Source organism: Triticum urartu, chromosome 4, assembly GCF_003073215.2.
Source record: "Triticum urartu cultivar G1812 chromosome 4, Tu2.1, whole genome shotgun sequence".
In the NCBI taxonomy this organism is placed as follows: Eukaryota; Viridiplantae; Streptophyta; class Magnoliopsida; order Poales; family Poaceae; genus Triticum; species Triticum urartu.
In genome coordinates, this window is record NC_053025.1 from 568,277,304 (window position 1) to 568,349,392 (window position 72,089).

Here is a 72,089-nt window from a genome sequence, read left to right on the forward strand (position 1 = left end):
GATTTGATGTGCAAATTTGTTATAATGATAGCATGCCTCCTATTTCTGAGGATTATATTGATGAAACTGGATTTGGAGAGGTCATGACTTTATTTAGTGATGAATCCACTATTTTGGAAGAGGTTTCAATTGATTGTGACAAAAGTTGCTATCTATGATGATGACATATATGTTATAGAGAATAATTATAAGCATGAAACTTGTCATCATGATTCTTATTTTCAATCCCATGATAGTTATTTTGTTGAGTTTTCTCCCACTACTATTCATGAGAATAATTTTGCTTATGTGGAGAGTAATAAATTTTCTATGCTTGTAGATCATGAAAAGAATGCTTTATGTGATAGTTATATTGTTAAATTCATTCATGATGCTACTGAAAATTACTATGAGGGAGGAACTTATGCTTCTACACATCTCAATAATATCAAGTTTCCTCTCTTTATGTTGAAAGTTTTGAAGTTGGACTTGTTTTGCCTTCCTATGCTAGTTGATTCTTGCTCCCATAAATTGTTCGCTCACAAAATCCCTATGCATAGGAATTGGGTTAGACTTAAATGTGCTTTCCATGTGATTCATGATGCTTGCTTTATGTTTCAATTCTTATCTTTTATGTGAACATCATTGAAATCATCATGCCTAGCTAAAAGACATTAGAGAAAAGTGCTTGTTGGGAGAAAACCCAACACTTACCCTACTGTTTTTGAGTGTTCACATGATTAGGCTACTGTAGTAATCATGTTTTATAGCTTTTGTTTCAATAAAGTGCCAAGTAAGACCTTTGGGATGATCTATGGTGATAGTTGATTTGATCTTGCTGGAAAACAGAAACTTTTGCGACCAGTAAAATAATTTTCATTTTTTACAGAAGCATGATAAAATTCTGATTCTTTTTGCGCAAGATTTATATAAAAATTTCCCAGGGTGTCCTAATAGTTCAGAATTTTTGAAGTAGCATAAGTATGGTTGTTGTCCAGATCATTACAGATTGTTCTGTTTTTGACAGATTCTGTTTTCAATGCATAGTTTGCTTGTTTTCTAGTTTCTATGGCTTATATTACTCAATATAAATTGTAGAAATGATATTCTACAGTAGGCATTGTTTGACAAAAATTATGAATCTTGTATTTTACAGTACCAAAGTGGATGATTTGTCTTTATCACACTAATCTATCTCACGAAATTCCGTTAAGTTTCGTGTGATTGAAGTTTTCAAGTTTTGGGTGAGATATCGATATGAGGAGAATAAGAAGTGCCAAGACCCTCAGATTGAGGATGCCCAAGGCACCCCAAGTTAATATTGAAGGAAGATCCAAGCAACTAAGCTTGGGGATGCCCCGGAAGGCATCCCCTCTTTCGTCTCCAACTTTATCGGTAATCTTACTTGGGGCTATATTTTCATTCGTCACATGATATGAGTTTTGCTTGGAGCATCATTTTATTTTGTTAGTATTTTCTTGCTGTGATTTAGAAAAATGTTTTTCATCTTTTATTTCAATAAAAAAATTCAAGTATAGCCTTTGCCATGCTTATTCTGCAAGTCTATATGTGGCTGTTTGAAAACAGAAAGTTTATCGCTGTTGCAAAAATTCCCGAGAAAAGTCAGAATGTGATAAAACGTTGAAACATTTTGCACAATAAGCTCTGATAAATTTTCTATAATGTGGTAAATTTTTAGAATTTTTGGAGTTACAGAAGTATGAATGTTCTTGCATTCTTTACAGACTGTACTGTTTTGGCAGATTGCTCTTATGGTTGCATTGTTTGCATATGTTTGCTTGTTTAATGATTCTATTTGAGGATAGGACTATTAAATATGCAGAGGCATTTAGTATTAAATAATAATTTTAGTGATTTGCTACAGTAGAGAATGATAAGGTTTTGCATTGATTTATACTAATGTATCTCACGAGTTCTTGTTGAGTTGTGTGTGGATGAAGTTTTTAAGATTTAGGCAAACCGTGATATAAAAGGAATTAAGGAGACACAAAAACTAAAGCTTGGGGATGCCCAAGGCATCCCAAGATAATATTTCAAGAAGTCTCAAGCATCTAAGCTTGGGGATGCCCCGGTAGGCATCCCACCTTTCTTCATCAATAATTATCGGTTAGTATCGGTTGATCCTAAGTTTTTGCTTCTTCACATGAGTTGTGCTATTCTTAGAATTTCATTTTATTTTGTTTTGCTTGATGTTTTAATAAAATACTTAGATCTGAAAGTTTTTAAATAAAAGAGAGTCGTCACATAGCTACCCCTTCTCTTAACTACTCGCTTGATCTTCACTTGTATCTTTTTGAGCACGGTTTGCTTTGTTATCTTTGAAGAAATTCTCTCATGCTTCACTTAGATTAATTTGAGAGAAAGAAATATGATGCTCATGTTTTTCACTTATATTTGTTTGAGCTTATTAAAAGCAACATATGAAACTAGTTCCAAAGTGAAAGATATCCAAGGAGGATATAATAAAAACTTTCATGAAGATCATTTGACAAAGTAAACTTGATTCCTTCTAATAGTTTTTAGATATGTTGATATAATATGTGAGTCATGTTGATGAGTAATTATGCTTTAGTAAGAATATTGGTGTTAAGGTTTGTGATTCCCTATGCAAGCACGAAAGTCAATAGTTATGCAATGAAATTACGTCCGACTTGTGGTGCATTATTCGGTGTTAGTTATGCTCAATGCTCGCTTATGAGATTTTTCGTTTCTTGGTTGGATGCTTCTCAATTTTTTGCTAGCCTTCATTTGCACTAAGTATGATCACTACTTGTGCATCCAAATCCTTTAAACCAGTTTTGCCACATGAGTCCACTATACCTACCTATATGCGGTATTCTTTTGCCGTTCTAAGCAAAGTTGTATGTGCCATCTCTAATTTAAAAAATAAACTTCTCTTTTGTGTGCTCATACCACTCATGAAACGGTAGGGGGTGGCTGATATATTTCCATCCTAGATGTGTTATTCTCAAGATGAGTGTGTATTCACTTGTCATTGCACGAGAGTACGGCAAAGGTATTAGGGATGCCCAGTCCCGAAATAAAAAATGAATTTACTTTATGTTGTTAAATAATAAATTCCTTGGAAAGTGTTGGTATGGAAGGCACCCGTGGATATGGTTAGCCATGGAAAGTGAAAGTATGGTGAAAAAAGGAATACACTTTATTTTCTGTTTGGGAACCACCTATGATATATCTAGCATGGAAAGTATTGGGAACTACTCGATCGTTTTCGTTGACAGGAAAAGCAAGCCACCCAAAATCTTTTATCTCTATCTTTTTCACTGTGAGCTCTGGCACCTCTACAAATCCCTACTTCCCTCCGCGAAGGGCCTTTCTATTTACTTTATGCAATTTTTTTACTTGAGTCTCCATTTTCTCTTATAAAGCACCAACTAAGGGGCACTATGATCATACTTGAGCATTGGATGTAGCTAATATGCGAGTGTGTTTCATGAATGGATCGATGATTGAGCATAATGGGCTATGGATAACTTGCTTTAGTGTTGATATTTTGAAAGACATGGTTGCTTGTTGTTATGCTTGAGTATTGAAGTCCTCATGTCAAAACTAGACTATTGCTTTGAACCGGATAAAAGTCCAAATGTCCATGCTACAAAAAGAAAGAATATGGGATGAACATGTTAGGTAGCATTCCACACCAAAAATTCTATTTTTATCATTTACCTGCTCGAGGACGAGCAGGAATTAAGCTTGGGGATGCTGATACGTCTCCAACGTATCTATAATTTTTTATTGTTCCATGCTGTTATAGTATCATTCTTGGATGTTTTACAATCATTTTATAGCAACTTTATATCATTTTTTGGGAGTAACCTATTGACATAGTGCCCAGTGCCAATTGCTGTTTTTGCTTGTTTTTTACATCGCAGAAAATCAATATCAAACGGAGTCCAAATGCAGCAAAACTTTTTGGAGATTTTTTTGGACCAGAAGACATCCAGTGGCCAGAGAAGCACCTGGGGGTGCCTCGAGGGGGGGGGGGCACAACCCACAAGGGTGCGCCTGGCCCCCAGGCATGCCCAGGTGGGGTGTGCCAACCTCGGTGGCCTCCTGCACCACCTCTTCACTCTATAAATGCCCAAATATTCCAAAAACCCTAGGGGAGTCGACAAAATTTTGTTCCAGCCGCCGCCAGTTCCAGAACCGCGAGATATAATCTAGAGCCCTTCTCTGGCACTCCGACGGAGGGGGGGGAATTATCATCGGTGGCCATCTTCATCATCCCAGCGGCCACTATGATGAGGAGGGAGTAGTCCTCCCTCGGGGATGAGGGTATGTACGAGTATGTGACGCCCGGATAATCAAGCTACAGTAACCCTCTGTTAATGATGCCACGTCACCACGGTCACTGTTACTAATCTCGCGTTAGTTCAAAACTGATTCAAAATCCAAATTCAAGAACAAGTCAAACAATTAAAGTTTTCAAAAGTCAAAACTAAAGTGTCCTTATTGTGAAAAATAATTCATAAGATATATTGGTGGAGAAACCAAGTCTTTATAAAATGTTTAATTGCACTAAACTAATTAAATCAGTAGCTAAAACCATTAATTAAATGCCTTTTATATTTTGTAAAATACTAAACTATATTATTCTGGGAGGAAACTTTTGTGGTTGTGACATAATTGGTAACATAAATTTAGGTGCCATTTTGGTATTTTATTAAAACTAAAATAATTAGGAACTAAAAGAAAGCAGAAAAGAATGATTAAAAAGATAAACAAAACAATAGCAAACTAAAAAAATAGAAGAAAGGCCCCCTGGGCCTTGGCCCAGCAGGCCACCAGGCCACTCGGCCGCCCCACCTGGCCCAACCGGCCACCCCCCCACTACCCCTTATCCTCTCCCTCCCATAACCTAACCCAATCACTCCCCCACTCTCCTCCCCACAGCGCAGACCCGCCGCCGCCGTTGCCATGGGCTGCCTCCCCGCTACGCTCCCCGTCGACCCCGCGCCCTTGTAACACGTCAAGAAGCTCTGCGGTGCTCCCCTGCTTTGACTAAGCCGCTGGATCGGAGCCAGGAGGTCACCACGACGACGCGCGCGTCCACTTCCTCGCCTTCGGCCGCCGTCGTCCTCCCCGTCGATTAGCTCCACCCCGACCCCCTCCGGCTTCAACGAGCGGCTCCCCGTCACCGATGTGAGCGCCGCTACATTTCCCCCCTCCCCTGAACTCGCCTCCTCCGCCTCGGCTCTGCCCCGCGCTCACGAGCCGTCCCGCTCCCTCGCGCCTGCATCGCCCCCTTGCACCGTGCCTGCGGCCCCGCCACTCGTCGCCCCGGCTAACCTCCCCCCCACGCTACCCCGCCTCAGCCGGCAGCGTCCACCTCCGCCCGGGCCTGCTCGCGCTCCCCCTGTGCCGAGCCTTCCCCCGGCCAGCACCATGGCCGCCGGCGTCGTACTCTACGAGTACGTACGTACGGGCACAGCCTCACCAGCCCGACCCCCTTGTTAATTAATGAGGCCTAATTAGTTTAGCCCAAAACCCCCTAATTAAGCTAAGTAAATTTAGTCAAGAACCTGTTAATTAAAATGAGTCCATGACAATTGGGACCCACATACACTGTTCACTTTGGACTAGTCAAAATATTGACTGGGTCAACCCAGCCCCTGGCCCCACATGTCATACACATGCACACATTGCTGGGTACACTCCTGTGAACCCGTAGATATTTGTCTGTTTATTATTTCGAATTAAATAAAATGCAGAAATTCCAGGAGTTGTTAAATCTTTGAAAAATCATATAAAATAATCCGTAACTCGGATGGAAAAACTTTGTACATGAAAATTGCTCAGAACGACGAGACGAATCCGGAAACGCAGCCCGTTCGCCCGCCACGCATCCCTAGCATAGCGAACACGCAACTTTCCCCCTCCGTTTCATCTGTCCGAAAACGCGAAACACCGGGGATACTTTCCCGAATGTTTCCCCCTTCACCGGTATCACCTAATACCGCGTTAGGGCACCCCTAGCACCGTTACTTGCCTTGTCATGCATCGTTATGCATCTGTTTGCATTATATTTATTGTTTCTTCCCCCTCTTCTTCCGCTAGACACCGAGACCGACGCCGCTACTACCCAGTACGACTACGGTGTTGACGACCCCTCTCTCTTGCCAGAGCAACCAGGCAAGCCCCCCTTTGATCACCAGATATCGCCTACTCTTTTCTCTATACTGCTTGCATTAGAGTAGTGTAGCATGTTACTGCTTTCCGTTATTCCTATCCTGATGCATAGCCTGTCCTTGCTACTACTGTTGTTACCATTACCTGCTATCCTACTGCTTAGTATAGGATGCTAGTGTTCCATCAGTGGCCCTACACTCTTGTCCGTCTGCCATGCTATACCACTGGGCCGTGATCACTTCGGGAGGTGATCACGGGCATATACGATATACTTTACACAGTTACATTACCTGTGATACTGTTCGGAGATGGGGGCTGAAGGGGCAGGTGGCTCCATCCCGGTAGAGGTGGGCCTGGGTTCCCGACGGCCCCCGACGGTTACTTTGAGGCAGAGCGACAGGGCAGGTTGAGACCACCTAGGAGAGAGGTGGGCCTGGCCCTGGTCGATGTTCGCGGATACTTAACACGTTTAACGAGATCTTGGTATTTGATCTGAGTCTGGCTACTGGCCTATACGCACTAACCATCTACGCGGGGACAGTTATGGGCACTCGACGTCGTGGTATCAGCCGAAGCACTTCGTGACGCCAGCGACTGAGCGGCGCGCGCCGGGTTGGACCGCGTAACGTGACTTCCTTTGTAATGGAGGTTGCTAGGTCTGCTCTCCGGCCGCGTACGCAACGTACAGGTGTGCTATGGGCGATGGGCCCAGACCCCTGTGCGCTTAGGTTTAGACCGGCGTGCTGGCCTCTCTGTTGTGCCTAGGTAGGGCTGCAACATGTTGATCTTCCGAGGCCGGGCATGACCCAGGAAAGTGTGTCCGGCCAAATGGGATCGAGCGTGTTGGGTTATGTGGTGCACCCCTGTAGGGAAGTTAATCTATCCGAATAGCCGTGATCTTCGGTAACAGGACGACTTGGAGTTGTACCTTGACCTTATGACAACTAGAACCGGATACTTAATAAAACACACCCTTCCAAGTGCCAGATACAACCGGTGATCGCTCTCTCACAGGGCGACGAGGGGAGGATCATCGGTTAGGATTATGCTATGCGATGCTACTTGGAGGACTTCCGTCTACTCTCTTCTACATGCTGTAAGACGGAGGTTACCAGAAGCGTAGTCTTCGAAAGGACTAGCTATCCCCCTCTTATTCCGGCTTTCTGCAGTTCAGTCCACATATAATAGCCTTATTCCAGTTGATACCAATGCATACATATGTAGTATAGCTCCTTTCTTGCGAGTACTTTGGATGAGTACTCACGGTTGCTTTCTCCTTTTTTTCCCTATCCCTTCTACCTGGTTGTCACAACCAGATGTTGGAGCCCAGGAGCCAGACGCCACCTTCGACGATGACTCCTACTACACCGGAGGTGCCTACTACTACGTGATGCCCGCTGACGACGACCAGGAGTAGTTAGGAGGATCCCAGGCAGGAGGCCTGCGCCTCTTTCGATCTGTATCCCAGTTTGTGCTAGCCTTCTTAAGGCAAACTTGTTTAACTTATGTCTGTACTCAGATATTGTTGCTTCCGCTGACTCGTCTATGATCGAGCTCTTGTATTCGAGCCCTCGAGGCCCCTGGCTTGTAATATGATGCTTGTATGACTTATTTTATTTGTAGAGTTGTGTTGTGATATCTTCCCGTGAGTCCCTGATCTTGATCGTACACGTTTGCGTGTATGATTAGTGTACGATTGAATCGGGGGCGTCACAAGTTGGTATCAGAGCCGACTGCCTGTAGGAATCCCCCTTCCACACTCCTTGGCCGAAGTTGAGTCTAGTCGATGAAAATTGTTTTACTAACTTGGCTGTGTGGCCCTTGGGCCCACGTCGCCATCGGGTGTTATTAGGATCTTTTATTCCTCGATCTATACTCTGGGACTCTGATCTCTCTTCTATTTGGGTTAAATGATTTTGCTAAAATCTAACTCTAGGTTCTCGTTACCACTTCCTGTCGGAGAACCCTTTCATTACGGATGGTCGACTACTTCAACAGAAGATTCTCACAATACTCTCCGATATTTTCTCGATACCTTGTGCCCGTTGCTTTTGCAATTCCCTACCACCGAAAAATCCCTATGGATAAATACTTACACATGTCGTTCTTACTTTTATTCCCAGTTGGTCTTGTTATTACAAGATACCCCGAAATACTCGTCGTTGTTTCGGTAATCCTTTGAGCTTACTGCCTTGCTGTTCTTTGTCACCTGAATACCCCTACGGATAATTCTCGCACTTATCGAGTATCCGCTCATCCCCTAGTTGTTCATGTGTTTCACAATGGTCATCGAAATACTATTCGATCCTCCAAAAATCCTTAGTAGCTTATTGCTCTGCAATACTAGTCTGCTTGCATGATGGATGCTTTCCATATGTCTGGCAATATTCGTTAGTATCCTTAGGCACCGTCATTTTGATCCCTTTGATTCAACATGAGTGCGAATGCACGCAATCATCAGTTGATCCTTTTAAATTATCTTTCCGGCTCAGACGTCATTTTAAACATGAGCTGGTTCTCAACAAATCCAATTGCCGTCGATTGTACCCCTAAGGCTATTCAACTTATCCATTCCTAATCAGAACATTGCTTCTGATCCCTTGATTTGAAAATCATAATTCCTTTGCATTTGGGCTCTGGATTAGTCAGTTGTTTCCATAATCCAATGCCTTTGCATTGTTACTTCCTCTGGTTGTGTGCCGATGCTCACGTCAGCTCTGTTATGGACCGGCAGATCCTTTAATGGATTTTATCTGACAGCGTCCTTCATATTCAATAACCTTGTGAGCCTACCCTCAGATACATAATGCCTTTGGTAAAATGTATCATCTACTTTCTCAACCTTGCTCTACTTTTTAGCTTGTGATATTTACTCTTGAAACTTGTGGTATATGTTTCTAAGAAGCCCCTATGGGTTGAACATATGCCTTCTCTAAACTGTGTGAACTCAAAAGTTTTCACGAGTCATATGCCCCGTGTCTTGGTTTTAATGGCTATAGGAGGGGCCGTGCGGACAGCTGCTTGACCTTGACTGAACGGGAGGCATGCGAGCGCAGTCTGGTGCGCAGGCTGACCGAGAGGCATGCAAGCTGTTCTCCAATGCACAGGCTCACTAGGAAGCATGCAAGTTGTATGCTGCGCAGGCTCACTGGGTAGAGAGCCCTTTGACTTCCATGGCCGCCTGCCTTCCTCTCCATTAATGGCGCCCGAGCTGCTGTTTAATACGGGCGGACTTACTGTTCGCCTCCCATTCCCCTCCCCCCGTAGACCTCAACCACCATGGCGCAGAATGATCATCTGCCACTAGTCTTCAAGTTTGGTGAAGTCGACTTCGAGCCAGAGGAGATAGAAAATAAGGAGGAATGGGGCCTCATGGACATGGCCCAGAATGAGCTGGCCGTGGCGGTTGCTTCCGTCGCTCCCGTCCCAGCTCCCATCCCCGCGCCCGCGCCAGCGACCATCCCCGTAGCATTGATGTGCTGGTCGCCCAACACTATTGTAGAGCTGGAAGCCGCGGGCGTTAGCGAGGTCTTCATGGACCCGCGTGAGCTCGTGTACATGCCAGCGCCAGCGCCTGTGCCCGTGCGCGCCCCTCCACCCACTGTGGCGCCGGCCCCCCTGCGTTTGGCTGCACCCGCCGCGCCTGTGCGCGCCCCTCCACCCACCGTGGCATCGGTCCCCATGTGTTTGGCTGCACCCGCCATGCCCGTGCCCCTGCCCGTGCATGCACCCCCTCAGCGGCATGGGACGCTGCCGTTGACCGCTACCTCTCAGCGGCGCCAGTTGCCGTCCTCCCGCGCCCCGCCCGTCAATCGCGCGACGACATGATGTTTGATTTACAAGTGAAGAACATTTTGTGCTGCCTTGAAGACTTTAACAACGGCATCCCGGAGGACGACAACAACAACGACGGCACGGCACGCTGCCTCCGCCGCCACCGGAAATAGTTTTTTGGGGGTTTAATACTGTATATCGAATTCTCGATCATATGAATATAAATTCGCAGTGTGACTGAAAGAAAGTTATGGTTTGAACGAACTTGCGTTTTTCTCTCTTAATGTACAGACTTATCAAACAATTTTCGTTTGAAAAAATGTCAACGGTTTTTAAATATAAAACACTCATCGCAAACGTTTGAGTTAGAACACCCGTATGCAAACCAACAGCTTCCCCAAGAAGCCAAGGGAAAATGTGCCGACCAGGATTTCTGCATCCCTTCAACGCAAACAATTGTTTTGCATGACCTGTGTGCAACCATGTACAAACAATTGGGTAAGATTTGCATATCTATCATTTTGGGTATGTTTCCATTTCTCAAACTGGAAAGATTGACATTTGTTTATCTAGTAACATTGCCATTTGTCAACCCTGCAGCTACAAATCACTAGCACTATCTAATTTTTGCAACTAAAATCACTAGCACTCTTCATATGGGAACCACTAGCAGGCGTGAGTTCATGGACGCATATGCAAATGTACCATTGATTACATACACGAAGAGGCGCCTTGGGAGCGAACGGCTGCCACAGAGGTCACACACTGACGATAAGGGCCGAGTGAACCGCATGCAATCCCATCCAACAACACACACATCTTGTTAAGTTGAACCATTGCTGTGGCTGAGAGGTTGCTGCCCCCGCTCCCGTCCCAGCTCCCATCCCCGCGCCCGCGCCAGCGACCATCCCCGTAGCATTGACGTGGTGGTCGCCCAGCACTATCGTAGAGCTGGAAGCCGCGGGCGTTAGCGAGGTCTTCACGGACCCGCGCGAGCTCGTGTACATGCCAGCGCTTGTGCCCGTGCGCGCCCCTCCACCCGCTGTGGCGCCAGCCCCCGTGCGTTTGGCTACACCCGCCGCGCCCGTGCACGCCCCTCCACCCACCGCGGCGTCGGTCCCCATGTGTTTGGCTGCACCCGCCATGCCCGTGCCCGTGCCCGTGCACGCCCCCCCTCAGCAGCATGGGACGCTGCCATCGACCGCTACCTCTCAGCGGCGCCAATTGCCGTCCTGCCGCGCTCCGCTCGTCGATCGCGCGACGACATGATGTTTGATTTACAAGTGAAGAACATTTTGTGTTGCCTTAAAGACTTCAACAACGGCGTCCCGGAGGACGACAACAACAACGACGACGGCACGGCACGCCGCCTCCGCCGCCACCGGAAATAGTTTTTTGGGGGTTTAATACTGTATATCGAATTCTCGATCATATGAATATAAATTCGCAGTGTGACTGAAAGAAAGATATGGTTTGAACGAACTTGCATTTTTCTCTCTTAATGTACAGACTTATCAAACAATTTTCGTTTGAAAAAATGTCAATGGTTTTTAAATATAAAACACTCATCACAAACATTTTAGTTAGAACACCCGTATGCAAACCGACAGCTTCCCCAAGAAGCCAAGGGAAAATGTGCCGATCAGGATTTCTGCATCCCTTCAACGCAAACAGTTGTTTTGCATGACCCGTGTGCAACCATGTACAAACAATTTGGTAAGATTTGCATATCTATAATTTTGGGTATGTTTCCATTTCTCAAACTGGAATGATTGACATTTGTTTATCTAGTAACATTGCCATTTGTCAACCCTGCAGCTACAAATCACTAGCACTATCTAATTTTTGCAACTAAAATCACTAGCACTCTTCATATGGGAACCACTAGCAGGCGTGAGTTCATGGACGCATATGCAAATGTACCATTGATTACATACAACAAGTCATCAACCCACAACGACAACGAGGATACACATTGGATTATAGATCATTTCCAACAAAACATTCTAGTAAAGTTTTTCTCACACAACAAATAACAAAGCGATGAAATGAACTTCAGCTCAACCACTCGTCGGCATTGGAAACGCTTGCTTTGAACCAGAAGTGATTCTCTAGGAAGGGCCAGCTACTGTCAACCTCGAGACCAATGCATGACTGATCATCGAGGCCAAAGCGGCCTATGTCAGGACCCATATTGGTACGGTAGGGAAGCATAGTAATGTCCGAGGTATAGATACAGTTGCTTCTCATAAATGGTAGTAACGTTGTGTCCACAGCATCTGGATCGCCTTCCACCATCATTGGATAGTTTTGTCCAAGGAAGAGCGAGTTTCCTCCAAGACTTTCAATACTGAACCAGGGAGAAGGTGTTGGCTCTAGTACACTAGTATCCACCCCGAATACCCTGCAACGGATGTTGGAATATGTCCGAAGAGAGCAACCATACGAGACAACACCTGCTTCCTTAGTAACATCAGAAGTGCCCCATATACAGACAAGAAGAGGTGATCCATCGGAATAAGTTGCCAGGCACCACTGAGTATATGGTTCCTAATCGTCCTCATGCTCGTGAATAAAATTTTCAAGTATAGGTGGTGGAATGTTCACACGACCTTGGAAACACAAGAAGGTTAATTAGTAAATGGAAACTAGCTAACCCGCATGCATGTGGATGAAACAATTATAATTATGGTGGAAGACAAACGTACCGAAATCATAAGGATTCCATACAAAAACAATGCCACGAGTTGTGGCAGCAAACACAAAACCCTCGTATTGAATTGCATCACAGTACTCATCCATGTATAGAAACTAATTTTTGAGCAATATCCATCGAGCCGAACCATGATGGACGGCAACAAGCTTGTCGAAGATAGCAACAACATAAGCATTCCTATAACCCCAAGAGCGGTTGGGAACTTGACAAATTGCTATCTTCCGTAGACGACAGACAGCATGATCGTATTTGAACTCACGTAGAATATCGGTGTACTCAACCTCTGGGCACTCGTCTGAGATTTTTCGAAGTGGAACCCGGTGACGAGTGTACACAGTCACAAGTTCCCACTCACAGTTGTATCCAATATAAACCACCCAATCTCCATTTGCGCCTACCCAAGCCTTGCCCTCAAGCGATGGCATCTTAACATCATACGTATCATTATCAAGCGGCATCAACTTACATAAGGCGAGGCTTCCCTCGTCCCCACGCTAGTCAGCAGGGTCACGGCGAAGAAGATAGGGGAGATCAAACCGCTCCTGGACCCTCGGGTTCCTTGTAATGATGTTATTAGTTGAGTCGAGAATGGTCTTGAATGAACCTGCCATGCTAGCCGAGGTGATGATGTCGCACCGATCAATGAGTTCCTCCACCGCGTCATCATTCAGACCGGGGCAAGAATAACGGGGTCATTTTCGGCTTGTTCCCTCCATGGAGAAGACGATCAAACAATGGAAGAAGGAAGGGTGAAGGCAAATGGAGGAGGGAGGAAGAGCTAGCATGCGACAATAGTTCCAAATCGAGAGGGAAAGGCGAAGAGTCGGTGGACGGTTGCCACGGTACACGAAGAGGCGCCTTGGGAGCGAACGGCTGCCACAGAGGTCACACACTGACGACAAGGGCCGAGTGAACCGCATGCAATCCCATCCAACAACACACACATCTTGTTAAGTTGAACCATTGCTGCGGCTGAGAGGTTGCTGCCCCCGCTCCCGTCCCAGCTCCCATCCCCGCGCCCGCGCCAGCGACCATCCCCGTAGCATTGACGTGCTGGTCGCCCAACACTATCGTAGAGCTGGAAGCCGCGGGCGTTAGCAAGGTCTTCACGTACCTGCGCGAGCTCGTGTACATGCCAGCGGTTGTGCCCGTGCGCGCCCCTCCACCCGCTGTGGCGCCAGCCCCCGTGCATTTGGCTACACCCGCCGCGCCCGTGCACGCCCCTCCACCCACCGCGGCGTCGGTCCCCATGTGTTTGGCTGCACCCGCCATGCCCGTGCCCGTGCACGCCCCCCCTCAGCGGCATGGGACGCTGCCATCGACCGCTACCTCTCAGCGGCGCCAATTCCCGTCCTCCCGTGCCCCGCCCGTCGATCGCGCGACGACATGATGTTTGATTTACAAGTGAAGAAGATTTTGTGTTGCCTTGAAGACTTCAACAACGGCGTCCCGGAGGACGACAACAACAACGACGGCACGGCACGCCGCCTCCGCCGCCACCGGAAATAGTTTTTTGGGGGTTTAATACTGTATATCGAATTCTCGATCATATGAATATAAATTCGCAGTGTGACTGAAAGAAAGATATGGTTTGAACGAACTTGCATTTTTCTCTCTTAATGTACAGACTTATCAAACAATTTTCGTTTGAAAAAATGTCAACGGTTTTTAAATATAAAACACTCATCACAAACATTTTAGTTAGAACACCCGTATGCAAACCGACAGCTTCCCCAAGAAGCCAAGGGAAAATGTGCCGATCAGGATTTCTGCATCCCTTCAACGCAAACAATTGTTTTGCATGACCCGTGTGCAACCATGTACAAACAATTGGGTAAGATTTGCATATCTATCATTTTGGGTATGTTTCCATTTCTCAAACTAGAAAGATTGACATTTTTTTATCTAGTTACATTGCCATTTGTCAACCCTGCAGCTACAAATCACTAGCACTATCTAATTTTTGCAACTAAAATCACTAGCACTGTTCATATGGGCACCACTAGCAGGCGTGAGTTCATGGACGCATATGCAAATGTACCATTGATTACATACAACAAGTCATCAACCCACAACGACAACGAGGATACACATTGGATTATAGATCATTTCCAACAAAACATTCTAGTAAAGTTTTTCTCACACAACAAATAACAAAGCGATGAAATGAACTTCAGCTCAACCACTCATCGGCATTGGAAGCGCTTGCTTTGAACCAGAAGTGATTCTCTAGGAATGGCCAGCTACTGTCAACCTCGAGACCAACGCAGGACTGATCATCGAGGCTGAAGCGGCCTATGTCAGGACCCATATTGGTACGGTAGGGAAGCATAGTAATGTCCGAGGTATAGATACAGTTGCTTCTCATAAATGGTAGTAATGTTGTGTCCACAGCATCTGGATCGCCTTCCACCATCATTGGATAGTTTTGTCCAAGGAAGAGCGAGTTTCCTCCAAGACTTTCAATACTGAACCAGGGAGAAGGTGTTGGCTCTAGTACACTAGTATCCACCCCGAATACCCTACAACGGATGTTGGAATATGTCCGGAGAGAGCGACCATACGAGACAACACCTGCTTCCTTAGTAACATCAGAAGTGCCCCATATACAGACAAGAAGAGGTGATCCATCGGAATAAGTTGCCAGGCACCACTGAGTATATGGTTCCTGCTCGTCCTCATGCTCGTGAATAAAATTTTCAAGTATAGGTGGTGGAATGTTCACTGGACCTTGGAAACACAAGAAGGTTAATTAGTAAATGGAAACTAGCTAACCCGCATGCATGTGGATGAAACAATTATAATTATGGTGGAAGACAAACGTACCGAAATCATAAGGATTCCATGCAAAAACAATGCCACGAGTTGTGGCAGCAAACACAAAACCCTCGTATTGAATTGCATCACAGTACTCATCCATGTATAGAAACTGATTTTTGAGCAATATCCATCGAGTCGAACCATGATGGACGGCAACAAGCTTGTCGAAGATAGCGACAACATAAGCATTCCTATAACCCCAAGAGCGGTTGGGAACTTGACAAATTGCTATGTTCCGTAGGCGACAGTCAGCATGATCGTATTTGAACTCACGTAGAATACCGGTGTACTCAACCTCTGGGCAGTCGTCTGAGATTTTTCGAAGTGGAACCCGGTGACGAGTGTACACAGTCACAAGTTCCCACTCGCAGTTGTACCCAATATAAACCACACAATCTCCATTATCGCCTACCCAAGCCTTGCCCTCAAGCGATGGCATCTTAACATCATACGTATCATTATCAAGCGGCATCAACTTACATAAGGCGAGGCTTCCCTCATCCCCGCGCTAGTCAGCAGGGTCACAGCGAAGAAGATAGGGGAGATCAAACCGCTCCTGGACCCTCTGGTTCCTTGTAATGATGTTATTAGTTGAGTCGAGAATGGTCTTGAACGAACCTGCCATGCTAGCTGAGGTGATGACGTCGCACCGATCAATGAGTTCCTCCACCGCGTCATCATTCAGATCGGGGCAAGAATAACGGGGTCATTTCCGGCTTGTTCCCTCCATGGAGAAGACGATCAAACAATGGCAGAAGGAAGGGTGAAGGCAAATGGAGGAGGGAGGAAGAGCTAGCATGCGACAACAGTTCTAAATCGCGAGGGAAAGGCGAAGAGTCGGTGGACGGTTGCCACGGTACATGAAGAGGCGCCTGGGGAGCGAACGGTTGGCACAGAGGTCACACACTGATGACAAGGGCCGAGTGAACAGCATGCAATCCCATCCAACAACACACACGTCTTGTTAAGTTGAACCATTGCTGTTCTCTTGTGTCAACACAAACAGTTCATCTGAGTGAACCGCATGCCGTATATCGCACACACCTTGATCTTGCTGACCGTTTCTTTTGTGTTGCCTAATCACAAACTGTTCATCCGAGTGAACTGCATGCCGTATATCACACACACCTTCATCTGGCTGCCCATTTCTTTCGTGTTGCCTAATCACAAATAGTTCATCCGAGTGAACCGTATGCTGTGTATCGCACACACCTTCATCTGGCTGCCCGTTTCTTTTGTTCCTCCTCATCACAAACAGTTAATTGAACTGAACCGTATGCCCTTCATCACAAACGCAACTAAAATATGAACCGTGTTTGATGCATCCTCCATCGCAAACGTTTTCACCCTTTTGACGGTTTTCATACATCACCATTTGCGATTATTGCATCGCACACAGTTTCTCGAAGGGTCTCTAATCGTAGTGTCGCGTTAGCAGCATACTGCAGTAGTGCCCTGATACGTCTCCAATGTATCTATAATTTCTGAAGTATTCATGCCATGTTTACAACAATTTTATATGGTTTTGGTATGATTTGCATGGAACTAACCCGGACTGACGTTGTTTTCAGCAGAACTACCGCGGTGTTGTTTTTTGTGCAGAAATGAAAGTTCTCCAAATGAGCTGAAAGTTTTTGATGATTTTTTGGAACAAAAGAGACCCCCGAAGCTTCGTGGAAGGACCAGAAGGTGAAGGAGTAGGGCAGAAGACACCCGGGCGCGCCTGGGCCCTTGTCCGTGCCCCGGTGGGTTGTGCTCACCTCGAGGCCCATCTTTGCGTGAAACCAACGCCAATCCTATAAATAGAGAAACCATCAGGGGTAACCCTAGATCAGGAGTTCCGCTGCCGCAAGCCTCTTTAGCCACGAAAAACCAATCTTGACCCCGTTCCAGCACTCCGCCGGAGGGGGAAATCATCACCGGTGGCCATCTTCATCATCCCGGCAGCCACCATGCATGATGAGGCGGGAGTAGTCCACCCTTGGGGCGGAGGCTTTGTACTAGTAGCTATGTGTTTAATTTCTCTCTCTCTCTCTCTCTCTCTCGTGTTCTTGAGATGTCACGATCTTGATGTATCGTGGGCTTTGTTAATATAGTCGGATCATATGGTGCTTTCCCCTCTCTATCTTGTTGTGATGAATTGAGTTTTCCCTTTGAGATTTCATTTTATCGTTTTTGCATTTGAGAGCACTTAATATATGTCTTGCATATGAATACCCGTGGCGACAATGGGGTATCATATTGATTCACTTGGTATATATTTTGGTACTCAACTCGCGGATTCCGGAGGTGACATTGGGGCAATCTATGCATATGGGTTGATGCATGTTCTTGTCTTTGTTTCTCCGACAGAAATCTTGGGGCACTCTTTGAGGTTCTTTGTGTTGGATTGAGTATTATGAATCTGAATTTGTTTTGGTGTTATTTTAGTACGAACTCTTGATAGATTGATTGGAAAGAATAACTTGTGTTATTTTAGTACAAACTCTTAATAGATCGATCGGAAAGAATAACTTGATGTCACTAGTATAGCGAGCTCCTAAACAAACGGTTTTTAACCCCTTTCTGTGACGGCGTTTGGAACCATCGCCAAGTGAGTGTGGGCGATAGGGGGGTCCTTCCCACACGACCCAGAAACCGTCGGGGATAAGCCCTCCTGGCACACACGTTCGACAAAATAAGGTCGTGTGCGACCGGCGAGCGCTCAAATATGGAAATACGTGCAGTAGAGCTAAAAAAATACAATTACACAGCGAAATTGTTTCCGGTCGCAAGTACATCCCACACAGTCAGTCCCCGCTAAACGTTTCCGTTCGTATGTACATCCCACACAGTCGCTCCAAGGAAAACGTTTCCGTTCACAGGTACATCACACACAATTTTTCCCGTTAAATCGCTTGCATTATTGAATATATCACATGCGGTCCGTGGAAGAAACCGTGTGGCAAAGGCTGTCCATCACACACAGTTTTCATGTGGTAAACGTTTGCGCAAGGTGGCCTAACGCAAATAGTTTTCAATAGAAAGTCGTGTGTGATTGTTCATTGATCCAACACGGTTTATTCCTAGAAACTGTGTGCGTAGCCTGAGGTCATCGCCCACGGTAATTTTTCAACAACCATTTGCAATAGCAAAACCCAATTAGTAGGCTAATTATCCGATTATTCATAATCCATTTAGTAATCTAATTGACAGTTCATATTAAGCACACAATATATTTCATTTTCATAATTGAAATACATCAGAGTACAACATCATATAGCTTCAGCACTCAGCTACCCCATTACACAACTACACCAGGACCAAGTTTCACATGCAACATCTATAACCTTTCGAAATTAGCATCATAGACGGTACATAGACAGATGTATCTCATCTGGAAAACTACTGAATAAGAAGGCGAATATTGAGCCTTCATTGATGTTGAAGGTCTTTGTAATTTTAGGCCAGTGCCTGTGGATGATTGGCCGTCCATCCTTCGTCCTCTTCAAGAACACTTCGATATTGAACCATGGGTGTTGTATGAATACCTTCCTCATCTCCTGACCATACAGGTGATTTGAGAGGTAATCGTCATTGAACTGCTTTGGAAAGGCCTAAAAACAAGGATGTGCATAAATATATTCTCTATATTGTAAATGGGGCAAAGGAATAAAAAAGGCAAGGTATAACAGTTAGTACCATCCTGTAGTGAACTGATGTCTTCTTCATTGTGCAGACAAAGATCTTGTTGTTTTTTGTCACTAATTTCTTTATCCTAACAATCTTTCTGAGTTTCTTGACTTGACTGGTATTCATGGACAACTCATTTCCCCATATGCAAAAAGGGTTGAACAGTGGGTCAAAACCTTTGACAGTAGGACCTACATGTGCAAGACCAAATTGTTAAAAACCTAAATATTAGAATGGTTCCTGCAATTGCACAATAATGTGCTATTAGACAACGGACCATGCACGTGCTAACCTCGATTGTAAACCTCAGTGCTTCCCATTGTTTCCCTGCAACACATATAAGGTAGTTAGTCATCAGGTTAAGTAAGGGTTCACATGCTATCAGTAAATCTGTTGATGAAAAATAATCACATTGCAAATTCATCTGATTAATTGAAGCCACACGGAAAAACCATTTATCCAAACCAAGCATGATTAAGAACTAGGAAATGTAGCACTTGTATATGTTTCTCATGTATTAAGTGCATCCAAATTTGATTTATTCCTCACATGCACAACAATACAAAATTCTACCCATGATAATTGGACATCGCATTGCAGAATTGAACCAAGTAGTTAACTAAACACCACAACAAATGAACCAAACATTAACTGAGCACCACATTGCACAATATAACATACTCCTAATAGAAGATCAGACAGTTAACCAAACAGTTAACTACAGCCAATTGTAGCAATTGTATTTGTTTCTCATGTATTTACTACAGCCAAATTCAATTTATTCCTCACATGGTATAGAATAACAGAATGCGCCCACAATTTTGTAAAGATAAATTCGATTTATTTCTCACATGGAAGACAATACAAAATTGTAGCCCGAAGAATTGAACATCACATTTGCAGAATTGAACCAAATAGTTAATTGAAGATGACAACTAATTAACAAAACAATTAATAAGTGAGCACCACACTGCATAGCATATAGAACATATACACTAGAGCAACAAATTGCATGATAAAATTAGATAGCACAATTCACTAGAATTTGTGAAGGAAAGGCAGGAGTAGCACATGCAACGGGTAAACCGAGCATGCTTAATCGGTGTAGCTAGCAAGTGGCAAGGTGCTCCTTCAAGATCTGGGGGTCGGCACGAATGGCAGCCATCGCGACCTCATCCATGCGTGCGGTCGCGATTTGCTTTTCCGCTACCAAATGCTCCTTGAGGTCCTGGCTATACTGCGTGCACCATGGCTTAGGCCGGCGCTTATTTGGTGGAGGGGTCGGTGATTTGGGTGGAAGGTGTCGCGCTCGCGCCGGCTGTAGGGGCATGTGGGATGTGGAAGGAGGAGGACGATGGGGGTCGGGTGTGGATTACCTGCCTGGATAGGCGAGGCCGAGGAGCGTGAAGGAGGGTCACCGGCGAGGAGGCGGCGGCGATGCAAGCAAGGAGTGAAGGTTTCAACTTGGAAAGGAAGGCGGAAAGAGGGGAAATGTGGCTTTTGGTAAGGGGGAGGGGGCGGGGAGGTAGATATTTTCGCGGAAGCCGAAAATTTGGAATCGCTTTAGCCAAAAAACTGGTGCGCAAAGTGTCATCAGACACGGTCCCTTATTCAGACACGGTACGAAGATATTTTGTGCTGCATCTCACACGGTCGGTTATAATAAACTGTGTGGGATCTACTTGATTATTCGTCTTGATTTGAATTACATAATGGGGTCACAGCGGCCATGGACGGTGTTTGAATTGCTAGACCTTTTATCTGCGGTGATCATAAAATAATTGGAATTATTCAGGGTTCGTTTGGACATTTTTATGCATTAACTGAGTTTTCAATGCATTTATGTGCATAATTCAAATTTGAACTACATGCACATGATCTAGTGCATATAAATTCTTTGAAAAATCAAATCTTTGTCCTTGGGTGCATGCTTAGGTCCCATGCAAGAAATGGGAATGAATTTCAAACACCATGGCACCGTTGATTGCCGGCAAAACATTGAGATTCCTGGTTTTTAAATTCTAGTAAATCCAAAACTCGTCCGAAATTCATGAAACTTGGCATGCTATCATGGAGCGGCATCAGCATGCCGTGGTACAAATTTTGTCCCATTTGGGGCAGGTTTGGGTATATGCTTCTCACAAACCAGAGCTTCTCACAACAAGCATGATGGTTTTCGGTAGGGAACGTCCCACCTTTGGGGACGAAACGATATCCATTGCCTCTTATTGCTTTCATTTTTTTCTCGTGTCAACATAGAACAACATGAGTGTTGTGCAAATTTTTGTGATTTTTCGGGGTTCGTTTGGACATTTTTACGCATTAATTGAGTTTTCAATGCATTTATGTGCATAATTCAAATTTGAACTACATGCACATGCTCCAGTGCATATAAATTGGTTGAAAAATCAAATATGTGTTCTTGGGTGCATGCTTAGATCCCATGTAGGAAATGGGAATGAATTTCAAACACCATGGCACCGTTGATTGCCGGCAAAACATTGAGATGCCTGGTTTTTAAATTCTAGTAAATCCAAAACTCATCTAAAATTCATGAAACTTGGCATGCTATCATGGAGTGGCATCAACATGCCGTGGTACAAATTTTTTCCCATTTGGGGCAGGTTTGGGTATATGCTTCTCACAAACTGGAGTTTCTCACAACAAGCATGATGGTTTTCGGTATGGAACGTCCCACCTTTGGGGACGAAACGATATCCATTGCCTCTTATTGCTTTCAATTTTTTTTATCATGTCAACATAGAACATCAGGAGTGTTGTGTGAATTTTTGTGATTTGTCAGGGTTCGTTTGGGCATTTTTATACATTAACTGAGTTTTCAATGCATTTATGTGCATAATTCAAATTTGAACTACATGCACATGCTCCAATGTATATAAATTGGTTGAAAAATAAAATATGCGTCCTTGGGTGCATGCTTAGGTCCCATGCAAGAAATGGGAATGAATTTCAAACACCAGGGCACCGTTGATTGCCGGCAAAACATTGAGATGCCTGGTTTTTAAATTCTAGTAAATCCAAAACTAGTCTGAAATTCATGAAACTTGGCATGCTATCATGGAGCGGCATCAACATGCCGTGGTACAAATTTTGTCCCATTTGAGGCAGGTTTGGGTATATGCTTCTCACAAACCGGAGCTTCTCACAACAAGCATGATGGTTGTCGGTAGGGAACGTCCCACCTTTGGGGACGAAACGATATACATTGCCTCTTATTGCTTTCATTTTTTTCTCGTGTCAACATAGAACAACAGGAGTGTTGTGTGAATTTTTGTGATTTTTCGGGGTTCATTTGGACATTTTTATGCATTAAATGAGTTTTCAATGCATTTATGTGCATAATTCAAATTTGAACTACATGCACATGCTCCAGTGCATATAAATTCGTTGAAAAATAAAATATGTGTCCTTGGCTGCACGCTTAGGTCTCATGCAAGAAATGGGAATGAATTTCAAACACCAGGGCACCGTTGATTGCCGGGAAAACATTGAGATGCCTGGTTTTTAAATTCTAGTAAATCCAAAATTCTGTTAACCATTCACGTGACGCCACGTGTCTTGGTTTTAATGGCTGTGGGAGGTGTCGTGCAGACAGCTGCTTGACCTTGACTGAACGGGAGGCGTGCGAGCGCCGTCCAGTGTGCAGGCTAACCGAGAGGCATGCAAGCTGTCCTCGAGTGCGCAGGCTCATCTGGAAGCGTGCGAGCTGTACGCTGCACAGGCTCACCGGGGAGCGAGCCCTTTGACTTCCATGGCTGCCCGCCTTGCTCGCATCCTTTCCATTAATGGTGCCCAAGCCGCAGTTTAATTCGCTTTTTAAATATAAAACACTCATCGCAAACATTTTAGTTAGAATACCTGTATGCAAACCGACAGCTTCCCGAGGAAGCCAAGAGAAAATGTGTCGAGCAGGACTTCTGCAGCTCTTAATCGCAAACGATTTAGATAGAACACCCGTATGCAAAGTGAGAGCAGCGCAGGATTTGTTCATCCCTTCAACGCAAACGGTTGTTTTGGATGACCCGTGTGCAACCACGTATAAACAATTTGGTAAGATTTGCATCTGTCATATTGGGTATGTTGCCATTTGTCAAACTGGAAAGATTTACATTTTTTGATCTAGTAACGTTGCCATTTGTCAATCCTTGTAACACTGCGATTTGTCAAAATATGCAGCTAGAAATCATTAGCACTATGTAATTTTTGCAACTAAAATTCAGTAATTAAGCATAGATTTCATTGATAAATTAAGCAGTCATTCTTAATTTATATAAACAGTTCAACTCGACAGCTGAACCGACCAAACTTCTCCCCAATTGTTGCCTACCACGTACTGAAATAGCTAGTTCAACTATATATACTAGCTAATTTTAAGTACGTTGTACAGTTCAACCACACATCTATAGTCAGATGAACTGAACAAAATAGCCTCTAAATACTACTACTACCACGGACGGGCTTTGTGCTACTTTTGCCAGCCTCTTCTTTGCCGAGCGCGCTCAGTAAGAGGCAGAGGAGGAGGAGCCTACCTACGAGCTGGACAAATGCAATACGGTGCCTGCCACTGCTGCATGTTCAGCGACACAGCTCGAACGCCCATTGTCGGTCCAGACGATCCCTCTCAAAGTGGTTGGATTGCTCGTAGATCTCTTGATTCGTCGCCTCTGCGTCGGTGTGTGTTGTAGCCACGGCTGCGGTAAGGCTCTTTGCATGCTCGACGAGGCGCTCCTCCTCCTCCCGCAGGAACTCGTTGTAGCACGCAAGGTCGCTGACGCACGTGCGGGCCTCCACTTCCGCCTTCCTCCTTCGGATGGCGGTGGCAGAGCGAGTGATGATCCCGACGGTCGACGGTGGCCTGGCGGCCACGTTGGACGATGATGGGTGGCGGCCACGACCATCACCTCCCGCCATCGGGCCGCGGTGGTGGAGCGGGTGATGGCCACGGTGTCCAGCAGTGGGGTGGCGGCCACGAGGCCACCTCCCGCCTTCAGGCCACGGCGACGGAGCGGGAGATAGCCCTGGCTTTCGACGGTGGTGCGGCGGCAGTGGCGGTCGGCAACAGCTGCCGATGGGCAGTGGCGGCGGAGCGTGTGGTGGGTGTTCCGCGCACAGCCAAGAGGGACGCCACGCGCACTACACTACGCCAGGGACTGCGCCACCGCCGCGGTGTAGCCTCCCAGCTGGAGCTGTCCTCTGACGACGGCAGAGTGGCTGAGCGACAACGACGGACCCGTGCCATTGGCAATTGTGGGAGAAGCAGACGAGATAAGCTACAGGGAGGGAGGGGAAAATGCGACGCATGAATCACCGGCCGTGAGGGTTTTTATAGCAGGCCGGCAAGCATTGGGATTTTGGGGGATTTCATCGATTCGGGCGGGAAGCTTGCGCGGGAACCTGCGAGGTTGCGTGGGAACGGGCTCACCGATGATTCATTGGCGCCACCATTTGGCCAAAAGAACGCCCCCGCGCGCTGCGCAAGCTTGCGCTGTAAGCCGTCTGCGGCAGCGGGGTGACAAGACGTGCGAGAGGAGGACGAGAGGACACGTACACATATAGTTAATAAAAAAGCGTTTGCGATTTAATTACCTACTATACCCCCGTCCTGGTTTATAAGTAGGATTTAACTAATAAAATACGAATGCATGTCGCCATAGATTCTATCGTTGGAGTCGTATTTTTGTAACATGCATTAACACTTTTTTGGTTAAATTTAAGGTTATACACCAGCAAGCGTTTGCCCACAACACACACGGCTTATTCCATCACAAACAGCTCTGATGGGTCAACTGTCTACCACGTATCGCACACGCAACTCTAATCTGATTCGTGCTCGATGTCTCCGACATCACTCACCATGTATCACTGTGTCGTCCTCTGCTCGCGTCCCTCGACAAGCTCTGCTCGCTGTTAGGCGCCGTGGCACGCTCTGCTAGTGTCCGTCGGCGCGCTCAGTTTGTGGACATCTTTTCCTTGAGGCGACCAGAGAGCGCTCTGCTCGCTTCCCTCCGCGCGCGCTCTGCCAGCGGTTGGGCGTGCGCATGATCACGTCGGGGGGCCCATATGCATGCGGTTGTGCCACGCGTGTTGCCACGCGATGCAGTTACGTGCGGCACGATGGAGTTACGTGCTACAAATTTGAACTGCCATCAGGGCTTGCCGATATTCCTGGCCGTCCGGCTTCCCCTTTAATTCCCGCGGCCATTATAACCTTAGTCTCTTCAACCTTTCGATCGCGCCCCACAACACAACAAGCACACCCACGACAACACATAGAGAGGGATGTCCAGCGGCGCTCCAATGGAGTTCGGCGAGCATAGAGTGGAGACCCACGCGAGGGAGATGGATCTCTTGGTGGTGTACACCATCGTCCCGGCCGTGGTGGACGACTATATCAACATCGTTGAGCAGTTGCTTGCTGGAGACACGTACAAGGTGGTCGGCATCGACCTCCAGTACACCGCCGGTCGTCCCGGCATAGATCAGAAGGTTGTCGTCGCCCAGTTGTGCATGCGCCATCATGTCCTCATCTACCACTACTGCATGGCCATAGAGCCTTGCAACCATTTCAACAGGTTTTTCAACAGCACCGACTACAAGTTCGCCACGGTGGATACCAAAGACGATGTAAAAGCACCCAGTGTTACGGGCTTGGCCTGCAAGAACCTTGTCGAAATCCATGACCACTACAGGGTCTGGGGCAGCACGAAGCAGGACTCCCTGGTCGAACTCGCCTCGGCCATCATCAACCCCTACTACGAAAAGATGAAGCAGGATGCATAGAGAACAAGTCACGTATCTTGGCACAAGGCCTAGATGCGGCAACTAGATGAACCTCACCTTAGGTTCGCGGCCAAGAGCGTGTAAACATGCTACGAGATGCACATGCGGATCGTTGACATGAGGAAGTGCCTCGTTACCCAAATCGACGAGCCGGGATCGAGCCACAAGTAGAGTAAGCGTCACAAGAAGTAGATGATGTTCAAATGATCGTTTATGCTAGTTAATCATGCATGTAATATATAGTTTACTTTTTTGGTGTGTGCGGAAATGTCATGTGTGTAGTAGCCACCTATGTAATTTTGCATGTAATAGTTTACTTTGGTGTGTGCAAATGCCATGGTTGTAGTAGCCACCTATGTAAGTGGATGTTTAATTTGGTTATGCAAGCATGTCCTTATAAAAGTGTGTGTGTGTGTCTATATATATATATGTTGTTGTTCTGTATGCAATCCCATCGCACAACACACACGTCTTATTAGCAGCAGCCGTCTGTGTTATTATCGGTCTTCACACATATTTCTGATTACATACCTATTTGCCGCATATCACACACATCTTGTTAAGTTGAATCATTTCTGTTCTCATGTCTCAACGCAAACTGTTCATCCGAGTGAACCGCATGCCGTATATCGCACACACCTTGATCTGGCTGACCGTTTCTAATTTGTGTTGCCTAATCACAAACAGTTCATTCGAGTGAACCGTATGCTGTGTATCACACACGCCTTCATCTGGCTGCCCGTTTCTTCTGTTCCTCCTCATCGCAAACAGTTAATTGAACTGAACCGTATGCCCTTCATCGCAGACGCAACTAAAACCTGAACCGTGTTTGATGCATCCGTCATTGCAAACGTTTTACACATTTCTGACGGTTTTCATACATCACCGTTTGCGATTATTGCATCGCACATAGTTTCTCGAAGGGTCTTTGATCGTAGTGTCACGTTAGCAGCATCCTGCAGTAGTGTGTTATTTTAGTGCAAACTCTTGGATAGATCGATCGGAAAGAATAGCTACAAACAGTTTCTTCTTATGTTCTCCACTAGATAGGAACTTTGGAGTGATTCTTCATCGCACTTTGAGGGATGGTTATATGATCCAATTAGATTAGCATTGATGAGATATTGCACTAGCGAAAGTACGGAGCCTAGGCCTCATTTTCAAGCATTGGAATACCATTTGTGCTCACTTTTGTTACATGCTACCTTTCTGTTTTTTGTTTTCACTATCACAAAAATCAATATCTACTATCATTACTACACTTGTATCATCATCTCTTTGCCGAACTAGTGCACCTATACAAATTACCTTTGTATTTGGTGTGTTGGGGACAGAAGAGAGTTTTTATTATTTGGTTGCAGGGTTGTTTGAGAGAGACCATCTTCATCCTATGCCTCCCACGGATTGATAAACCTTAGGTCATCCACTTGAGAGAAAATTGCTACTGTCCTACAAAACTCTGCGCTTGGAGTCCCAACACGTGTCTAGAAGAATAAAGTTGAGTAGTAGACATCAAGCTCTTTTCTGGCGCCGTTGCCAGGGAGGTGAGTGCTTGAAGGTATATCTTTAGATCTTGAAATTGAATCTTTTAGTTTCTTGTTTTATCACTAGTTTGGTTTATAGAAGAAAACTACAAAAATATGGAATTGAGGTTGCATCATATTATTCATCTTTATAATGTCTTTCATGAAAATGGTGGAAAGGAAAATTGTGCTCAATTGATAGAAGAAGAATTCTATAAAATGTTTGACAAAATATTTGAATGATGAGCATGATTGCAATGTTGTTGGTATGAACACTTTGAATATCCATGATGCTAACGATATGCAAAACCATAAGCTTGGGGATGCTATGTTTGATGAAGATGATATTTTTATTTCCCCCAAGTTTTGATGTGCAAATTTGTTATAATGGTAGCATGCCTCCTATTTATGATGATTACAATGATGAATGTGGATTTGGAGAGGTCGTGGCTTTATTTAGTGATGAATCCACCATTTAGGATGAGGCTTCAGTTAACTATGATAACAAAGTTCCTATATATGATGATTATGGTGATGACATGTATGCTACAAAGAATAATGATAACCATGAAACTTGTTATCATGATTTTAATTTTCAATCTCATGATAGTTATTTTGTTGAGTTTGCTCCCACCACTATTGATGAGAAGAAGTTTGTTTATGTGGAGATGTCGGGGGAAACGACACCTGTGGGATCACGACGAATCCCGTTTTGCTACGGTTGGCGGGCGCGGGGCTGTGGAAAGAGCGGGATTGAGAGATTAATGCGATGTGATTATCCAGGTTCGGGCCGCAAGTGATGCGTAATACCCTAGTCCCGCTGGTTTCTATTTATCTGGTGTTCTCGGACGAGCTACAAGTCGTGCAGGGTCCAAAAAATCCGAATCCCCTCTCAGTACGCCGCGGGCCTCCTTTTATTGTCAAAGTGGCTGCCACAGTGGCACACAGGAGGTGGAAAGCTAAACAGTAGTCGAGTCTATCTCCTGGCACCATAGGACAAACACATTTAATGCGCTGTCGACATGCCCTTCTTGCTTTATCGGGGATGGCATGGAAGCTAGTCCCAGCTGTCGCCGCCTCGCCTGGCTTTGACGCGCGTGTGAATTGACGAGGCCTGTAGCGCCACGCTGGCTGGCTGCTGAGTTGCTGCGGTGGCAGTCTCCACAAAGATCTGCATGCTACCACATAGGCTCTTGCCGAGTCGGCCTAGAGGCCGCACATCGCCACGCAGGTGCCTGCCAAGCTGGTGGCTGGCAGCTGCATGGGAACGACGGTGGAGTCTTGGCAGATGTGGGCCTGGCTGCGGCCCCGCGGATGTTTCCGGCAAGAGTCTTGCCGGGGCCCCGGCAAGGGTCTTGCCGTGGTATCGTGGTCGTCCCCGGCAAGGGTCTTGCCAGGGGTCTCGTGGGTATCTTTGGCACGGATCTTTGTCGGTGTCAAAACCGGTGGATCTCAGGTAGGGGGTCCCGAAATGTGCGTCTAGGCCGGATGGTAACAGGAGGCAGGGGACACGAAGTTTTACCCAGGTTCGGGCCCTCTTAATGGAGGTAAAACCCTATGTCCTGCTTGATTAATATTGATGATATGGGTAGTACAAGAGTAGATCTACCACGAGATTAGAGAGGCTAAACCCTAGAAGCTAGCCTATGGTATGATTGTATGTTGTGATTGTTGTCCTACAGACTAAAACCCTTCGGTTTATATAGACACCAGAGAGGGTTAGGGTTACAAAAGGTTGGTTACAAAGGAGGAGATATCCATATACGTATTGCCTAGCTTGCCTTCCACGCCAAGCAGAGTCCCATCCGGACACGAGACGAAGTCTTCAATCTTGCATCTTCATAGTCTAACAGTCCGGCCAATGGAGATAGTCCGGCTGTCCGGAGACCCCCTAACCCAGGACTCCCTCAGTAGCCCCTGAACCAGGCTTCAATGACGATGAGTCCGGCGTGCAGTATTGTCTTCGGCATTGCAAGGCGGGTTCCTTCTCTGAATACACCGCAGAAGAATTTGAATACGAGGATAGTGTCCAACCCTGCAAAATAAGTTCCACATTCCACCGTAGAGAGAATACTATTTTCGTAGATCTAATCTGCTGGCTTGTTTTGGCAGCACGACGTTATGTCATGGCCCGGTGATTATTTGAACCGTTTCTTTTAACCAGCCCCACACATAACGCGAGGCAGTTTTTCGACACGTCTTGTCAAAGCAGAGATCGTGTCCCCTTATTACGGGATTCTCATCAATATGGGCGTGGGTAACCCAACCGCATCATCAATTGCGGCGCTTGGGGGATAAGCAAGTTTTACCAGGCAAGTGGGTACGCTTAGTTTCGTCCGCCCATATAAAGGGATAAGGATTCACCTTTCTATCCATGCCTTCTTCCTCCTTTGCTCATCCGTTTTCGCACACTCGAGCTCCAGCGCCCAAGTCCACACTTCCACCTCAACCTTCTCCTACCATGTCCGGAGCGGGAGGCAAGTGGATGGTCTCCTCCGTCACAGAGGGAGACATCAAGAAACTGAGGAGAGCCGGATACCTGCCCGACGACATCGCACCGGCTCCCAGATGAGGGGAAGCTCATCCCCACCCCCAGGCCCCACGAGAGGGTGGTATTCCTCACCCATTTCCTTCGCGGACTGGGATTCCCTCTCCATCCCTTCGTCCGGGGCTCATGTTTTATTACGCCTGGATTTCCACGATCTGGCCCCGAACTTCATCCTCAACATCTCGGCGTTTATCGTCGTGTGCGAGGCCTTCCTCCGCATCAAGCCCCACTTCGGCTTATGGCTGAAAATCTTCAATGTCAAGCCGAAGGTGGTGGGTGGCCGCCAGGCGGAGTGCGGAGGTGCCATGGTGGGCAAGATGCCCAACATAACATGGCTCAAGGGCTCCTTTCTGGAAACCATAAAGGGGTGGCAATCGGGGTGGTTCTATATCACCGAGCCGCGCGATCCCGCATGGGTAGCGGCCCCGAGTTTCGATCTGGCTTCCCCATGCGGCTCACCTCCTAGAAAGAGAAGGGCCTGTCCTGGGGTAATTCGAAAGAGCTGACCGGACTCCAAACATGTATTCAAAACATGGTGGACAAGAAACTCAAGCTTGTCAACATAGTCCAGGTTATGCTCATCCCCCGGATACTCCCGTGCCAACAACGGGAGTTTACCCTGTGGGAGTTCAATCCGGCACAGCACCAGACTCTGAACAGGCTCTTCAACATGACTCATGAAGACGCCTGGAGGGTGCTGTTCAAAAGTGCCGAGGTCCCTCCCCATATTACCGAGGATTGCGGATTCAGCGCGAAGCGCCAAGCCAGTGCGGTAAGCTGCTTTACCTTTCACATGATACTTATTTTTTATATAGATTGACTCTATGCGGGATCTAAACTCCCGTACCTTTGACAGGACTGGCAGAAGATGGCCGGACAGATCGACTGTCCGGCTCCTTTGCCCGAAGGCCCTGCAGACGCTCTTCTGGCGAAGATGTTGACTCCGGCCCCTTATAAGGTGCCGGAGAAGACCAAGAAGGCCAAGGGAGCTCGAAAGAGTTCCCGACGCCAGGCGTCGTCGGACTCACCGTCCGATGACTCTGTGGCGCACTCTTCCCCCAAAGACGAGGAAGAGGAAGAAGAAGATGCTCCCCCACCGACTGGGGGAGACAGAAAAAGGAAGGCCGCCCCAACTGGGGGGGCCGAAGGGTCCAAGAAGGGAAGGACTCTACTTCCGGACAGCTCCACCGCCGCCGACGAAGGCGAAGACGAGTGGTTGCCCAGGGCCAAGCCCCAGGGGAGATCGTAAGTATTCGGATACCAAAGTAACCCATAAGATTCCTTGGTCGCACTGCTTTCCCTAATCACCGAACATAATTACGAAGGCTGCCACGAGCCAACATTGAGGTATCATCGGACGGCTCCCTGGGCTCGTCGGACATGGATAGCGATCCAGTCCCGACCGCCACCTCCCCTCATCCTGCTGACGACGCCGAGGTGTTGTCTCAAGACTCCGAATCGAGGGGAGATAGTCCCGGAGGCACCTCAAGGCGGCCTTCCGGACTCCGGGAGCCGAGGGGACGGGGCCCCCGAGAGCTCCAAGTTCGGCCCTTAGCCGAACACCGCGCCGGACCCTCCAGCGGTTACGGGCTCGGGCAGGCGGCCTCCTTCCAAGAGAGGCAAAACGCCTGTGCCGGTGACCTCTGTCCATCCAGAGGCGCCGGACAACCTGCTGGAAGCGCTTCGCAGCGCTTCCATCGACGAGGAGCACCGCACCATCATGAGTGTGGTGATCCAGAAGGTTCAGTTCGCCAAGAGCGGATTGACTGAAGCCTGTGCCAGCCTTCTAACAGGCTTCGAGGTAAGTGTTTTAAAATGTAGTAGAAATATTACCGCATAGACAGTAGCCCCTGATGCTTTGTTCGGTGTTCACAAAGAAAAGCCGAACAGAGGATCAAATAATATCGCAGGAGTCTAATATAAGTATGTCAATATGCATATGCAGGCTTCGCTACTGGCGTCCGCCGCACTAACTGCGGAGGTCACCGTACTGAAGCAGGACCTCGATGGGTCCAAGAAGGAGCTCGGCCTTGCCAAGAGGCAGCTCGAGGAGAACAAGGGTAAGTAATACCCCTTCTATAGATATGTATATAAAAAAAGACGCAATTGCAAAATGACAGGATCATTGTATGTTTGCCAGGGGCCACGACTGAGGTGGCGACCCTGAAGCAAGCGCTGACCAAGGCCGAAGATACAGCGGCCAAGGAGTGCACCGAGCGAGAAAAGCACGAGGCTCGGGTGGGCGAGGTGCAGCAAGAGCTCCAGGCTCTCGTGACGAAGCACGAGGCGTGGGAGCTTGACTTGAAGACGCGAGAGTCTGAGCTTGCTGCAGCCCGTGAGAGCGCAAAGAGTGCCAAGGCCGAGGCCCAGAAGGCCCTTCAGGAGATCGACGCGATGAAGAAGATAGCGGCGGGTAAGGCTTTCTATATGCAAAGCAAGCATGTAAAAGTAAATTACCGATTACTTACCCGAATCCGGAGCTCTTCAGGAGCATTCGCAGATTTGCCCCACAGTGTGTCCGATGCCGCACAATTTTACCAGGCCGAGGACGGAAGCTCGACGGAGAAGCTGTTCTGGTCTCAGTATGCTGAGGCCGAACATCTGGTGCCGATGAGCGACCAGCTGAAGAAGATGGTTGAGCTACATAAGGCAGCCGATCAGGACATGAAGGGCTTTATAGTCCGGCTGTGGCCTGGAGACGCCCTTCCGAACAGCTTCTTCGGCCTGGTGAGGCGGCTTGTGGATGCCTACCCACGGCTGGAGGTCGTCAAGTGATCCATCTGCATTGAAGGTGCACGCCGGTCTTTCGCCCATGTAAAAATGAAGTGGGTCAAGCTAGACGCCGTGAAGCTGATCAGGGAGGGGCCGCCTGAGGGCAAGGAGCACCGCCACCCCGAGATGTACTACGAGGGTGTTCTGCCGGGTGCCCGTCTTATCGCGGATGAGTGTTCGAAAGATGTAATATTTGAATGAGACTTGCTCGTTTTATCCTGTATGTATGAAAACTTGTTTCATATGCGCTATGCAACGCTTGTTGGAATTTAAAATATTACCTTCTGTTTGGCTGTTTATCCAATCTGAGAGATGGCTAGTCCTCGGCTTCTGCCCCCATGCCACGAGTGCTGGGGTGTTCGGGATAAACCTGAGCACTCTTGTTCCCATGTTTGGGTCCTTCGAGGGAGGTGCTCAGCACAACGAAAAAGGCAACCAGACTAATAATGCTTTATCACTCTCACTTAGCCATAGAATTCTATAATTTTAAATTTCGGCGAAGCCCCTAGTATTCGGAAGACCGATTCGGGGCGCGATACACACCTGTAAGCCGGACAGGGCCGGGCCCTCGCCCTAAGCGGCATAAGTCTTTAGGGACTCGAAAAACCTCGCCGAAGAGCGACCAGTCTCTCGCCTTATCATGACAGTTAGTTTTAGCTTTCTCTACTGAGGTGCTCAGCCCGGCAGAACCGGGGCACAATCGCAGTAGTTCTCCTAGCACTACCTTAGCCGATAGAGCGGAACGTAAGGTGCCAAAACATAGGAGCCGGGAAAACCCAACATTTGACCAAAGACAAGATTCTGAGCTGATGCATATAATGGTATAAGTTCAGGGTGCCGCACTTGTGAAAGTGTTCGGACTTTTCACACCGCATGGTGGGGTACGTAAGCCCCTGGTGTATTGGCCGTACCAGAGTGTACGGTTGCAAGGCGTCATTAATGAACACATAGATATATATAACAAGAATGCAATAATAGTCGTAATGTCATGCATTGTTTATTGAAAAATTGCGTTAAAGCGGAGTGATACAGATAGTGTGATAAGCAAAGAGTAGGACTATGTCCCTTCCAGGGGCGAGCTGAGGAATGATATGAAATCTGTAATCAACCTGGGAATTCCGTTGTATAACGTAGCTGTCTGCCTCCTTGGTTGCTGCATCATGTGTTCGGCAATATTGCTGCCGGACAGTGTTTCCAGAGATTAAGGTCCTGAAAGAAAAAGAAAAATAACCAAACGGGAAGCCCCTAGTGCGGTTTAGGCCGTGTTTTGGGGCGTGTCGCAGTTGTGCCCCCCTCCCCACCTGTGCCCATGCTATTTTTAATGCGTAATTATGTACGCGCTGCATGAATATCGCCATTGGGCTGGGGTTGGGGTGGCCGCCGTATTGCTATGCGAGCTCAGATCGTGCTAGGCGGTCTATTTGCCGATTGCCCCGAGCACGCTTGAAGGTGCCCGGGCTTTGAAACGCCAAACTGGTTGATTGCCTTGAGAGGCTGCTTTGCACTTCTGCTGCGAGGGCCGCGGTGTGCTCCTCTATTCGGAGGGAGCGCTCTGTGTTTCCATTGACTGTAATAACTCCACGAGGTCCTGGCATCTTGAGCTTGAGGTATGCATAGTGCGGTACCGCATTGAATCTAGCAAATGCGGTTCGCCCGAGAAGCGCGTGATAACCACTGTAGAACGGGACTTATCGAAGATTAACTCTTCGCTTCGGAAGTTATCCGGGGATCCGAAGACCACTTCCAGTGTGATTGAGCCTGTGCAATGGGCCTCTACACCTAGAATGACGCCCTTAAAGGTCGTTTTTGTGGGTTTGATCCTTGAGGGGTCTATACCCATTTTGCGCACTGTGTCCTGATAAAGCAGGTTCAGGCTGCTGCCACCGTCCATAAGGACTCGAGTGAGGTGAAATCCGTCGATGATTGGGTCTAGGACCAGTGCGGCAAATCCGCCATGACGGATATTAGTGGGGTGGTCCCTACGATCAAAGGTGATCGGACAGGAGGACCAAGGGTTGAACTTTGGGGCGACTGGCTCCAACGCATATACGTCCCTGAGCTCACGCTTCCGCTCCCTCTTGGGGATGTGGGTTGCGTATATCATGTTCACCGTCCGCACTTGCGGGGGAAACCTCTTCTATCCTCAAGTGTGCGGCTGCCGGGGCTCCTCCTCGTCATCGCTATGTGGCCCCTTGCCATTGTTTTCAGCAATTAACTTGCCGGCCTGCTTGAACACCCAACAATCCCTGTTGGTGTGATTGGCTGGCTTGTCTGGGGTGCCGTGTATTTGACACGAGCGATCGAGTATACAGTCCAAGCTGGACGGACTCGGCGTACTTTGTTTGAATGGCTTTTTCCGCTGACCAGGTTTAGAGCCTTTGAATCCGGCATTGACTGTTGTATCCTCAGTATCTTCGCTGTCAATGCCGGGCTTATGCTTGTTGCGACGTGACCTGCTATTGTCGTCCTTGGTATCTGAGGTACCATGGTTCTTTGATATGTTATTACTGCGAGCCAGCCAACTGTCTTCTCCCGCACAAAAATGGGTCATGAGCGTCGTGAGAGCTGCCATAGATTTCGGTTTTTCCTGACCAAGGTGTCGGGCTAGCCACTCGTCTCGGATGTTATGCTTGAAAGCCGCTAAGGCCTCTGCGTCCGGACAGTCAACGATTTGATTTTTCTTTGTAAGGAACCGAGTCCAGAATTGCCTGGCCGACTCTTCTGGCTGCTGAATTATGTGGCTCAAGTCATCGGCGTCTGGTGGTCGCACATAAGTGCCCTGAAAGTTGTCGAGGAACGCGGCTTCCAGATCTTCCCAACAGCTAATGGAGTCCGCTGGCAAGCTGTTAAGCCGATGCTGCGCCGGTCCTTTGAGCTTTAGTGGGAGGTATTTGATGGCGTGTAGGTCATCGCCGCGGGCCATGTGGATGTGGAGGAGGAAATCCTCAATCCATACCACGGGATCTGTTGTGCCGTCGTATGATTCAATATTTACAGGTTTAAAACCTTTTGGGAATTGATGTTCCATTACTTCGTCTGTGAAGCATAAGGGGTGTGCAGCGCCTCTGTATTGGGCTATATCACGACACAGCTCGAATGGGTCTTGCCCGCTGTGTTCGGCCTGGCCAGATTTGCTTTTACTGTATCCAGCGTGGCGTTTGTCATCTCGCAGAGTGGTGCGCCCTCTTGAGCCGTAGATCGATCTTGAATGCTTTGCCTTGTTCTCCAATATGTCTCACAGGTCTGGCATATCTCCCCATGCCTTTTTATTTGAATGGCATTGGGGTGGAGGCTGAGCTTTTGGCCGGAACGCCTCTCTATCGCGGCCACGAGGTGGCCGATCAGCCGTATCATACGCTTCTTCCTCCAGTCAAGGTAGTAACCTACGCCTTGGGTAACTCTTGGAGGGGCGCTCGAGTTTATATTCCTCGGCCGCGAGGACTTCAGTCCATTTGTCAGCTAGCAGATCTTGATCAGCTTGAAGCTGCTGCTGCTTTTTCTTCAGGCTATTTGCCGTGGCCATAAGCCAGCGCTTGAAGCGCTCTTGTTCGATGGGATCCTCTGGTACGGCGAATTCATCGTCGCCAAGGCTTGCCTCGTCTTCGGAGGGGGCATGTAATTGTCACCCTCCCCCTCTCCATCTGCCACTCTCTCAGGAGAGCTGGCTCCTTCATCCTCCTGCTCTAAATCTTGCTGGAGGGGATTGTTGTTGTCTTCGGCACTATCCAGAGTGTTATTATCTCCTGTGTCGGTATCACCACTTTTGCTTTGGCGGGACTTAGAGCGGTGCCGCTGACGTCGGCGCTTGGGTTGCTTCTTGGAGGGGTCATCCTCCGCTATCTCGTTGCCATTGCCTTCATTGGGTGTATCCACCATGTATATGTCATATGACGAGGTGGCTTTCCAGTGCCCTATAGGTGCTGATTCATGTTCGTCTCCTACATCGTCATCCATACCGTCGATGTCCTCGGAGTCGAAGTCGAGCATGTCGGTTAAATCATCGATAGTGGCTACGAAGTGGGTGGTGGGTGGGCGTCGAATTTCTTCGTCGTCCGCATCCCAATCCTGTTGGCCATAATCCGGCCAGGGCTCTCTTGACAAAGAGAGAGACCTTAGTGAATTCAGGATGTCGCCAAAGGGCGAGTGCTGAAAGATATCCGCGGCAGTGAATTCCATGACCGGCGCCCAATCGGATTCGATTGGTAGGGGCGCGGATGGTTCGGAGTCAGAAAAAGAGTCCGGCACCTTGGAGTCACGGGCTGCACAGAGGATTATGCTGGTGTTTGGCTCGACCACCGTTAAGACTGCAGCCCCTGAGGCGGTGTCTAACCACCCGTCCTCGATTGGCGCAGTTGGCTCCGAGCTAAGGGTCGGAGCTGATGCGGGCGCGGCCTCTGGGGTACTGTTCGGCGGCAGAGCTAGGTCATACCCATCGCGACGTGCCCGGCTGTGGCTCGAATCTATCGAAGATCAAGTCTCCGCGGATGTCGGACGCATAGTTCAAACTTCCAAATCTGACCTGACGGCCAGGGGTGTAGCTTTGAATCTGCTCCAGATGGCCAAGCGAATTAGCCCGTAGTGCAAAGCCGCCGAATATGAAGATCTGACCGGGGAGAAAAGTCTCACCCTGGACTGCATCGCTATCGATGATAGTAGGAGCCATCAAGCCTAATGGCGACGACACAGAGGAACTCTCAATGAAAGCACCAATGTCGGTGTCAAAACCAGCAGATCTCGGGTAGGGGGTCCCGAACTGTGCGTCTAGGCCGGATGGTAACAGGAGGCAGGGGACACGAAGTTTTACCCAGGTTCAGGCCCTCTTGATGGAGGTAAAACCCTACGTCCTGCTTGATTAATATTGATGATATGGGTAGTACAAGAGTAGATCTACCACGAGATCAGAGAGGCTAAACCCTAGAAGCTAGCCTATGGTATGATTGTATGTTGTGATTGTTGTCCTACGGACTAAAACCCTTCGGTTTATATAGACACCAGAGAGGGTTAGGGTTACACAAGGTCGGTTACAAAGGAGGAGATTTTCATATACGTATTGCCTAGCTTGCCTTCCACGCCAAGCAGAGTCCCATCCGGACACGAGACGAAGTCTTCAATCTTGCATCTTCATAGTCTAATAGTCCGGCCAATGGAGATAGTCAAGCTGTCCGGAGACCCCCTAATACAGGACTCCCTCAATCTTGCTGAGGATCATCTGAGGGAGTCCTGGACTAAGGGGTCCTTGGGCGTCCGACCTATTTGACATGGGCCGGACTGATGGGCCGTGAAGATACAAAGACTGAAGACTTTACCCGTGTCCGGATGGGACTCTCCTTGGCGTGGAAGGCAAGCTGGGCGTCTGAATATGAAGATTCCTTTCTCTGTAACTGACCTTATGTAACCCTAGATCCCTCCGGTGTCTATATAAACCGGAGGGCTAGGTCCGTAGATATATTCTGATAATCATAGTCAGACAGGTTAGCCTTTTAGGGTTTAGCCATTATGATCTCGTGGTAGATCAACTCTTGTAATACTCATATTCATCCAGATCAATCAAGCAGGAAGTAGGGTATTACCTCCATAGAGAGGGCCCGAACCTGGGTAAACATTGTGTCCCCCGTCTCCTGTTACCATCGATCCTAGACGCACAGTTCGGGACCCCCTACCCGAGATCTGCCGGTTTTGACATCGACATTGGTGCTTTCATTGAGAGTTAGACATTGCCATCGTCAAGAGCCATCATGGCTCCTTCAATCATCTACAACAACACTGTCCAAGGGGAAGTCTTCCTCCCCAGACAGATCTTTGTGTTCGGCAGATTCGCACTACGGGCCAACTCGCTTGGCCATCTGGAGCAGATCGAAAGCTATGCCCCTGGCCACCAGGTCAGATTTGGAAGCTTGAACTATGTCGCGGATATTCATGGAGACTTGATCTTCGACGGATTCGAGACCATGGCAGTCGCTCCCTGCCACCACGATGAACATGACGTAAATCTGTCATCGGTCCATATGTAGGAGATAGTACCTATAGCTGCTCTAGACATAGATCCGGAGCAGATCGCGCCATCCGAAGACGGGAAGCTCAACCCCGTCGCGGAAGCCATAGACTCAGCGGCATTGGAGCCGCACACAGACTTAACTTCAAGTGACATCTATGTCACCGGAACCACGGACTCGTCTCCGGCTACAGGTTTCGAACCTTGTGCATCCGCGTACGCCGAGCTTGATCGGTCATCGATCTTCGAATTCAGCTCCGCGGACATCTTCCGACACTCGCCCTTGGGCGACGTGTTAAACTCGTTAAGAGCACTATCCTTAGCGGGGGGCTCATAGCCGAACTGTATCCAGTTCGAGAATTTTGCTTCCCACCCACCGCCCACTTCATACACACTATCGAAGACTTAATCGACATGCTCGATTACGGCTCCGAAGACATTGACGGTATGGACGACGATGCCGATGAGGAGCCGGGCCAAGACCCGCCATTTACCAGACGCTGGACGGCCACCTCTTCTTACGGCGTGTACATGGTGGATACACCTAAAAGAACTAACGACGATGACAAAGAAGATCCAGTTGAGGACGAACCTCCTGTGATACAACCAAAACGCCGGCGTCAGCAGCGCCGCTCTAAGTCGCGTCATGGAAAAGACGGCGATACTGCCACAGGGGAAAATAATATTCTGGACGATGCCAAAGATAACGAAGACACTGTTGAGATAACCTCCGAACAGGAGTAACGGGAAAACAGGGAAGTTGGCCCTGATGAACATGTCATAAACGACGGCTCGGAGGACAGTAATTATCTTCCAATCTCCGAGGATGAGGTGAGCCTCAGCAGCGAGGATTTTATCGTGCTTAAGGAACCTCGGGAGGAGGAGCGCTTCAAGCGCCGGCTAATAGCAACTGCAAAGAGCCTGAAAAAGAAGCTGACCAAGATCTGCTCAACGACAGATGGACTGATGTCCTAGCAGCCGAAGAAGAAGGCCTCAAGCGCCCAGCCAAAGGCTACCCGAAGCGCAGATTGCTACCTCAGTTCGACGACGAGGCGCCTGAACACATCCATCATCGCGAAATGCGGCTGACCGACCACCACGTGGTCGGGATAAAGCGGCAACTCAAGCCAAAACCAGCGCACCCCGCCTCATCATAAAAGCAGAAGTAAAACAGCCCGCGGTCATACATATGACCTTCGGTAGGACCTGGACAATAGAAAAGGATATACCAGATCGATCTACAGATCGCAAGGACGTGCCCCGACACGTGATGACAGCTATCTATTCGGACGTGACAAGCCTAGTCGCACCCGGGCCGAAAACCGAAGACTGACTCCATCGGAGCTACATCGCAATGTGGCCCAACATAGAGGCGCCGCACACCCACTTTGCTTCACGGACGAAGTAATGGAGCACGAATTCCCAGAAGGGTTTAAACCCGTAAATATCAAATCATATGATGGAACAACTGATCCCGTGGTATGGATCAAGGATTTCCTTCTCCATATCCACATGGCCCATAGAGATGAACTTCATGCCATCAAATGCCTCCCGTTAAAACTCAAAGGTCCAGCTCGACACTGGTTAAACAGTCTGCCCGAAAACTCTATTGGTAGCTGGGAGGATTTGGAGGACGCCTTCCGCGACAACTTCCAAGGTACATATGTCCAGCCACCAGACGCCGATGACTTAAGCCATATAGTTCAACAGCCTGGAGAATCAGCCAGGAAGCTCTGGACTAGGTTCTTAGTTAAAAAGAACCAAATTGTCGACTATCCGGACGCGGAAGCCCTAGCGGCCTTCAAACACAGCGTACCGGACGAGTGGCTCGCCCGCCACATCGGTCAAGAAAAACCAAAATCCATGTCAGCCCTTACCGCTCTGATGACCCGCTTCTGCGCGGGAGAAGACAGCTGGCTCGCTCGTAGAAGCAACAATGCCAACGATCCGGGCACTTCCGAAGTCCGAAACAGCAATGGCAAACCTCGACGCAGCAAAAACAAACGTCGCAATGATAATGTAAGAACGCGTGCCACAATAGTCAACGCCGGATTCAGCGGCCCCTAACCCAGTCAACGGAAAAAGCCATTCAAGGCAAACAAAGACGAACCATCCAATTTAGACAAGATATTGGATCGGCCCTGCCAGATTCATGGCGATCCCGATAAACCAGTTAATCGCACCAACATAAGCTGTTGGGTCTTCAAGCAGGCCGGTAAGCTCAACACTAAACACAAGGGGAAAAGGCCGCCCAGTGATAGTGATGACGAAGAGACTCAGCAACCAAATACCGGGGGTCAGAAGCAATTTCCCCTTGAGGTAAAAATAGTGAACATGGTATACGTGACACACGCACCTACAGAGGATCATGAGACGCACTCCCTCCAGACTGAGGATCATACTACATTCCCTCCAGCCGGAGTACAAATCGGTCTTACTAAACCGCATACCTTGTTGGCCATTAAGCCGCCGGTCTCCATTCATCAGGACCGACCAATCATGGAGCTGGACTAGCAGTCCGGCTTCCGCCGTCCGCCTCATACAGCCGCGAAATCTGTATCACGCATACATAACTATGCACTTAAAATACCATGGGCATCGGCAGAGGCACAATACGGACGGGCCTATAAGTACTCCTATAACCTCCTTTTCTTTTCTAACCACTCTTTCTTTTTCATTATCCTTTACAACAGGTGACTCGCAGGCTGGTCATCTCACCGACTCTATCGGAGTTCCGGTTTGTACATTCATCCAAAAGCTACTCCCTTTAAGGAGCCCCTTCATCGAGGAAAGGCGGCGCAGACATGCGATAGGAGGTCCAAAACAACTTTTTGTAGACCGCACTCTCTATTTTGCTAGCCTGTAAAGTGCCTTCTACCTCAGCCATCGACCCTTGGCATGTCAAATAGCCGAGGTCGGGGCGTTATTATATACTCCCTCCGTAAATTAATATAAAAGTGTTTAGATCACTAATTTAGTGATCTAAATGCTCTTATACTAGTTGACAAGGGGAGTACATAACAACGATTGGCATATCATTCAAGTTCTGGTGAATATAATATGTATCCAGTATTCACTTTTCTCTAAAAAAAACTGCATTTTGCTCCTTGTGTTATTTCACACGCCCCACATAACTCACCAGGGGCTTGATATGGGAACAAAATAAATTGCCAACAAGTCCGAACAGCTTTATAGCATACTTCGGCGTTGCAAGTTTGGCCTTATATGCATCAGCTCCCAATCATGTCTTGGGTCAATAGTTGGGTTGCCCGACTCCTGTGCTTGCTACCTTACGTTCCGCTCTATCGGCTAAGGTAGTAAAGGGAGAACTACTGCGATTGTGTTTCCGGTTCATCTGGTCCAACACCTTAGTAGAGAAAGCCGAAAACTGACTGTCATGATGCGGCGAGAGCTGGTCAACCACTCGACGACTTATCAGAATCTTTCGCGATTCCCCCCGTATTACACGAAGGACCTTTCTTCAGGTCATACATGTACATGCCCACATTGGGATAACCACGTACATACCAGGGTATATATCGTAGACTCACCATAAAACTCCTATTGCTACGTGAAAGTGTTAACACCCTATAGTCCGATTTCCTCGCTCACCGCATTGACACCTCCTTCACGGACCAAGACGTTGGGTTAAGAGTGATCAAGTGCTTTTCCTAACACCCCCATATTTTCTACGAGGGGGCTGAAGTCGACGACTGGAAAACTTTCAGATTGTACAAAAACAGCCGCATAGGAGGAACCAAAAGGTTTTAAGCAAACATCATAATATTATCATAATATTATCTTTTACAAATTCAATACATTTCATTCGAATATCATATCTTTCGAGCACTGACCCTCTGCAAGCGGGCACCCTCTAAGACGTCCTCGAAATAATGTTCGGGTGCGTGATGGTCCATACCCTTTACGGGACTCCTCGCTGCAACATCGGTGGCCTTCATCTTCGCCCAGTATGTTTTGACACGGGCAAAGGCCATCCGTGCACCTTCAATACACGTTGAACACTTAACGGCATCGATACGCGGCACCTCTTCAACAAGCCGCTGCACCAAACCGAAGTAACTATTCAGAATGGGCTTAGTAGGCCACAGCCGGACTATGACGTCCTTCATGGCAAAACCGGATATCCGGTGGAACTCGGCCCACTGGGCCATCTGTTCATTTAGTAACAGTGGACGCTTTGGCGTGCCGAACTGTGACAAAAAAAGCTTCTCTATGGCACACCCTTCCTGTGCTTGGTAAAATTGCGCCGCATTGGAGGCGCTCTTCGGCAGGTCCCAGAATGTGTCCGGAGAGCTCCACATTTGATTAAGCGGGGAATACTTTGGATCACCGAACTTCGTTTGTAATAAGAAAGGCTTACCAACCGCTACCTCCCCAGCTTGCCGGATCTCTTCCTGAGCCGCTCTAGAGTCAGATCGTGCTTCTTTCACCTCTAGTAAGGCCTTGTCGAGATCGGCCGCTTTGGCTTTGTTATCCCTCTCGAGGAATTCGCACTGGACAGTGATTTCCTCTAGCTTGTGCTCCATGGTAGAAATTCTCTCCTCACACTGGTGCTGAGCAGCCTGTTCAGTTTTTAACTCATCAGCTGCCTTATTGGCAGCCGAATTACTCATCTGGGCTTGCTCCTTGGCGAGGACAAGCTCAGCCCGAAGGGCCTCCACCGCAGCAACACCATATGCAGTTATGCGTGTCTCAGTATACAATTTTAGCTTCATGCTCATGTTATCATACATACATATACTGACTGCCCCAAAAACATACCTTGCGCCTCATCAAGACGCCTGTTGATAAGCGTGATGTCATCATCCGCCTCATCAATCTTCCGCTATAGATCCGAAACCTCTGTGGATCGGGCAGTAGCAGGGGAGTTAACAGTCTGTGTTCCAAGTAGTCAGATTATTTCCTGGATATATCTTTTTGATCCTCTGATTGCCTCCCTTGGGAAGCCTATCAGAGTCTCAGGGGCTACAATCTATACACAGGAGTATTTTGTGAATAAAACAAAATCGAAAGCATTACAGTACAAACCTCGAAGCCTCTTAGCAGGCTCGTGAAGGCCTCATTCAATCCGCTTTTCGTGGACAGGACCTTTTCAACCATTGTACCCATCAAGGTACGATGGTCCTCGGAGACGGATGCCTGTCATAGCATGTTCGTCAATATATCCGGTGCTTCTGGATCTCCGTAAGCTGCTGTAGCAGCACGGCCTCCCTTTGAAGGGTTCCGTTCATTCATCCCTAGATTTTTCTCTGGCTATAAGCCGGACAGTCCGGGGCCTTTAGTGTTGGCCCCTGGACCCTGGGCTATCGAAGTATCACCTTCGGTTAGTGTTTTCATCATCCCTCGCATCACTTGTTGATCAGGAGAGACCCTCCGAGACGACACCTTAAAGTCGTCCCCCCTAGTGGGTGAGGAGACCGGCAGAGGCGTCTCGCTTTCCATCATTCCGGGAGAAGATCCCCCGAGGAAGAGGATTGTTGAAGAAAACTGTGTGCCGAGCTACAAACACATATACTCTATATGTTACCCTGGTCACAGGAGAAGAACGGGACATGTTTAAAACACCCTTGTTCACTTACGATTTAGGCTTGCCCTCGCCGGGGGACTGCGCGATGATGTCGTCCTCCTAGCCCGAGCCGTCCGACAGGGGCATCTTGCCTCGCTTAGGAGCCTTTTCCTCCCAATCTTCGGAGATAGCCCTTTTTTCTTACCATGGGGAGAAGGAATGTTGGCTTCTCCTTTACTTTCGGCTTTTGGGCGATGGGATTTTGATCTCCCCGGACATAACATCTAATATATCTTTGGAGTGGAGGTCACCTTCAGTCCTCCCGCTCCCTGTCTTGTCCTCCTTCACATGCATCTGGAACGATGCCGGGGCCAGCATCCTGGTTAATACGGGATCTGCTGAGTCTTCGGGAAGGGGGGCCGAGCACCTAATTCGCTCCGCTTTCTTTATCTAGCCCTGGAAGAGGATAGTGTCATCAGTATCGCATCACGGGATACATTGCTAAAAATTGTTCGGAGGTCAAGAGCTTACCGAGGTATCCGGATGGTTGCGGTCGAGGCCGATGTCCTCAGTGGTGTCCGGCCACTGTTTTCGTTTCCTGAAAAAAATCTTCCACATTCCTTTGTGGGTGGTACCGAAGAAATCTTGGAGGGTCCGTGGTCCTTCCGGATTAAACTCCCACATACGGAGAGGCCGTCGCTAGCACGGCAGACCCGGCGAACCAGCATTACGTGGACCACGTTGATAAGACTGACGTCCTTCTCAAGGAGGCTCCCGATGCGGCTCTATAGAGTATGCACTTCATCAATTGATCCCAGTCTAGCCCCTTGTTAATCCATGATGCAAGTTGCAATGGAGAGCCAGATCGAAACGCAGGTATAGCCGCCCACTCGGTACCACGGGGTTCAGTGTCATAAAACCACTCCCGCTGCCATAGTTTGGGAGCTTCAGTGAAAGAGCCTTTGGCCAGGGAGCATTGGTAAGCTTCCTCACTGTAGCACCTCCGCACTCCGTGTGTTCCCCGTTGACAACCTTCGGCTTCACACTAAAGGTCTTGAGCCATAGGCCAAAGTGTGGGGGAATATGGAGAAAGGCCTCGCACGTGATAATGAACGTCGAGATATGGAGGAAAGAATCCGCGGCTAGATCATGAAAATCTAGTCCATAGTAAAACATGAGCCCCCGTACAAAGGGATGAAGAGCGAATCCTAGCCCTCACTGGAAGTGGGAGATGAATACGACCCTCTCACCGGATCTGGGAGTAGGAGTAACCTGTCCTTGAGTAGGAAGCCTGTGGGGGATTTCCGCGGTCAGGTATCTAGCCGCACGAAGCTTTGCAATGTCCTCCTCTGTAACAGAGGAGGCCACCCATCGGTCCTGTAGGCTAGGTCCGGACATGATTGGGCAGCCTGAAGCAATGAAGTCGAACCTCGGGTGCTAGAACTCGAAGTTGGAAGGGTTGAGGAAAGGGTTGGTGTTGGGGATATGATTATTGGAATTAAACCGGCTAGGAAAGGCCGGGTTAGCTCCATGAAGATAGAAACCCATGAAGATGTGAAGATGGTGGCGCTTTACGAAGGCCCAAGGCCCAAAGACGGGTTAAGGCCTGTAGATGTAAACCGACTCTCTCATGTAACTTGTATTGTAAGTTAGAGGAATAGAGACCGAGCCGAACACGTTTATGATCCGGCCTCGGGGCTCTGTAAACCGGCAGGCGTCAGCCTATGTATATAAAGGGACGACCCGGCCGCAGTTTAGCGACAACAAAAACTACTCAAGAGCCAGGCAAGCGGACTCGCTCCCTGGTCATCGAAACCCTAGCAATACCAATTCACAACTAGACGTAGGCTTTTACCTTCATCGAAGGGGCCGAACTAGTATAAAATCCCTCGTGTCCCCTTGTCCGGTTTAACCCCGTTAAGCTAACCCGTAGCGATGGCTCCACGACTAAGTCCTTTCATGAGGACATCTGCCGTGACAAACCCACGACAGTTGGCGCCCACCGTGGGGCTATCGCACGATGGTTTCGAGTTCTTGAAGGGCAGTTTTGATGGACTCAAGGGATACGTTGTGGGCCGGATGACGAAGAGTCATCGCGGCAAGCTCTACATCGACGACGTAGGATGGGGTCCCGAGGCCGGTTCGATCGAATACGGGTACCGGGTCCCCTTTGGCGGGATTCACGTCTTCATCGGCAAGATCGGCAAACCGGGCCCTGGGCTGGACACCTGCACCGACATCATCGATATGGCTCAGCGTGCAAGCCCTTCCCCAGTTCAGCCCGCAACAAGGCATGTTTTTGTAGGTGTCATCCATGGGGCGGAATATGAGGACGGACCGGCATCTGATGGAGAACTCGTTGTCTGTTCTGATGACGAGTCTTCAACTTGAGAGACCGAATCATTGTATCAGTTGTAGGACGGCTGGATTAGCGGAGGTTCTGACGGCAACAGTATTCCGGACCCCCTCGATCTGCCAAACCGGGTCACTATTTTCATGGCCGGTACACAACCAGCACATCACTCCTCTACCGCCGTGGTAATGCTCTCCGATTCAGCAACAGCAACGCCAGCAGGGGCAGGGGGCTCTGCGCTGCCTCCGGGCCAAGTTTTGTCTGATTTGTTCGACGCTTTGGCAACGTTGATGGCAGCAGAGGTCGATGCCGCAGCCCGAGATCAGCACAATGCGGAGATTGCAAAGGTGAAAGACCAGATAACTCAGGCTAAAGCAGATTTGGCGGCAGAGAACGCCAAGATGGCTACAAAACGGGCCGAGTTGGAAGCTCAGGACTACCGGCTTAGGTTGGACCAGAATGCTTTAGATGAGGTCATGAGGAGAAGATATCGTTCGCACCTCCCGCTGGGTTATGAGCCAAGAAATCTCTTCAACACGCCAGGAGCAGGAACCAGTAACCAGCCAGCGGTAAACCGAATGGAGGCGCCGGGAACAGGAGCGCCGGTTCAGCCGCGCACGATGGACCCGCCTCGTCAGAACAACGTTGTGCCACAGTATGTTCCGACGCCCCCGGGACATTACTCCAACCCATTGGACAACATTGTGGCCGCCGCTTCACAATTGGCAGCCCTCCTGACCGACGGTGAGTCACCAGTTGCGATTGAGACACGACAGGTCAAAGAGCTCCTTCAAACAACTGTAAACTAGCAGCAGGCTTATTCGCATAGTCGCGAGAGGATTCATTCCACCCCCCGTCCAAGCCGGAGCTACAGCGGGCACGCTGAGGATGAACCGGCTGTATCAAGAAGTGCACGTCACCGTAACTCGCCACGAGGGCACAACCCGGCAGGTGGAGGTGCTAATGCGCAGGATGTGGTGGATCATGGTCGTGCACGTCGAGAGGCCGAGTTAGCAGCTTTGCATGCAGCTCGTCAACCTACTCTGGTTCGCCCTACCGCTTCAGTGGAGCCAAGTGTGGTCTTCAGTTCCTTAGGGGTGCCGTGTCTCACCCCCTCTTTACGTAATGTGCGACTGCCCAAGGATTTTAAAGGCCCTCGTAAGGTGCCCAATTACACCGCCGATTTGCAACCAGAGTCATGGGTTGAAAGTTATGAGATGGCAATGGAGATGTTAGATGTGGATGAAGCAGTGTGCACTAAATATTTCACCATGATGTTCGAGGGGACAACTCGTACTTGGTTAAAGAGCTTACCAGTTAACTCTGTCGGATCATGGGCCGAGTTAAAACACCGGTTCATCCAGAATTTTAAGGGTACTTGTAAGCAGCCTATGTCGATTGTGGACCTGGCCGCTTGTGTTCAAGAGGATGGTGAGGCTACAACCCATTGGGTGAAGCGGGTCTCAGCTATTCTGCATTCATCGGATCGCATCAATGCAGACACAGCAGTGTTAACGTTGGAGGGCAATTGCCGGTTTCTACCGCTAAAACAGAAGTTAGGAAGGCTCAAACGTCACTACAATGATATGGCAATGCTTATGGCCGCTTTGGTTAAATATGCTGATTCAGATAATACCAAAGACCCGGAGTCAGAGGAGGACAAACCGAGGAAAGGGAAGAAGAACGGCAACACCAAGGGACAGCAGCATAACCCGACAGGTCATGGGAACAATGGTAAGTGCAAGGCAGACAATAGTTTGGACTTTGTGGCTAACACCAATGCTCAGGATAACGGTCAACGTCGTAAGGGTAAACAACCCCAGAAGGGCGGAGGTTCATGCCCTAATCTGGAGCGCCTGTTAAATCAACCTTGTACAAAGCATGGATCAAAGGAGAGGCCAGCTTCGCATCTTTGGAAGGATTGTCATATCATGCGAGAATTCAAGAACTCCAATATGTTTCAGTATGACAATGGCCCGCCCGGCGGTTCAGGAGGTGGTTTTCATGGGCCGGGTTATGGAGGCGGTAGCTCCGGTTCAGGATTTCAAGGCAATCAAACCGGATATAGCAATCAAGGGAACCAGGGCAACCAGGGGGGTTATAACCATCAGGGGAATCATCATCATCAGCAGTTGGGTTATCAGAGCAATCCAAAGTAGTTGAATAGTGGGTAGTATCATGTCTTCACCACTAGCTTGTGTAAGCGTGATCAGAAGCTTCACAAGAGGACCGTGAACTCTGTTGAACCGGCAGTGCCTCAATATTTGCGCTGGTCTGAGCAACCCATTTTATGGAGTAGAGAGGATCACCCACCCCGGGTTGATAATCCGGGTCATCTGGCTTTAGTGGTGGCACCTCAAGTTGGGGCTATAAGTTCACGAAGGTGCTCATGGATGGGGGATGCAGTATCAATATTCTCTACTATGACACCTTCTGTCGTATGGGGTTGACAGATAAGAATCTTAAACCGTCAAACACCGTTTTTCATGGTGTGGTTCCCGGTAAATCTGCATATCCAGTGGGCAAGATAGCCCTGGAGGTGGCCTTTGGAGATGATCATGATTCAAGGTCAGAAACATTGACTTTTGAGGTCGTGAAAATCAAGAGTCCGTATCACGCCCTGTTTGGGTGACCGGCTTATGGCAAGTTCATGGCGAGGCCGTGTTATGTTTATCTGCAGCTTAAGATGCCAGGTCAGAAGGGGACCATCACAGTACATGGGAGCAGGAAGATTGCTTTGGAATGTGAAGAAGGTGATGCGGCTTATGCTAAGTCGGTTTGTGCCATGGAAGAGCTGAAGTTCTACAAAGACAAGGTTGATCCGACAGACATGACTTCTTTGAAAAAGCCAACTATGGAGCACGATCTGACGTTGAAGTTTAAATCAGCCACTATCGGTGTCAAAACCGGCGGATCTCGGGTAGGGGGTCCCGAACTGTGCGTCTAGGCCGGATGGTAACAGGAGGCAAGGGACACGAAGTTTTACCCAGGTTCGGGCCCTCTCGATGGAGGTAAAACCCTACGTCCTGCTTGATTAATATTGATGATATGGGTAGTACAAGAGTAGATCTACCACGAGATCGGAGAGGCTAAACCCAGAAGCTAGCCTATGGTATGATTGTATGTTGTCTATGTTGTGTATTCTATCGACTAGCCTGGCCCTGGTTTATATAATGCACCAGAGGCCTAGGTTAACAAGAGTCCTAGCCGAATACGCCGATGGGGAGAAGTCCTTGTCTTGATCACCAAGTCTTTGTGGAATCTTCCTTGTATGCGGCAGCTGTCCGAACTGGCCCATGAGTATACGGCCATGGGGGGCCTCGGCCCAATCTAATAGATCGGGAGACGATGTGGTGGGTACCCCCTAGTCCAGGACACCGTTAGTAGCCCCCTGAACCGGTCTTCAAGTTAGGGACGCTCCTCGATTCTTCCGAATTGTTCTTCATCTTCGGTCGTTAGTCTTGAAAACTGATTCAACAAATCTTCTTTATCTTCGGTCTTGAGGATCGCCGAAATGCATTCAGCGAGTTTACATGTCGGGTATCCGAGGAGCCCCTTTAAGTTTCCGGCCTTTATCAATGCCTTGTTATTTTTATGCCACACCTCGGGTTTGAAGTTGTTCCCGGGAGGCAGTGTCCTCTTGCGTCTGAGCTCTAACGCCGGACTGCATTCGAGGTATCTTTTGCGGCCGAGCACCAATGCCGGACCGCTTCTGAGCTCCAACGCCGGAATGTATCCGAGCTCCAACGCCGGACTATGTATCCGAGCTCCAACGCCGGACTGTATATCCGAGCTCCAATGCCGGACTGTATCCGAGCTCCAACGCCGGACTATATCCGAGGTGTCGTAAATCACCTTGGTTCAAAGAAGTTTGAAGGAGTTTATCCGAGCTTAATGCCGGAAATGCCCTCTATGGAGCCAGCCACTAGCGCCCGAGCTTTATGCCGGGCTGCTTCCGTGGTGGTGCACCACCCCGAATGTGGGCCGATTTTTGTGAATATTTTTTATTGGTGCAATTTATTCTCTGCCGAGATATATAGCCAGTAGCCCTCAAGGTGTGTATCGGTCTAAAACCCGAGGTTCACCTGAAGGATGATGTAAGACCGCTGATCCTAGTAGCCGCTGAGACTCAGGTTGATTTGCAAAATCGGCCTGAGGATCAAGTCCAAGCTTGGCAGAATACTTCGGGACACTAAAAGCGGCGTGCTCAGTCCTTGAGACTCAGGTTGGATGCGGCCGACCAACCTGAGGATCAAAATCTCTTCAGAAACTATATTGCACATAAAATTTTCTGCATTGGACAAGCAATGCAGTAGCCCCCGAGACACTGGTCGGGTGGTAATGCCAGATCAGGGGATCAATGTGCCCCTTTAATATTTATAAATAATAAGCCCGAGGCCCAGTAGCCCCCGAGCCTTAATGCGGGCACGGGTGGCCGAATTAAGGATCAATATCCATAGTAAAATCACAAATTATGTGTAATGACTCTATGTATCCAAGTACTTTACGTCATTAATGCTCGGATCCGCATTGTACAAAACTTTGTTGACCGACCATCGGCTTCCACCTCCTCGGCCAGTAGCCAAGGATTGTTTGTCCTACTTTATAAAGCCTTTATGAGGGCAAAGATTTACAACAAACAAGGCAATCTGGCCATACGGTTTTATAAACATAGGTACGCAGAGAGTTATATTACTGTTTAACAGAAGAAATGTCTTCCAAAGAAAATAGTCCTGCTATCAGTTCCTTTCTTTGGGTTTTCATGCTAAGCATGATCATTAAACCTCAGCTCTAATGTAAGAGCAAAATATTGAGGATTTCGTTTGGGAGGCCAGTTAATAGCCCCTGGTAGTGTTCGGCGACAGTCGGGGTCAAGCCATAAACACTTCGGCCAATGTTATGAACGGCCCATCATTTAACATAGTCATCGGATCGCTGACCAGTTTACGCTTATTGTGAAAGTCAGTTTTCGGCTTTCTCCACTGAGGTGCTTAACCATGTGAGCTGGAAGCACAATCGCAGTGGTTCTCCCTTTTCATGCCTAGCCGAACAAAACGGAACATAGGAAACAAGTGCAGGAGCCGGGCAACCCAACTATTGACCGAAGACACAATTCGAAACCGATGCATATATAACAATATCTGAGAATGTTTTTGCCAAATCCCTAAAGGTGTCCGGCGTTGCACTGCGAGACTAATGCTGGAAAATCACAAATAGTTTAAAAGTGCCAAAAAGCTTGGAAAACCAAGAAACGTCAGTAAAAACATGACGTCCGAACAATATCAAGTGTTCGGTGCCAATCCTAAAGTTGGTCTTAGAAAAAAGAAGTGCTTCTGTCGTGCTTTAACATGATACATCCTATCTCAAGACTTCGAGCGGGTCAGCCTACGGCTTCAACCTCCTACCCCGAGGGCGGAGTACTTCTCATCAGGCCAGTTTAGCAAACTAAACTCTAGCGGCTTTGAGAGAGAAATTAGGCTCCCCGGCTAGTGACCGCACACTCGTGTTGAAAAAAGGAGTGATAAATAATAATAATAAAACTTTGCAATGACTAAGAAGAAGAACACTTATTATAAAATGGCTCAAATAAACTTAAGAGCCCCCATGTGACTTGGGTAGGAGAATGATTGCATGTACCGAAGTACTTATATCATATCTATGTTCAACCGAACTTTAAACGCGTCTTAACCGACCATCAGCTTCCCCCTCTTTGGTCAAGGACCGAAAAGTGTTATGTACTCCATCGGTCGAGAATATCGACGGTGTTTCCAATAACCAGGCAATCAGGCCATAAGGCTGTAACAGACAAAGCGCACTCAGGGAACTTATGCTATATTACCATGAAGTGTAAGAAGCATCTTCGAAGAAAATAGTACCCCCACCGATACCTTTCTTCGGTGCTCATTGTTATTATGAGACTTGTGCAATAGATTTTTTGTACTCATGAGTTCCGTTGTGTGCCGACCATCATTGAAAACTATAATAGCGCTAGCTTTCGGCTTCACCCAGTCTGAGGTCCGGCTCGGGCGACCCGATCGTGACAATCGCAGAGGTGCTCCCTTTACTCCCTAGCCGAACAATCGGGAATGTAGGGATAAACACAGGAGCGAGGCAAACCAGCTTGCAAATCGCTTAAATCAATATGGTGCATATTGTGGCGTAATACACGAACAAGGAACGAAGCCGTACAAGTATAATCATATGCAAGTGGAAAAGCTCCATGAAGGAAGCCCCCAAATGAATTGGGTATTTGAATTTATGCGTCACAAACAAAGTTTGGACAAGGAAATTTTTTACAAGCAACTTTTTTCCAAAAAAGTATAATGCTTGGTCGAACCGAACACAAGTTAGAAATTAAAGCTTTGAGCATGAAAGCGACTTAGCTGGTTAATGTGTTCGGTATTGATGACGCGGTCCGAGCTTGATGCGGGGCAAGGTTCCATCCCCCAAGCTGGTCCCGAGGTGGCGGAGCGGAGAGCTCGACACACTGAAGTGGTGACATAGCACGGTCAATGCAGACCGGCAGAGTGACACCGAAGTCCCCGGATCATTTTCCTGTGCACAAAAAATAGTGCAAACCGGAGATAATAGTAATAATGATAATTAAAAAAATGTTGCATAATAAATAATTTATGCAAAGTGAGGAATAGAAGAAATATGGCCTGGCACCGAAGTCAATGTCGATGCAGGGCGTCGGTGTGATGTAGTAAAGGCGTGGCAAAGCCTGAATTCACAGGTCGGTCCGAGCTCCGGATGCGGCGTTCGCCGGACTATGTATGGAAACTGATCGAACCACCACGTGACCATCGTTAATGCGGTCACCATTTGATAGACCTGGTTTATTTGTTGTAGCAATCCGAAGGAAGGTGATTCCCAAAATTGGGACTCGCTCCGCGCACCCATTGCCTGATGGGCGATAAAACGACGGCATGGCAATGCTGTTAAAGGTTGACTCGCCGAGGCAAAGCCCTCGGCCCAGCTAATGTGACGGAGCTGGTCGGCTAGTGACGCCGAAGTGTCCGGAATAGGTTGATGAAGAGATGGCGAAGCCCCCGGTCTAGCCGAGATGTCGAAGCCTCGACGTCAGCCGATGAGTCGAAGTAGGTCGGCGTGATGGACACCAGCTTGAAGAAGCAATAGTGCGGCGATGCCGGTATGCCCGCTCCGTGTAATCCGTGGGGCGGCGATGTTGGTGATGATTTATCCTTTGCGACGCCGGACTCTTGTTCGACTTGCCGAGATGATGATCCGAAGAAGTTGAGATTGGCTCAACAAAGTGACGACGCGTCTAGCGCTGGTCGGCAGCCGTGCAGCAATATTGCCGAACTGGTTTGACACCAGCATGATGTTGAAGATTATGTTCAAAAGATTTTAAAGTTAGTAGGATGTGTTCGAGAACAAAACACAACACGCCATACAAAACTTCCTTCAAAAACAATGTCCGAAATCCCGTTCATAAAAAAGATGAACTCGGGTCGGATTCGTTTTCGTGCAGAAAACAGATCCGAAAAGTGATGCCCTAATCAGAAGGTTCCCGGAGTTTGGACGGTCAGATCGAGCTGAAATTTGGAGGGATGGTGGATATGGGAATTCCGCAGTAGATGAACGGTTGGATCTTACAAAGGACCTCCGAGCTAGGCTCTGGAGACCACGCCCTAAACTCGTCCAGATTCCCGTCCAAATTTGACAAGGCTCCGGTATATCGTAGATTGTCGGAGATTCCTCCATCGGAACTCAACGAAATTTTCCAGGGTTGTTGTAGACTCAATTCCGCACAATTCCACCAAAGCGATCGTCAAAGCGATACTCGAGGAGGTGGTGGCGGCAGATACGAGTTCGCTGTCCAAAAAAACAGCACGGTCGCTTGATGGCAATGTTGACGTTGAGCCCTCGAGCTCCATAGATGATTTCTCCGTGATCTTGATAGAGATCGGAGTTGATGTTTGATGAAGGCCCTCGTCCGAACATGGTGATCCGAACACGGGGCGCAATTCTTGGTCGAACCAAGGTGACCAGTCGAACTGGTGACGAAGATGCCGAAGTCGCAGTTGATCTGCAGGCGAGCCATCGATCCTTTTGTCGATCACACAGCGGAACTCTCAATGAAAGCACCAATGTCAGTGTCAAAACCGGCGGATCTCGGGTAGGGGGTCCCGAACTGTGGGTCTAGGCCGGATGGTAACAGGAGGCAAGGGACACGAAGTTTTACCCAAGTTCGGGCCCTCTCGATGGAGGTAAAACCCTACGTCCTGCTTGATTAATATTGATGATATGGGTAGTACAAGAGTAGATCTACCACGAGATCGGAGAGGCGAAACCCTAAAAGCTAGCCTATGGTATGATTGTATGTTGTCTATGTTGTGTATGCTATCGACTAGCCTGGCCCTGGTTTATATAATGCACCAGAGGCCTAGGTTAACAAGAGTCCTAGACGAATACGCCGGTGGGGAGAAGTCCTTATCTTGATCACCAAGTCTTTGTGGAATCTTCCTTGTATGCGGCAGCTGTCCGAACTGGCCCATGAGTATACGGCCATGGGGGGCCTTGGCCCAATCTAATACATCGGGAGACGACGTGGTGGGTACCCCCTAGTCCAGGACACCATCAGCCACAGACACTAAGATGGTTGATTTTGTTCCTGGCGATTCATCCAAGCAGTTCAGCATCAGCGCTAACCTGGATCCCAAATAGGAAAGCGCGCTCATCAAGTTCATCTGTGAGAACCGGGACATCTTTGCATGGAAGCCTTCTGACATGCCAGGTGTACCGAGGGAACTCGCTGAGCACACACTTAATACAGATCCTTAGTTTAAACCGGTCAGACAGTTTCTCCGCCGCTTCAACGAAGAAAGGTGCAAGGCTATTGGTGAAGAGGTAGCTCGGTTGTTGGCCGCAGGGTTTATCATGGAGGTATTTCACCCGGAGTGGTTGGCTAATCCAATGCTGGTTCTCAAGAAAAACGGCACTTGGCGTATGTGTGTGGACTACACATACTTGAACAAGGCTTGCCCAGCAGATCCCTTTGCCCTCCCTCGTATTGATCAGATTATTGATGCTATGGCAGGTTGTGACCGCTTGTGTTTTTTGGATGCTTATTCTGGTTATCATCAGATCAAATGGCAGTTATGGACCGGGAGAAGACAACTTTTATAACTCTCTTTGGAGCCTTCTGCTATGTCTCCATGCCCCTTGGGCTCAAGAGTGCCCAGGCGACTTATCAACACTGTGTTCAGAATTGTCTTCATAAGCAGATTGGGTGCAATGGTCATGCATATGTGGATGATATTGTGATAAAGTCCAGGAAAGAGGAAACATTGATAGATGACTTGAGAGAAACCTTTGACAACCTCCGGGTTTACAAGATGATGCTCAATCCGGAAAAATGTGTCTTTGGTGTCCCGGCAGGCAAACTCTTGTGCTTTCTGGTATCAAACACGGGCATTGAGGCTAATCCGGAAAAAATTTCAGCAATCACGTCTTTGGCTAAACTGGCGTGTATCAATGACGTTTAGTGTTTAGCCGGTCGGATTGCGGCTTTGAGCCAGTTTATCAGTCGTCTCGGGGGGAAAGCAATCCCTTTATACCAGATGTTAAAGAAAACAGATGACTTTGTCTGGAGCGATGCGGCTGATAAAGCGTTTGAGGGTCTGAAGAGGCAGTTAGCTAAACCGCCTGTGCTTGCAGCTCCGGTCGATAAAGAGCCCTTACTGCTGTATGTGGCTGCTAATGCCAGGGCTGTTAGCATGGCTATTGTTGTGGAGCGCAAGGAGGCTGGAAAGGCATATCCGGTTCAACGGCCGGTTTATTATCAGTGAGGTGCTTATCGAACCAAAGCAGAGGTATCCACATTGGCAGAAGCTGGTGTATGGGGTGTTTATGGCAAGCCGGAAACTCAAACATTACTTTCAGGGTCATCCTATCACAGTGGTCAGTTCAGCCACTTTGGGAGATATCATTCAAAATAGAGAAGCAACTGGCCGGATTGCCAAGTGGGCTATCGAGCTTGGACCTCACGGGCTCAAGTATACACCTCGCACAATAATCAAATCTCAAGCACTTGTGGACTTCATCAATGATTGGACAGAGTTGCAGGCACCAGAGGAAAAGCCAGATAACACATATTGGACTATTCACTTTGATGGGTCTAGGCAATTGGAGGGCTTGGGGGCTGGAGTTATATTAACTTCCCCACTAGGTGACAAGTTTTGTTATGTTCTTCGCTTAATGTTCCCTTGTACTAACAATGCAGCTGAGTATGAGCTCCAAAGTCTTCGGATGGCTAAGGAGATGAACTTAAGCCGGGTTAAGTGCTTCGGTGACTCGGACCTGGTGGCTCAACAGGTGTCTGGCACTTGGGATTCTAAGGACCCACTCATGGCTGCGTATCGACGAGAGGTGGACATAGTGGCTAGTCATTTCAAGGGTTATCAAGTGGACCATATAGACCGGCGAAATAATGAAGCGGTGGACGCTTTAAGTCGCCTTGGCTCTCAGCGTAAAACCGGTCCCACTACAAAAAAATACACTTCTGTGATGATACGTGTTTGTCACAGTAGGTCGCGTTTTGTGTCATGCATGTACATCCATGATGATTTTATGACAGAATCAAGATAGTCATACATGTGCTGTCGTAGAAGTGTTACATAACATTACCAAAATTATCATCACGGAAGTGTCCACTTCCATGATAATAAATCGCGCGTCATAGAAGTGCTTTCGTCAAGGGTGACTCACACGTGGCATCCACTATAACGGAACACCGTTAAGCTATCAGGTCGGGTTTTGAATCCGATAACCCGTTAACAGCCCCGACCAATGGGGATTTTCCACGTGTAATATCATCATTGGCTGGAGGAGACATGTGTCAGGTCCGCGTTGGCACATGTGTGACTCATCCAATGGGCGAGACGCGCCTATGATATGTTGACACGTGGACCGGCCCATCAAGTTTAAATGGGTTGGCCCAACTGAAGGCCCACAAGATTTTGCGGACCATAATGGGCCAGCCCAGCTAAAGGCCCACGAGATTTTGCGGACCATAATGGGCTGGCCCAGCTAAAGGCCCACAAGATTTTGCGGGCCATAATGGGCCGGCCCAGGTAAAGGCCCACAAGATTTTTGTGTGCCATAATGGGCCGGCCTAGGTAAAGGCCCACAAGATTCTTGCAGATCATAATGGGCCGGCCTAGCTAAAGGCCCATGAGATTTTGCCGACATTAATGGGCCAACCCAGCTGTAGGCCCATAAGATTTTTAGGACCCTAGTAGGCCGGCCCAGTAACTGGTTTCCATGTTTTGGGCCAAATGCCGGCCCATATTTGATCCGGTCCACTAATGGCCTGCCACGCTCCGGGCCTAATAGTGGCCCATACGAGATCCGGCCCGTTAAAAGCCTACCACGTTTTGGGCCAAATTACGGCCCAGATCAGGTCCGACCCTTTAAGAGGCTTTGGGCTCAATTATGGCCCATAGCAGATTCGGCCCGTCAACTGGACACTATGCTTTTGGCCCACTTGCTAAAGGCCCACTTAGTAATTCGGCCTAATATTAGTTTTGTCTTGTTAAGGCCCGTTTAATATTTCGGCCCTATATTAATTTCGGCCTGTTAAAAGCCCGTCATATAGTTGAGCCTAACTACGACCCGGTTTGCATCCGGCTTGCTCGCAGCCGATATCTGATTGGGCCAAACAAGGACCGAGACAATTTTGGCCTGTTAAAAGACCGTGATTTGATTCGCACAATCATGGGCCGGGGTTCATTTCGGGCTGCTGCCGGCCCGTGAGCTGTTCGGCATGTTTCAGGCCCAACCTACATCGTGATTGCATGACGACCTGATTATGTACCGTAATTTTACGGTTTGGCCGGTTTACTGTGAAGACAGGATATATATACAGTAAAATAACTGCAGCATCGTGAATAAGAAAAAACCTAGACTATACAATAAAGAAATTACGGCATATTACATCCACTGGGCATCAAAGTTCGCCGCTATGATAATAAAGCACAAGCAGACATCAGATTACATACTGGGCTTCAAAGATCGCCACCAGTGCAAATAAACACACCGACAAAATAATATACAAAACCGACAACACTTCAATAGAGTTCAAGAAAGGTTAGCCCTGCTGGGGAGCTGCAGCGCAAGCAGCTGAGCAAGATGATGAGACTGCGCTTGTTCAACACTTATATCTTCCTCACTCTGAAAGATAAACAAGCATACAGATGATAGGTTTTGCACATAAAAGTATCAGTGCTGACAATTCATCACATTTCTTACTGACGAATAAAGTGACACAGTTTAAAATTGCATTAACACAATATGGTATTGTTCAGGTCAAGACATGGCAGGAAATGACATTGTGAAGGAGTTGGCAGCTTCACGACACCACTGGATTATAGATCAAGAACTCATAAGTATCTATGGTTAGTGTGCTGTGAATTTATACCATTTCAGATTGGCAAATAAAGAGACGGTTTAAATAATAGTAGAATGATATGACATTGTTCATAGTTAAGACATTGCAGAATATGACATTGTGCTGTAGTGGGTAGGTTCACCACACCACTGGATTACGGATGAAGAACAGAAGCATACATGTAGTGCAAAAGAAGATCACTTGCTCTGTATAGTTTAATTTACATGGTATGAAGAAGGAACTTGGTTGTACAACTGAAAACTTAAATTGAGAAAGGACAAACTTTTGTTTATGAACTACATAATAAACTTTAAACAAGCAATTTGATGCAAACACCAAAAATAAACAGCTATTGCAGTCATGCCTAACCAAATATATACAACAAAGTTTGAAGGCTTGAGATGGACAAACTTACATTATTGGTGAAGACATGCTCTATAAAGGCCTTGTCCATGCTGATGGGGGGGGGGCAATTCAAGGACTTTACCATAGAATCTTCTTCAAAGGCATTGCCTTTATTCTACATTTTGTTAAGAGTAAATATAGATGTGATAATATACGAAAAAAATGGAGAATATTTAAGATAAGTAGAAGAGTGATGCTACATAACCAAGTTGCTATAAATGTAAGTGCAGCGATACAGGCAAAAGGTACAGCCAAGAGCAATGCACAACTAAACTTCTTCAGCACCAACATTATGGTAAGAGTAAATATAGATCTGATGTGGAGAAAATGGAGGGCAAAGGAAAATAAGCTGCAGAGTGATGGTACATGAACAACTACCTGTCATTATAAGTACATTGATAAAGGACAGCATGTACTTACAAGAACAATGCAGAGCTAAAAAACATTGGCATTGGATATATTCTACACTAATGTAACCATTCATACAGATCAGATAATTTGGAGCGAACAATTGATAAGCAAGCTATCATGCATATTGTTGTCACATAATGAACCACGTATGTATGCAAGTACAGTGATACAGGACAACGGGTAATAACAAGAGCAAAGCAGCGGCCAACATATTTGCGATATCCTGTCGTTCTTGTCAAACCGGAATTCTTCTTCGAGCAAATTCCTGCAAAAAAGATCTGTAAGGCACATGCGGAAAAGTAGAAGTTCAAATTGTCATGTGATTTCATAGACAGTACCTCATCTTGGGAACGAGACCAGTGCATAACAAGGTTTTTCCATTCAATGTCTTCTAAATTTAGCATAGGAGACTTCACCGGAAATTCGTTTATAGACTTGCCATCAAAGTGTGATTTCCTCAGGTAACACCGATACTGCTGCAATGCTTCCTTCAAAAGCACAAGCAAGCTTTGCTCATCATGACTATCCAGATTGACCCTCGCCTAGTTACAACAATGTAATGTAAATCATTGATGTGTTCAATCAGCAGAAAACAGGAAAATAATAACCATGAATAATATCACTTACACGTAAGTTGGACAGGAAGATGTGAAAATGGTGTTTGTCTTCACAATAATCTTCCCATGAAGGGAATATATGCACATAGTCCCTAACAACATTGAAAGCATTGTCTTTTAAACTGGGAATAAATGGAATGGGGTTCCAATCTACAGGAATTGGTTGTCTCTGCAGTTGGGATAGGTCTTCGGCCGGTGGACTTGCTGTACTTTTTGCTAGAGTGGGATTTTTCTGTGGTACAGTTGGTGCTATGGCAAATGAAATCGGTATACCTTTTGTTGGAGTGCAGGTCCCGTGTGGTGGGGCTAGTGGTGTGGCCAGTGAAGTATGGGTACAGTCTGCTGGAGTCAGTCCTACGTTTTGTGTCACTGGTTGTACAGCCAATATAAGTGGGGTGCTGTCTGATTTCTCCGGCACCACAACGTTTTTTAAGGACTTTGCTGGTGCTCCTTCAGGTTCGGCAATCACCCTCTTCCTTTTTGATGTCTGATGCACAAGAACAACATTTGAGTGGAAAAACATGGTCTGATGACAGATGGAATATGTATTGATAATGGATGGGCATGGCATCTCGACGTATATGATGAGTAAACTAAGCAGATGGCGGTGCAACAAAGTAGAAGAAATGCAGGACAACATATGCAAGATACCCGCAATCAATAAAACATTACCAAATTAGAACAGACACCTTGATGGGTGAATAGGACAGGCCATCTGCCTTTGACTCCTCGAGGTTAGAATAGTCATTAGGATCATATTCTGAACAAGAATCAACAGGTGGGGAGCGTATGAGTTTCATTGCATCCAGAATGGCACTCAATGCCTTGGTGCCAATTATGTAAGTCATTGCAGTGTTTAGCTTCAAGAGTGGACTGCTGCTAGTGCGACACAAAGCAGCTACACAGATCATAGTGTAGATAAAACGGGAAAACCTTAAGCATCAGAGTAAAATCAGCAAAGTGGAACTTTCTGGAATATATGTGCTAGTATTGCCGGTACGGCTAGAAAGGCTTTGGATACCAGCTCTCTTCAAGTGAAGGTGCGGTACTGTTAATATCAGTGCAACTCTCAAAGGCGACACAGCTCCCCGCATTTCCTTGCTATTCTTATAGGATTCAAGTGGCCAGGCCACTACAAATCCTATTCCTATGTTTACAAGATCCTACGAATCAAAGAGGCTCAAAGTGTCCATCACAACCGACCGTATATACCTCTACACTGCAAATGTCCCTGCTCATCTTCAGTACAAGGAACATACCGTACTACTATCATACTACCTTGGTTCCAAAATATAAGTCTTGGTAGAGATTTCCACTATGGATCACATATAGATGTATCCAGATACATTTTAGAGTGTAGATTCACTCATTTTGCTCCATATGTAGTCCATGGTGGAATCTATACAAAGACTTGTATTTAGGAACGGAGACAGTACATATTAAAGAAGAATAGAAGAGGAACATGGTAAAGAAGAGCAAGCAGAATTTGGATAATAAAATGTTGGTTGCGCAGTGCCCACACATGATGAACCAGAGCGCATTAAGAATGCAACTCCCAGCTGTCTCTCGACAATTTCAGGCGGTTGGATGAAGATCCTACGTCTCCTAACCCTTCTTCTTCCTTGTCTCTGATTCTTCCCATACAGAACACCGCACGGGCTGCTGGCCGGACCACCGGCCCCCACCGCCTGTGTTCCTCCACGACCCCCACCCCCCCCCCACCCCCCCCCCCACATTGAGTTTTCTTCGTTTGGCGAGGCCCCACAACCACCCGAGCCCCTTCGATCGCACTGGCGAACTCCGGCGAGCTCTGAAAAATCGACTGCCCAATTTTGAAATTTAGTCTACTGTGATTTAACTAGTGTGGAATATAAAAGGCGAAAACCATAAGCATTGGGAGTATAGTGTCGAGCGTGCCATGGCAGATCTGAAGGTGCAAACCGGACAAAGGCAACTTCGCAACCAAGACAAGAAGTCATAGTAAAGCAGTGGCGATCTATTTTCTTGCTGCGATAAATAAGTTGAGCAGATACGAAAGAGTACCGCCTCTGGTGCGGCACCGTGTATGCATTTGCTAAGAATTTGATGGTGCTGCGGTAGCGATGGCTGTCGGCGGCGTGGAAGCAGATCTAGGAGGGTAGATGGTGGCGGCGGGGCGCAGTGGACGAGACGGTCATAGGAGCGGCGCCGGCAAGGTGGACGACGGCGGGGATGAAGCGAGAGGATGGGATGCAAGGATCCTGGTCCGAAGCCGTGGATGAGAGAGGTCGATCTCTTGTAATGGACGGCGGCGTCGGGGTATCATCTCCGACATGGTGGAGGAGGACGGCGGTGGATGGGGTGGCGGACGGCGGCGAACAGAGGAGGGTGGGGTGGAGAGGGTGTTTTGGCGCCCACGGAGTACGAATGGGGAAAAGGGAGGTAGAGCGGAAGGGGGGAACCATGTATTCAGGGCGCGCTTGTCTCAAATGCGAGGAAATTTACAAACTTAGCCCTCGTTTCAAATTTATACTACATCATAGCAACATTAGTCGGTTGGGGATAGGGCGGTAATCTCGCATACACCGAATATTTGCCGACGAGAGTTTGTTTTTGGCGCCCACCGTGTATGAATATGAATCGGGGAGGGAGTCAATTTCGGCCGAGGACACACTGTGTTTTGGCGCCCACCGTGTATGAATCCGGGTGAGAGGCGGTTACGTCACGTTTGGGTGAAATTACAAACCTACCCCTATTGAAACCTATATAAATCCAGCAGATAGGCTTTGCGTGGCAGGGATAGGCAGTAGTGATTTCCATCTCGCAGATTTTGGTTTCGGACGGTTACTGTGACTTTCCCCGCTTCGCTCAAATTTTGCAGAGTGCATGTTTACCGTGCCAACTCAATTCGAATCCCGTTTGTATTCTATTTTTTCGGGCGGGATCCATTTTCAATTGGAATTACATTCTATATACATCATTTTTTATATATACTTTCAAAAGCACAACAAAGAATTCTGATCCTTTATATGTATAATATGATTTACAAATACAACGATCTCGAAATCTTAAGGTTGAATTCGAAATTTTTTAACCAAATTATGTTCTACTAAAATGTATGGATCAGTAATATCTACATATTAAATAACATAGATGTGCATGAATTCATATGAGTATGCATGTTTGATAGATCAATTTTGGTTCGAGTATGGATTACATGTATCATCATCTCGAATTCAAATATTTGAATCCCTTTTTTGTTCACTCCTTTCACGCCCATCTCTCTCGCATGCATGCTCCTTCAGGTAGCTATCACTCTCTTTTCTCCAGCTCACCCGCACGCTCACTTCATGTTTCTCCTATCCTCGCAAACATGGTCTCTTAACGTCTCCCTTGAGAAGTGTCACACTCTCCCTATCATTATACATTACACGGTTTTCATTATCTCTCACATCTCTACTGTTCTCTGGTATCACTCGGTACCTAAGCTTTCTTTTTCACCGCCACACACACAGTCTCCACTCGTCTTTCACTTTGTCTTTCTCTCTATGGGATTCTCTCACACACCCTATATGTCTCTACATATGACTCATACCACCAAAATTACTCTCTCTCTCTCCTGTAGACACAACATTTGTTGCGGTCTCCTTTTCGTCTCCATCCCAGACAAACATTATTCATTTGTTTACCGATCAGACAACCCCGACTACTGTCTCCTCTCTCTCTCTCACACAGACACACACACATACAACTCCTGCTTCCACTCCCCTTCCCGACTACCATCTCTCTCTCACACACACAAAACTCTCGCTTTCGCACCCCGACTCGTATTTCTCTCACAAACATTTATCGTCTAGCTAGCCTCTAGATAGGTTTATACACCCGCACACTCGTGCTTCCACCATCGCATACAGGTCTCTCTCCCGCTCCTTGTATCTATGTAGATTTTTCTTCCCTTCTTGAGACACGCCCTCTCGATCATGCACACACACACTATCGCCTCATTTTAAGCTGATACCTATCGCACACACACTCCTTGTGTCTTTGTCACACATGCACTCCGTCCTCCTCCACTCTCCCTCTCTCTCACACACACATGGGCTTTTTGCAACAACTAGCAAGATGCCCATGCGTTGCACGGAACATCAAGATGCATTTGTATGAGTATTTTATCTTGTGGGAGAAAAGGATGAACGAGGGAAGGCCTTATTTGCAAATGTGGAGAGGGGTGTGGGTATATTTTTGCAAAATTGCCATAGTTTCCTTCCTATCCGTCAGATATAGATCGGACGACCTATATTGCAGGATGGCAGGCACACGATCATCACCGACAATGCTTTTTATAAGAGTAGGGATAAAAAATAGAGTTGGTGATGATGGTGGGCCTGCCATCCTGCAATGTAGGTCGTCCGATTTTTATCTGACGGATAGGAAGGAAAATATGGCAATTTACTCGCACTCTTCACCACATTTGCAGATAAGGCCTTCCCTCGTTCATCCTTTTCTCCCACAAGATCTTGATGTTCCGTGCAACGCACGGGCATCTTGCTAGTAAGAGTAGAAATTAGACATATACCACTTCTCGAATCTTGAAACCAACAACATTCCTCCCTTATCTCATCAAAACCACCAAAGGAATATATTTTGAGTGAAACATAACATATTTTTAGTGATATACGTATTTCAAAACTAGACTTTTTTTTTCTATCAAATCGGTGAATATGTATTAATCTACTTTGATCGTGTGGCAACGCATTGGCACATTGCTAGTAGTTATTATAATTTTTTGGACACCAGACAAACGGTGGAGTACATATACGAAGAGAAGAGGCGCGCGCACGCAGTCGGCCTCTCACTATCTCGCACACATGAATGTTACATAAAGGCAACGTTAACAAATAAACCCTAAAACCCTAGGTGCACGATTGCTGCATTCGCGGGTACCGGGTACGTAGTGAGCACCTTTGTATGAATAGTCAGCTTGCGTGATAATTTGATCCGTAGGAGTTGATGGTCGAGACCACAGGTGAACGACTTGGAGCGCGGTGGCTCGCCAGTTGCCACAGATCGAGTAGCCATGTTTAAAATATCGTTTTTTAGCGGTGTTAATTTAATCTGCATGCATGACTCTCCTCCCCCCACGCTCATCCAATCCATTGTGACCAGCAATATTTCCACCCCTTCGCTCCCCCGTAATTTACTCCAACAAATATGCCCACATAGCTGTTACTTAACTGCAGGTGCATTGGGTCACTAACATACGGGCCCAACAGGGGTCTGGCCCACATGTCAGTGATGCAACTGGACCTGCAGTTAAGTCAGTGAAGCTCAGTCCATATCTTACTTAGGTGTGCCATTGCTCGCTATAAATACTGCGCCTCCCATGACATCGCTATCTCCTCCCCCTCACGTTCACGTTCATCGCTATCTCCCCCCCTCTCACATCGACCACCATGGCATCGCCCCTCCCAAGCCCTAGGAGCCCCTTGCTGCACCGCGCGGACGGTCACGTGTCGCCGTTCCATTCCTCGCTGCCACTAGTCGAGGAGGACGCGTCGGTGTTCCGCTCCTCGCCACTACGTGACGTGTTGCCGTTCCGTTCCTCGCCGCCACTAGTCAAGGAGGACGTGTCGGCGTTCCGCTCCTCGCCGCCACTAGTCGAGGAGGACGCGTCGGCGTTCCGCTCCTCGCCGCGACGCGTCGAGGTGGACGCTTCGGCGTTCCCAATCTCGCCAGCACGCACGCCGGAGGACGCGTCGGCTCCCCGCTACGAGGAGAACGCCGCGCCGCCCACCAAGCCACCCAGCCTTGAGGAGCTTTGGAAAGAAATGGATGTCGCATTGTGGGAGTCTTTGCCTCCAGCAGAGCGCGCCAAAATAGAGGCGGAGAAGAAGGCCGAGGAAGAGAAGCGCACCGTGGAATAAGCTGCCTGGGAGGCCTATGTCGCGTCCGAGAGAGTCAGGCAATTGGCTCTTTGCAGAAGGCTCGTGCGATGGCCATGAGGGTGGCGGAGGACGCCCGTGCCGATGCCCTAAGTGCAGTCGGGCCCAAGCGCCTCATCTACGCTTGGCGGTACGTGGACCGGGTGCACGCTTCCAGCGAGGAGGAGTACCTGTTGGCGCCGGATCACCACACCGGTGAGACCGCGCTCGCCCGCCGGCAAGCCGCCAATTAGCACCTCGCGAATTGCGAGGCCGGGGAAGAGGCGTTGTGTCGGTGCGCTGGGAAACGGCCGCGCACCAGGGCACTCGTGGCGTGCCGCAAGTGCTCTTGCGAGCGTCGTGGCTTTTAGGATGAGTATAATTTTTGTTTCGTAAGGCGATCTCATTAGTTTTGGGACGCAAATGATAAATCCTGAACGTTCAGGAATTTTTAGCGTCCTTAATTAAGTATGTAAAAGGGAAAGTTTGGAAACCTTGTGTATCCGTACGCATTTTGCAAGTACGTGCATATAGCACAAACTTTACTATATACTATCGCACTACACGTCTCTCTTGATATATGCTTGCAGACTGTGCTACTCCCTCCATCCAGGTCAATAAGTCATCTTTGGTTGTGCACCCTGACCAAGAAGGAGGGAAGACTTATACAGCTAGACGGAGGGAGTACTACTATTACTTATTGACTCCCTCCATCCGGGTTTATTAGGCCTCTCAGCATCACAAGCATGAAGGCCCCGCGTTGGAAAGGTGCATGCATGCAACCATTTCATTGGTTGTATTGAAAGCTATTGTTGTTGGTGCCATGGCTGAAAAGTTAATACACTTGATGTGTGCTTTTTCATTGGCTGCATGCATGTGAGAGAGTGCATTGGGAGTGGAATGGAAGAATTAATGTGAGAAAATTACTATGTGTCTTGGTCTAAGAGAAGTTGTCTTTAGGCCTAATAAACCCGGACGGATGGAGTACGTGCAAATGCACATTTTAACATTACGATGCGGTTTTTTGTAAAAGTAGAAAAACAGCACTAGTCAAGCTTGTGAAACGATTCAATGCAAAACAAATGCAAAAATGCTTGTTTTATTGTTTACTTTTAGCTTCCTTCTCTGTGGTTATTTCTTTGTCATACTTTGTACGGAGTATCTCACTGGTTGGGAAGGCATGCAAATTCCCAAACCGCTTCCTACACCCTGTATCGAATTTTTTGCCTAACAAGTTGTGACATGCAATTGGAATTCCAACTTGAGTACTACTACTAGTAGGAGTACCAGGGGCCAGTTATTTTAGGCTTCTAGATTAGTAATCCCATAACTACTACCTCCGTCCTGGTTTGTTGGTCCCCATTGTAATCTGTGTCAAATTTTGATCATAAATTTAACTAATGAAATGTTAGTGCATGTCACATGCACTACTCCATCCGTCTAGGTGAGTAAGTCATCTTAGGATGTGCACCGTGACCAAGGAGGAGGAGAAAATGAGAAACGTTAATGTTTATTTGCTAATTAATAGTATTGCATGCAATGAACTAACCACTGCATGTTGTGTTTGATATCTCAAGTCATTAAAAGCATGCACACTCTTTATCTCTTATTGGTTGATGTGTCAAGAAACAAGAAATGAGGTAGAAGTTAATGCACCGCGCCTAAGTGTTTTGGGATTATTTGGTTTTCGTAAGATGACTTACACACCTAGACGGAGGGATTACAATGGTGAGGAATAAACTAGTTAAATCTTTGGTCAAAATTTAGCACAAATTACAATGGTGAGGAATAAACCAGGACGGAGTAGTAGTTTAGAAGCCCAAATAAATGAGTGAGGCGCCTTATTGTTACTCTCCACTGTGACTAGTCTTGCGGGAAAAGGTGGGGAAGCCGCCAAAATAATTGGCCCTAGGAGTAGTAGCTAGGGATCGAGTGTGCGAGATGAACCGGAGAAAGTAAATGCAGAGAGATGAAATGCAAAAAAGACGGAGGGATGTGATGGTTGCTTGTCCGTTTATTTTACCAGGCCACTTATTACTGGGAGTGGTTGGGTTTTGTGATATGACGACTTTACTGCCGCGCCACGAGTGGGGTGAGAGGTGAGACTCCCGTGCAGCGCCGCCCTCTACACTTGTACTACATCAGTCATGGTTTATTAGTCCCCCATTGAATTTGACTGAAGATTTAACTGACAAAATGTTAGTGCATGTCAACAAAAACTATATCATTGGATTCGTATTTGAACATAGTTTTGAATGATATAATTTTAGGTGACATGCATCAGCATTTATCGTACTATATATAATGTTAGTTCAATTTTTGGTCGTACTAATCTATAGTAGTAAGGTGCCCGTGCGTTGCACCAAAGAGTGAAATGCATTGATCGGGGAGTTGTTTATTTTAACAAAGGATGTGGGGGTCATCTCATGTGTAACGGGTATCGGTAGGTTTCTTCGGATATTATTTCATCTCTAGAGCTCACAAACATCCGGGTGAAATAGATAAAAAGGTATCTTTTGCAAACAAAAGCGTTCAATTGTTCAACCTGCATCCAAAACTTGTGAAGAAATAACACTTATTGTGCTTTGCAAGAAATGATCTTTAAGAATTAGTTTTTGAGTATCGATTGTTATACATGTTGGCTACAGATGACATGGCACTTTCTTATAGTCAACAATTGGCTATACTATTAAGTAATATTAACCATGCCCTTATACACCTAGACAAAGGGATTAAATTAGGATGACTTGCAAGCAGGCAGAGGAGATGTAAGAAATGGTTCATCGTAAGTCTTTCACCAGTACTGTAGTAAAAATTCATACATGGAAGATTCTAGACTAAACCATAAACGGATACACTTTTATTCATGTGCAATACTCCAATAGAGCAAGATCCTGCATGGAAGTCTCCACATGCTTAGACAGCGGATTACATTGAGCGATTTTGAACAGGAAGGACAGAAACACATACGGTGCAACGGGAGCAGCACCGTTGGCGTTGAGGTTGTCGCCCATGTCCAAACACCACGTAGACACGGTCTTTGAGCACGGTTCGTAGTTGTTCCACACTCGGGCATTAAAGTTTGTAACTATTTTAGATTAGAATATACTACTCCTCCGGTGCTAGTTGTAGAGCAGAGTCCTACTATACTACTCTACTCAAGCAAGTTAGGGCATAGCATTGTAGGGAGTACCAGTACTGTGATCACTCAAGCAAGTTGTCTAGCATCGGCATGACCCTACGCTGCTGGTATGTGTCTCGTAAGTCAAGCGGCGTGCTGTAGTCATCATCACCTGTCCACTTCCCGCAGCACATATTCGATTCTCCATCTTTGTCCGCACATAATCTTGTCTAATCTTCCATCCCCGCTAAGGCGCCTCCCCCCTCGTCCGAAACCCAAGCACTAACAATGGCAGAACCGACCAGCGTCCGCCGAAAGAGTGGCTGGAATTCACTCCCCACAGAGGTAATCAAGCTCATTGTTTCGCGTGTGGACAATCTCAGTACCATGCTGCTCGCAGTGTGCTCGTCGGGGCTGTACTGTTTACTCAAAGCCCTCAGGCCGAAGCTTTTTAAGCCAGCTCCTTGCTTGCTGATCCCGCCTGATCTTCAAAAACGGCGTGTCACGTAGCATAACGATCGTAGGGTGGCGAGCATCAACCCCCTTGACTGCGATCCGATCCCCGTCAGCCTCAACTACATTAACAGTATGTACTGGGTCAGCATGAACACGTCTTGGATGGTGCTCGTTGACGGTCGCGGCAGCTGGATGCTCGTGGATGCTCGTGGAGGTCTTCACTCTTCTGGCCTGCTTACTCCTTCTGTTGCACCCCCAGCCCTGGTTGCTGCTGCTGCTGCTGTTTTCAATGTACAATCAGTAGTATATTTCGTCTGTTGGTTGAATAAATGTGTTGTTAGAATGACAAACACAATGTTTTGGAAGTCGTTGCACGGTTTGATCCTTTAGTGCCCCGTACCGTACGTAGCGCATACTATTTTTCGTACGGAACACATTTTCCACTTGTTGATAACATGCAGCCCACTGATGAAGGCCCAATAGAGAAGCCCATAATTAACTGGAAGGGAGGCTCTCACATGAATCCGACCCAGGTACATGCTCATGGTCCCCTAAACATAAATAAGTAAGTAAATAAATAAATAAAGCTAAATGCTCATGCACCAGTTCTTTGGGAAAATAGGTAGCCCACTATTTCTTTTTGAAGAATACCCAAGCTAGGCCTATTTGTTTTCTCTGAATTACTGGGCTGCAAATCTTTCAAGACAAGGAGGGATGCATTCCGGTCTGGCTTAAGAGTATGGTCAATGTCTGTTAAAAGTAATATCAAAAGGGGTTGAAAATTCCAAAAAAAATTATAGCAAATGGGATATAAGTTTCTTTTTTTGTTTTTGTTCTTCACTGATATCTTATACATATTTCATTGGATTTAACATGACATAGTACTAATTTATTTTTAAATTTGTTTTAGTATGGCTATTAATTTTTGGATTAAGAATATTTCGTTCCCCAGCAAAAATTTGCGATTTTTTTCAAAATTTCCCACATATTTAGTTAATTTTTTGACCCTGGTACTGACCAAAAAATGGCCAGCAATTCTAAAAATGGAAAACGGGCTGCAATAAATTCCATATGAATTAGAAAATGAGTAAAAATTATAAAAATAATAGCAAATGGGCTATACACACCACAGATTTCAAGGCTGACTTGTTTACGCAAGGCTTTGTCAGTGAACACACGATTCTAGCAGCAGTGACTGTTGGATGTCCATCCAACGGCCGACGTGCTTCTTCAATCTCTGATCTTCCTACTCCAGCCACCTAAACTAGCGCCGGCAGGACTGCCTGCTCCCTCCTCTTGTGGCCCGCTGTGATGCCGCGCAGGCTTCCCCGGCCCACCCTATTCCCTCCGCTGGCCTGGCCGCACGCAATCAACTGCCTCCTTATTACGTGAAAAAAATGATTCCTCCCACTGACATCTGGGGTGCACAGGTTGGGAGGCTGACCTGTGGGCCTACTAAGTTGACGCGTACGCAGGGCTTGTCATCTTAGTCAACAAACGATTCTAGCAGCAGTAACCGTTGGATTTGAATCGAACGGTCCTGCTGCTTCTTCAATCGCTACTCTTCTTGCACCAGCCGCCCAAACCAGCGCCGGGGAGACCGCCTGCTCCTACCTCCAGTGGCCGGCTATGCTGCCGTTGAGGCCTCATTGCCCCCTACTACTCCCACCGCTAGCCAGGCCATGCGGTGACGGCAGCCTCACACCGCAGCCGAACCAGTGAACCCTCGTACTCCACTCCGCGTGGGCATCCACTGCCGCGTCTTCCCCGGCTCCACATCGTCCCCTTCCTAGGCCTCGCCATCGTCCACCGCCTTGGTGCTCTCGGCGCGGCGACATGGTCGACGACATTCCATCGGAAGAGTATTGTATGTGGAGAGGCTGACAGCTGGGTCCACGGCCACAACCCAGTTTTTTGTAATTTGCCAAGTAAGTCGCTTTGTCAGGCCTGTTGGGCTGCAAATCTTTCAAGACGAGGAGAGCTTTCATTCGGCTGGCCGAGAAAATGGCCCATCAGTAATGAGAAATAGGCTGTACATTTTTAAAACACATCAAACCGGCAATTAGTTTCAAATATCTTTTTTTTCTTTTCGAGATTTTAAATTACATTAATTTTT